This window comes from Salmo salar, chromosome 25 (genome assembly GCF_965601325.2).
Source record: "Salmo salar chromosome 25, fSalSal1, whole genome shotgun sequence".
Taxonomy (NCBI): domain Eukaryota; kingdom Metazoa; phylum Chordata; class Actinopteri; order Salmoniformes; family Salmonidae; genus Salmo; species Salmo salar.
Genome location: NC_138315.1, coordinates 14,619,664 through 14,675,000, shown reverse-complemented (window position 1 = coordinate 14,675,000; position 55,337 = coordinate 14,619,664). Strand labels below are relative to the sequence as shown.

Sequence of the window (55,337 nt, the reverse complement as noted above, 5' to 3'; positions counted from 1 at the left end):
TAAGTACTGTAGTTTACGTTGGATCTCCTCCAGGTGCAAGCAGACCCATGTCACAGTACAACCACAGACACTTGGGAACAATGGTCCTTTGGCAGCGGCGTGATTCCTCTCCAGGTTCCACCACACTGGATGCGTCCCAAATGGCACCTTATTCCCTATATCGTGCAAAAGTAGTGCACAATATAGGGAACATAGTGCCATTTGGGATGTATGTGAAGGTAGTGCACTACATAGGGGTGCGTACACTGTCCTTGAGGCAGCAGCAGTATTTGCATGTGTAATGAGTTGATAGCAGAGAGCGGCTCCAGATGAATGGGCACCTCTCTCTGAATGGAACTCCACCACAAGCTGCTCAGGCTGATACTGGGACTGAGACTAAAGCTGAACACTGTTTCTTTATTTCCGTGTCAAAAACAAAGAGGAGTCGGAGAGTGATGAATAAAAAAGTATACCAATTACATTCAAGGACCAAAACATTGACAGCTGTGCCATACAGATTAGTTGGGAAGAGATTTCAGATGTATTTCAGATGTAAAATGTATTTCATGGCACATGGTTTTATGAACTGATACACAAAACGAAGGCGGATTCAAAACGTAGAGTTTTTCCATTTCATTTATCATGCAAAATTCTTGCAACCAATAGAATGTTATATATATGTTGGGGATACAACCATCCCAGCTCTGCAGATGTTGCTGTGAAGAGACATAATCATTAGATCATTTGTTTGGGTAATGTCCATATGTAGCTTGTTTTTGGTCGCAGGTTCAGGAATGGCTGAAGAATTGCAACATTTACCTGGAGTTAACTCTGCAAACTGCTGGGTGATCTGAAAAGTCATAGTCAATATATCAATAATATAATAATACTCTTAGCCAAAATTGTTATCTTTAATTTACAATATGTAGAAACTATGAGAATAGAAAGGTTCAGAACTTTTGTGAAACATCACAGCACAGTTGAAAAATATATGACAAATAGAAATCAAAACTGGATGGTGTTCAAAGATGGATCGGAGGGGTTGATGGTAGCTGAAGGATGGGACTAAAAACAAACAAAAGAGAACTATTGTAAAATATACTGTGTCCATAAAACGAATATAGTATGTATAAGCTGGAAGTAGAAGCCTAAGTGGAGGAAAGGCAGCAAGTTCCAACAACATATTGTTTGACAGTTACAATTCAACACTTATTACAGTCAGTAGCCTAATTTGGCACTTACAGTAGTATTTGTGCAGTTGACTGATGAACCAGGTCTTGTTTTGATTTGTTTAATTACACCATCAGTCAGAGTTTAATGGCTGTCACTGGTGGCTGTTCTCCACTGGCCTCTGTAGTGGCATTGGGGAGGATGAGTGACTCGGCAAGGGGTGCATCCCAAATGGCACCCTATTCCTAATGGCAACCTATTCCCTATATACAGTGCCTTCAGAAAGTATTCACATTTTTTCCACATTTTGTTGTGTTACTGGCTGAACTTAAAATGGATTTAATATAAATGCTGTGTCACTGGCCTACAAACAATACCCCATAATGTCAAAGTGGAATTCTGTTTTTAGATTATTTTTTTAACAAATTAATAAAAAATGAAAAGCTGAAATGTCTTGAGTCAATAAGTATTCAACTCCTTTGTTATGTCAGGCCTAAATAAGTTCAGGAGAAAACTTAGTAGTGAATTTCAAAAAAAGTGAAGTTATTAATTACAGTTTGCATGGTGTAGTCAATACACTCAGTCACTGCAAAGATACAGGTGTCTTTCCTAACTCAGTTGCCGGAGAGGAAGGAAACCGCTCAGGGATTTCACCATGAGGCCAATGGTGACTTTAAAACAGTTACAGAGTTTAATGGTGTGATAGGAGAAAACTGAGGATGTATCAACAACATTGTAGTTACATGACAATACTAATCTAAGTGAAAAGAAGGAAGCCTTTACAGAAAAAATATTCCAAAACATGCATCCTGTTTACTAAAGTAAAACTGCAAAAATTGTTGCAAAGAAATATCCTGAATACAAAGCGTTATGTTTGGTGCAAATCCAACACAACACATCACTGAGTATCACTCTTCATATTTTCAAGCATGGTGGTGGCTCCATCATGTTATGGGTATGCTTGTCATCAGCAAGGACTAGGACATTTTTTGGGATGAAAATAAATGGAATAGAGCTAAGCACATGCAAAATCCTAGAGGAAAACCTGGTTCAGTCTGCTTTCCAACAGACACAGGGAGACAAATTCACCTTTCAGAAGGACAATAACCCAAAACACAAGGACAAATATAATACTGGAGTTGCTTACCAAGATGGCATTGAATGTTCCTGAGTGGCCTAGTTACAGTGTTGATTTAAATTGGCTTGAAAATCTATGGCAATACTTGAAAATGGTTGTCTAGCAATGATCAACAACCAACTTGACAGAGATTGCAGAGTTTTTAAAATAATCATGTGCATATATTGTACAATCCAGTTGTGCAAAGCTCTTACAGACTTACCCAGAAAGACTCACTGCTGTAATTGCTGTCAAAGGTGATTCTAACATGTTACAGAGTTTAATGGTGTGATAGGAGAAAACTGAGGATGTATCAATACTCAATATAATTTTTTTTTGATATTTCTGTCTTTCATTTTCAATATATTTCCAAACATTTCTCAAAAAATATTTTCACTTTGTCATTATGGGGTATTGTGTGTAGATGGATGAGGGGAAAAAACTATATTATTTAATCCATTTTGAATTCAGACTGTAACATAACCAAATGTGGAATAAGTCAAGGGGTATGAATACTTTCTGAAGGGACTGTAGTGCATTTCTTTTGACCAGAGCCCTGGTCAAAAGTAGTGTGCTGTATAGGGAATAGGGTGCAATTTGGGATGCAGCCAGGGCCTGCCCTCAGTTTCTATGAACCTGGGAGCTATTAAACACTCTGACTCCAACAGCACTTCACATCCCTCTGGGTGCTCCCCCCGGTCCATTTGAACATTTTCACTTTATTTCTTCTATAGAGGGTATAACCATGTCAGTCATAATATCCTCCTAACCACTATAAACTATCTTCAGTCATGCCCCAGATTGGAACCCCTCTAGGGAGCACTGAATGTGCAACATTACACATTTTACAAATCAGTATTTTACTTATGCACACACACGTGCACGCACGGCCACACGCACACACATTCACGTGTGCATGCACACACATTCACGTGTGCATGCACACACATTCAGGCACATTTAAATTCACTGCATATCCCAGGATAAGTAAAGCTGTAGTCAGGCTTTTTAAATTTCCCATAAGATGGAAATTAATTAATTTTGAAGCCAAGGGATATTTTCAATCAGTAGCCGGCTGGATGCGTGCATTGTGTTTTTGAGGTGCAACAGCAATTAAGTACAGTCACATTATGTTTTTAGTTTGCATATGCTGCTGTGGGCAGATATTACAATCCTGCTTTGGGCGGTAACGTCTCATTTAATTTTTGCCCCATGCTGTTCTTTTGTGATAAAAATATTCAGGCAGTGTTTTTAGAAATACCATCATGAATACAGGGCAAAGTAAGCAAAATCTCACCCCAGTGTCCCTTTTCTGTCGTCGCTCAATCAAAAGACAGCAGAGTGAACAAGGTCGACGCATCATGCAATTAGCATCTTTCGCCTCGCATCCGAGCTCCTTTGTGTCAAGGTGATCAATTGCCTGGGGACCGTCGGGTAGGTAGTGACGGCAGTGGTGGGTGGGTGGGGGGGGGGGGGGGGTTCCGGGTAGCAGGAGGGGTTGTTGTGTTCTGTGGCTCACTGCTAATTGACTGTGTTGAGGAGGACTGTGGAGGCCGGCGGGGCCTGAGCTGGGCATTAAACAATGTGTACCCTTCCTTGTGCTGGCTGTTGCAGGTGCGGCGGCGGAGACGGAGAGGAGGGCCATGAGCGGAATACTTAAGAGGAAGTTTGACGAGGTGGAGGCGTCCTCCTCGCCGTGCTCCTCCTTGCAGGAGTCTGATGACGAGGTCTCCTGCAGCGAGAGCGGAGACAGCAGTGACAGTGTCAACCCTTCAGCCTCGGGCCCCTTCACCCGTGAGCGCACACACACACACACACACACATATTCTCAACACTGATACAGTCTGACACGAACAAACAAAAAGCTACATGCGTTATTCATATTGTAGTTTAGTGAAAGAGACATCTTTTTGAATGAAGCATGTGTCATTCAGATTATACTTCTGTTTCGTAATTGTTGCTTCTAAAATGGACGTTGAGTGTATTAGCAAACAGCATCACAATAACATTTTGTCATTGTGATGACTTGCTGAAGCACAATACAACCCTCGGTTAGAAATGTCATTCACAGAACTCAGTTGAAGAGGAAATTGAAAACGCTGCATCAGTCGGTGTGCTTGAAAAGAGAAGAGACGCAATCCATGGCATTGTGTGATCTGAGCTGGTGTCTGTGTGGACAGCTGAGTAGCCATAAGGACGGCTGGATGGACTGTGCTGGGCTGGTGTAGCTGGGCTGTAATAAAGGGGAATGAATGCGGCGCCGCAGCAGCACAACAGTCTCTCATTAGGCGTTGCGTCAGCAGGCACAGCACAGTACAGCACAGTACAGCACAGTACAGCCTGATGAATGAGCTGATGCTCTCTAGTCTCTAGCATTGTGCAAAGCCAGTGGTGTGTCTGGCAGGCTCTGAGAAGCTATCAGTTGAGTAAACCTGTCATCAGAAAGGCTTCAGTCAGTTTGATAAAAAAAGACCTGTGTTTTAGATGGCCTGTTTTTTTCTATGAGCAGATATGATGTTATTGGTAGGCAGCCTGGGGAAAAATGTGTGGATTGTCAGTGGTTGGTTCCTCAGGTGACTGATCTATGTTGTGTTTGGGGAACGACGGATACAGTACCCCCTACCCTGGTTTATTGTGGGTGTGAGTGACAGGGCTCCTCCCTGTGTTGTGTTTACGTGTGTGTGTGTGCCAGAGGACGCTGGTAGGAGGAGCTATAGGAGGAGGGGCTCATTGTAATGGCTGAAAAGGGAATAAATATAACGATATCAAACAAATGGAAACCATTTATTCCATTCCAGCCATTACAAAGAGCCCCTCCTCCTATAGCTCCTCCCACCAGCCTCCTCTGGTGTGTGCGTATGCGCTTGTGTACGTGTTTGTGTGGGTCCATCCGCGCAGGCATGTTTGGGGGGGTGGGGATCAGGGACAAGGGTGCTGTTTCCCCAGGCTCCTGAGCCTTCTGGGTCAGCTGCAGATAAAGGCAACCAGGAGGACGTTGCTCTAAGCCGAGGGAATCAGAAAGCAGTTCATGCAGCAGAGCACACGGCTCCCAGAGCTTCTCCTCACTAAAGAGGTGTCACACTGTGTCAGGCGTGGTGCTGAGATGTACAGTAGCATTGTTGCCTGGAGAATACAGTACAACTCCGTCTTGGGTCGCGTTAGTGTTGGAGAAATAATCTAGCCCCTCTCCTTGTGTGATTGCTTTTAGTGGAGCAAAACAAAGCCTTGGAATTTCCGAATCTGAATCGGGAGGTCTTTGACGAAGGGCTTCTATGTATTCTCACAGATTTATTTTTAGAACTACATGGTCATAGCAACCCTAATATCACAAGTCACTAGAAGATGGCCGAACAAGAAATAGGAAGAAATACAGAGATATCGAACTCTGTTACGTATTGGAAGCTTGAAAATGACCTCTGCATGTAATTGCTTTCTCATGCAGTAAAACCACATGGATACCCTGATCAAAGTCTGATAAACCTTTCTGGGGGGGAAAATAAAGCGAAATTCCGATCAACAAGGCCTGACTGGCGCTGCCATGCCTGTAATGAATGCATTGTCCTTATGGCCCAGGGTGGAGTGCTGCTGGAACCAGATGGTTCCCATTTGTCCTGTTTTTCTGACATCAAGTGAGCGCTGGGAAAGCTGTGCTCAACCACTCCAGATCTGAGCCAGGAGGGGGATTATTTATGCTCTCTGTCTTTGCTTTCTTTTTCCTCCCTCCTTCCCTCCCTCTCATAGAACGGTCCTTAAAACGCCACACGTAGTACTGACATGCCAAATGGCAGAGTCGGGATGATGAAACACTGCTCTACTAAGCTGGGTTGAGTTAGAGGAAGTCCCTGTTGTCTGAGTGTTAGCAAGAGGACTCCCGAGGTTCATTAAAAGTCAAATAAAAACAGGCATTCAAATCATGCAAATCGTAAGCAAGCAGACTAGCGTTTTATCTTGTTATAGTATGGCTACACGCATACTGTGCACCACTGAGAGCACATCATGGTGAGCAACAACATACAACTCTTTCCTATGTAAATGATTCCGATTTTAAATAAGTGCTTTCTCTTGAAACAGTGTGCTTGTATGCTGTCAAGGGGGTTAATCAAGCTTTTTCTCATACTGGTGATTTCACATTCCCTTTGTTGATTTAAAATGGGCTATTCTTTCCACCACATTGAACTGGTTAATCTTTCATCCATGTATGAACCAATAACCCTGCTTTCCCTATTATTTATATGTATGAAGAAGCGGGGGCTATCACCAGCTTCCTTTCACCATCTTCTCCCCTCGTCTTTTGACTCTGTAGCTGATTCTATACTGAAGAGGGAGAAGCGTGTGAGAACAAGGAGGGTACATTTTGACAATGTGACGGTATACTACTTCAGCCGGCGTCAGGGCTTCACCAGTGTGCCCAGTCAGGGGGGCAGTACTCTGGGCATGTCCAACAGACACAGCGGTGTCAGGCAGTACTCCCTGGGAGAGTTTGCCCTGGAGCAAGAGAGAATCCACAGAGACATGCTCCGAGACCATCTGAAGGAGGAGAAACTCAACTCCATGAAACTCAAGGTATTGGTTCGAATCCAGGCTGTATCACAACCGGCCGTGATTGGGAGTCTCATGAGGCGGCGCACAATTGGCCTAGCGTCGTCCGGGTTTGGCCAATGTAGGCCGTCATTGCAAATAAGAATTTGTTCTTAACTGACTTGCCTAGTTAAATGAAATAAAAATAAAATAAAGAAATACTTAAGCAATAAGGCCTGAGGGGGTTTGATATATGGCCAATATACCACGGCTAAGTGCTGTTCTTAAGCATGACGCAAGTGGCTGGATACAGCCCTTAGCCGTGGTATATTGGCCGTATACCACAACCCCCCCGTGGTGCCTTATTTCTATTATAAACTGGTTACCAACATAATTACAAGAGTAAAAAAAAAAATGTTTTGGCATACAGTCTGATAACCCACGGCTGTCAGCCAATCAGCGTTCAGTGCTCGTAACATCCCGTTTATAAATACAGTTATGACATATTGTATTCTTTTATAAATATATAATGTTATATGTTTCCAAATTCTCACTTTGTATACTCTTCCGAGAAGCAGCATGTCATTGCTTTCAGCTGGTTCAAACTGGACTAAATTTGATCCCTTCTCGTTTGTTTTCAGCTGACTAAGAACGGTACAGTGGAGTCAGAGGAGGCTAACACGCTCATGGCGGAGGACATCTCTGACGATGACATTGATCTGGAAAACACCGAGGTGGACGAGTACTTCTTCCTACAGCCCCTCACCACTAAGAAGCGCCGGGCTCTGCTGCGGACCTCGGGGGTGAAGAAGATTGACGTGGAGGAGAAGCACGAGCTGCGGGCCATCCGGGTGTCCAGGGAGGACTGTGGCTGCGACTGCAGAGTGTTCTGTGACCCAGAGACCTGTGCATGCAGCGTAGCAGGAATCAAGTGCCAGGTAAATCCCTGGGTAGTCTGACCATACTGTACACGCTCTCATATTGATACAGATGTGCCACTCTATCCGCTCTGGAATTAAGCCTTCTATGCGGCCTCTAGTCTTCAGGCAAATGCATTTCAATAGAAGGGTGATTAAGCGATCAAATATTTTAGACGTTGTAGATGAAAGTACTGTATCATTGAAAAAGTACTGTATCATCTACAGTAGCTTATCTGATATTGCCAAAGTATTACATTCATTCATCTATTACATGCAAACTGCAGAATTTATGGTCATATAACCCAAGGTGGTCCAATCTACAGGTGGACCGCATGTCTTTTCCCTGTGGCTGTACCAAGGAGGGCTGTAGCAACGCGGCCGGCCGGGTGGAGTTTAACCCCATCCGCGTGCGGACCCACTTCTTGCACACCATCATGAAGCTAGAGCTGGAGAAGAGCCGCGAGCAGCAGCAGGCATCCCCTGCGAACGGTTACCATGGCGAAAGCAACGGCTATGGCAACCCGCTGGTCCAGACGCAATACTCTCTGTCAGACCCAACAGTCCAACAGTCTGCCATCATGCACCTCCAGACAGCTGACGACATGGACGAACCTCTGGATGATGAAGACGAAGATGAGGATGATGAGGAGAATGAGGAAGATGACGAGGATGAAGAGGACAGCAGCAGTTTATGCAGTGGACTGTCTGACTCCAGCACTCAGAGCTTGGCAAACAGTGACTCTGAGGAAGAGGATGGCGATGAGGAGGACAAGTCGGAGGACTTTGAGAATGGAGTCAGCAAGCCGCCTGTCGCCAACACTGAGGTTGCTCCCCTGTCCTCCGTGTTGTGTTACTCTGACGCCACTCTGCCGCACGACAACCACATTGACGACCACATGAATGGAAACTCTTATTTATTCAGCTCCCCAGCAGATTATTATCAGTTGGAGAACCCCAGTGCTGTTGCCTCAGCCAACGGGACGGCCAGCCAACCCAGTGAACCCTATGGAGAGGTCTTATCATTCCCACACACAGCAAGCACTACTAACGGTGCCATGCCACAAGGACCATTTAACATGGCCGTCGACATTGGAGAGCAGTACACAGATTACCCCCGCCAGGCTGAGGAACAGTACGCCAATCAGCACTTCACCCTGACCAATGGCACAGCAGCAACCACTGCCATGGGCTGCTGCACACCTGACCTGGAGAACAACATGGTCCCGTCTAAAGGAACGTTCCCTGAGCAGCCTGAGCGCCTCAGCCAGATGGAGTTCCACAACAACTACCTGAACAATAAGAATTGTTTTGTGGCAGAGCAGCCAAAGGAAGCGTCTAGCGTTAATGGTCTGTCTGAAGGGCCTTCTTTAGCAGACAGTACAAAGATCCCTGCATTAGCAGATAATCTCCCCCAGGTCGCACCAGTTTAGTGGGCCTAACTCACCTGTCTGTGTAGGCTTCATGTTGTCTTTTCTTAATGAACAAAGCTGACCAAGTGTTATTTACAGAGAATATATGAATGGCCTTTAATGGGAACTCAACTTTCCAAGTCATTTACAAGACCATACATTAGATGGACATTATTTAGCTACAGGTTCCACGATGAGAAACATTTCTAATGAACCGCCTTGATTTCTAGTATTCTAAACTGCGAGATGGAGTCAGTCAACAAAAACTGAAAGCTGTAAGCCTGCGCAATGTATCTTGTAATTTTAAAGGTAAAGTTTTAAGGATATATTGTGAATGGAACTTTTCTATGTCTATGTGTCAAATGTGCAAAAAATGAATTGTCCCAGTTTATTTATTGGTTCTGAAGTATGTGTACTTATAAATGGTTTGATATTTATAAATGCATGTTATTTTGGGTCTTTCAATGGCATTTATGAGGAATTGACCATGTTCAATTTGGGTTTATAAAATCTGTATTAATGTACTGTACAAACCTTAATGTGTTGTATCGCTTGTAATCCATGCTTTTATATTGTTTGGAAAAGCTTGAAACAGACTACAACTTTTAGTTATTTATTATTTTGAATTATAATGCTAAGAGCATTATTTCATCGGTGACATTGAAGTCAAAATGATTCACAGCTGTTTGCACTTTTGTGAAGGTGATATACTAATGCAGCACTTTGACATTCATTTCTCAAAGATCATATACAACTATCCAATCTATGGAAACAGGATAATAATATGATCAATAAATAATATTTTATGGGGCTTCATTTCAAATAAATGTCAATAAAAAATATGTAACTCTTAACTGAGGACACTATATTGCTGTGTTGGACAGGGAACTTATTTCAAGGATATATTTAGCTCCACATTCCATTCTCGTATGACAACTGACACTAAATACACTAAGAGATTGTTTGTACAGATGCAAACATTATTGTGTGATGCAATTATTGAACTGTGCAATATAAACAGGAAATGCAAAATGAAATTTACACATGGAAGTGTTTTAATGACAGTTCAAACTATCACTACATGTCATACTCTTGAGAGCCACATCAGTATCGCGCATGAAATGCAGATATCAGTTATTGTAAAAAACAATTATAAAAAAAAAAACATTTGAGGTTGGACAATCAAAGGTTAAATCACACCAATGATTCATATCAGCACCAAGTAAAAAAATGACTGATCAGCACGGGTGATTGGTAGGAAAGTATAATTAGCCAAAAATCTGTAAATAACTTTGACCACCTTGAAATAACTTACAAGCAAGGCCATTGAACTAAATGCTCCAGATATGTATCGCTTTAACTGTTTTGAAATGTTAGGGACAGCAGTGATTCCAAACCGCCTTTACAATGAAATACCAATATTCCCTCACCATAAAAAGAGTGGGAACCCCTGCATGTATCCCTGTCCTATTCAAAGCCTAAAGTGTGAATAGTCATCCAACATGCTCATACAATCCTGTAAATGATTACTACTTGATTTGAGTTTCTGCTCCTGACTCCTCACTGAGGTGAGTAATAATGTTACCTCACCTCAATGGCAAAGTAAAGTGTATCCAGCTGTCAGGGAATCAGTGCCACTGTATTAGTATGACTTAGTATCTGTGCCAAAGCATTTAAGAGAAGGCAACATACAGTGACATTGTATCCAGTTGAGTCATTCTGCTGTGTGTATGATTTTCAGTCCTTATTATGAATGATATTTAAATGTATATTTGTGGTTTACTGAACAGTCTGTATTGAATAAAAACATGTTTTGGTCTTAAATTTCACTTGTTTTATGATGGTTGTGAATTGTACAGTCCATGTGCCTGATTTCATTATGTTGGTTACTATCATGTTTGCTTCTGTGAAACAGAATCTTTTTTGCCCAAAATGGTATAAGTGTTTCAATATGTGTTTTGGTTTCTTAACGTTAGATAAAGACAAAATGTTTTGTTTTTGTTGTGTTTCTGCTTTTTAACAATACATCACTTAGAAATAAAATGAAACCATGTGTTACTTTTCTTCATATGTTTAATGATTTTAGCTTGAACAACTCTTTCTGTAAAAAAAAATATATATATATCTGCTGTACGTGTGTTTAGAGAAAGGGTACACCGGCAATAACTGAAGGCCCAGTAAAAATGATGGACAGGGATGCGTCAAGGAGGAATTATTTTGTGCACAGCGCCCTCTCTTGTTGAACATAAGAAATGAAAAACCTCAAGTATCCAAATAGAAGACTCACTCACGAGGGCATTCGGTTCCAGAACCAGGCATATCCCTAAATTCAACAAAATTCTAACATTCCATTGTCAGTTAACACTCTGACACAAACATAGATTTGTATAAACTAGCCCACATCCTTGGATCAAAACACTGATGTCTGTGCAATACTGGGAACTCTGAGACTTGAATCAAAACTACAATCATATATTCCATGTTGTAAACAAAGCTTAAAATGTTTCCCTTCCTACAGATCCCATTTTAGCCTACATATTAAAAAACATTTGCAATCCCCATGAACATTATACAAAAACATGTAAATGCATTTTATTCTAAAGAAAAATATTTGTCTAAATGTGTTGTCAAGCATAGAAAAAAGACATTACAAAGAACTAAACTATCCATTGTTCATCTCATAGTACCTTTTGTTAAGATGTGTCAACCTTACATTATTCCCTAAAACCCTGACATCTTAAACATTGCTAAAAGTACCTGGGGGCTGGGGCCCAAGAAAAATCCAGCTATTCTTGTAGAGAGATAAAGAAAAATTACCTCCCAAAAATGTATGCAGTCAAACTGTACACAACAGATTGTTTCAAATACCAACTCTGTGACTGTGGAATTGTGTTTGAAAATGTTACGTTACTTAAGCCTGTCCCAGAAAGGTAAACATTATACCTATGATTAAAACACCTCTGAACGCACCGTCCAGGCAATACGGAAAAGCAAAAGAAAAGATTACTTATCTTGCATTTGGGATGCAAGATACCAGATTACCAGATTATTATGCATTTGGGATGCAAGATACCAGATTACCAGATTATTATGCATTTGGGATGCAAGATACCAGATTACCAGATTATTATGCATTTGGGATGCAAGATACCAGATTACCAGATTATTATGCATTTGGGATGCAAGATACCAGATTACCAGATTATTATGCATTTGGGATGCAAGATACCAGATTACCAGATTATTATGCATTTGGGATGCAAGATACCAGATTACCAGATTATTATGCATTTGGGATGCAAGATACCAGATTACCAGATTATTATGCATTTGCGATGCAAGATACCAGATTACCAGATTATTATGCATTTGGGATGCAAGATACCAGATTACCAGATTATTATGCATTTGGGATGCCAAATATAACAGTACCACACAACTCAAGGCCTTGGTTGAAATGCAGCTTCGGAGAATTTACATTTAATCAAAATGAGCTGTTCATAAAGTATATACATAAGATAACCAGAGGCACTGTATGGGCAGCGCGTTGATATCGTTCTCAATCGGCTTGTGAGGAAAACCAGCTGGGTGAGAGGGGAATCAGACCCTCTAGCGGTGGTAAGGGAGAATGCATGTCTAGTACCTTCCTGATATAATTACTTTGCATAACAAAAAGAGGCAGTAGTGGTAGATATTGAAAAACCTATAATGCAAACATTTATTTTAATAGAAAAGTAACCCTTGACGAGTCTTTGGTGCATACAATCTTAGTTATTCTGTTTATGCAAGAGGCACGTGCACTATTGCATTGTTTGAGATTCCATTTTGTTGTTGGTTTTCACATATCTACTGTATTAATAAATTATTCAGTGTAGGCAATAAAGAACAAGCCTTTGTAATTAAATAAAATAAAATGGAACTTTGATTTCCCTCTGGAGTAAGACAGAAACAAAAGAGAAAAAGAAAAGATAATAGTGGAAATCTCTCTTCATTAAGTACCCATCCAAAGTCACTCATTTCAGTCCCAGGTAGTGCCATCAATCCACAAACAGTGTTTTGCTTGAATAGCATTAGAAAAATAATCCCTTAACCCAAATCATGATAAAAAAAAGTGTGTTCCTTTTACAGTCTTCAGTATCAGTTTGAATGCTTCCTTCCCGAGGTTGCATATTCTCCTCAAAATCCCCAACTTTCCAGCAGCAGTTCTTCTACGTATAAAAATAAATACACATTCAATTTGATAATACATTTAAAAATGCACGCCAATTGCTACTTGTTCTAATGGTCCTAGAATGCCCAGGCACACGTCATCACTAGTGCCGAGGTCCATGTGTGGTCATGAGGTCATGTCCTCAGACAAAGAGCCACAGTTGGTATCTGTCTGAGGGGTTACATGCAACCAAGGAGGGGTGCTCATGTCGGGCACTCAGACACTGATTCCATCCTGGGATGAAGAATAACTGGTTCTACGCAAAGAGAAGACACACAGATTAGTCACCAACATCCTCAGTAGGAAATAACTAACATCCACTTTTATGGTGAAGATAATGAAAGAGAACCAGGCATCAACATCCCCAACAATTTGGTATTATTTCACAGTCAAAAGGATGAACCCCAGGATTTCAAGTAGAAATCTTGACTGAGCCCATTAGAATAGAGATGTGGGTCTTTGGTCTCACCTCCCTTAACTCCCACTTCTGTTCTGCTCCTACAAATGTGATGCGGCCTTTATACTGGCAGTCTTCCAGCTTCACGGCTGCCTCCGTCCCATGCAAACACAGCTCCTTCTGAATATTGTGCCGGATCTCGTGATGGGTCGAGTACTCAAAATACTGGGGGATCACAAAGAGCACGATAAGTCATCCTCTTGATTTCGAAAGTGACAGACAAAGTACTTATTTCCTTCATGACTGAACCCAGTCACTTTATTCCCTTCCCTCTGACCTGGTTTCCTCCGAGTCCGTGGCATGGATACAAGATCAGCCGCTTCCCTCCCTCGTTGTTCTCCCCTGCATCCAGACACGAGTCTTTTCCTACATTCTTCACCTGGAGGCACAAGGAAAGGGATTTCAGTGAAACACACAAGCTGTTCAAACAAGCCCAGCTGCGTCTACCTTAAGTGGTGCGAAGCTGCTCACTCCCCTGGCCTGGGCTGGAGCCCTCCTCTGAGCCCTCTGGAGCTGCTAAATGGAAACCCACTGTGGCCAGACATACTGTAGCTCTCTGTGGTCAGGAAAGAGCCAAGGAGAGGGGATAATGACGTGGGGGCTTACCGAGCCAAAGTGGAGTGGGTTGAGATCGGGCATGAAGACCTCTGGATACACGTTCTTCAAATACCAGGAGAAGCTCTTGCACTGCAGCCGCTCCCGGAGGTCCATGCGCTGCGCGACGTCTCCGAAGGCCCTCTGTGGAAATAATTCCAGGCAGCAGCCATTAAAGAGGGGGGAACTTTCTTAATTACTCACACTGCCCAGGCTTTGAACTGGGAGGGAAGCCTCCATTACCACTTCCCCACAGCCCGTCTAGCGGTGGAGCTCTGTGGTTGAAGATGGCGTCGAAGAGGATGGCAGACGTCTTACATGCTCCTAACCAGTTGTGCTAATTTGTTCGTATTTTTGTGTTGTTAGGAACTTATTTTTTTACTTATTCTGTATAAATTTGTTGCTGCTACCGTCTCTTATGACCGAAAATAACTTCTGGACATCAGAACTGCGATTACTCACCACAAACTGGAAGAAACGTTTTCCTTTAACGAGTCCGACGAGAAGGATATACTGCTCTCCCGGGAACAGGCCCAGATCCCCACCATTTGCATGAAGAAAAGACGGGGGAAAAGAGGATGCAGATCGGGCTGCCTTCTGAGAATCCGTAGGTGAGAGAGTAAACTCCCACTGCCATCCATCCTACTTCGCTAACATGCAATCATTGGAAAATAAAATTGATGACCTATGATTACGATTATCCTACCAACAGGACATTAGGAACTGTAATATCTTATGTTTCACCAGGGCGTGGCTGAACAACGACACAGATAATATATAGCTGGCAGGATTTTCAATGCACTGGCAGAACAGAGAAGCTACGTCTGGTAAGACGAGTGGTGGGGGTATGTGTCTTTTTGTCAATAACAGTTGGTGCGCGATGTCTAATATTAATTAAAGAAGTCTCTGGGTATTGCTCGCCTGAGTTAGAGTACCTTATGATAAGCTGTAGACCACACTATGTATACTATTTGTAGCCCTCTACTTTCCACCACAGACAGATGCTGGCACTAGGACCGAACTCAACCAACTCTATAAGGCCATAAGCAAACAAGAAATGCTCATCCAGAAGCGGCGCTCCTTGTGGCCGGGAACTGTAATGCAGGCAAACTTAAATCAGTTTTACTACATTTTTATCAGCATGTCACATGTGCAACCAGAGGAAAATAAAAAAACTCTAGACCACCTTCACTCCACACAAAGAGATGCAAACAAAGCTCTCCCCCGCCCTCCATTTGGAAAATCTGACCATAATGCTATCCTCCTGATTCCTGCTTACAAGCAAAAACTAAAGCAGGAAGAACCAGTGACTCGCCAATTACGAAATTGGTCAGATGACACGGATCCTACACTACAGGACTGTTTTGCTAGCACAGACTGGAATATGTTCCGGGATTCGTCCAATGGCATTGAGGATTATACAACCTCAGTCATCGGCTTCATCAATAAGTGCATCAACGACGCTAAAGGCTAGAGCTGCCGCTTTCAAGGAGCGGGACACTAATCCGGACGCTTATAAGAAATCCCGCTATGCCCTCAGACGAACAATCAAACAAGCAAGTGTCAATACAGGATTAAGATTGAATCCAACTACACCGGCTCTGACGCTCATCGGGTGTGGCAGGGCTTGAAAACTATTACGGACTACAAAGGAAAACCCAGCCACGAGCTCCCCAGTGACATGAGCCTACCAGACGAGCTAAATGCCTTTTATGCTCACTTCGAGGCAAGCAACACTGAAGCATGCACGAAAGCACCAGCTGTTCTGGATGACTGTGTGATAACGCTCTCAGTAGCCAATGTGAGCAAGACCTTTAAACAGGCGAACATTCACAAAGCCGCAGGGCCAGATGGATTACCAGGACGTGTACTCAAAGCATGCGCAGACCAACTGGCAAGTGTCTTCACTAACAGTTTCAACCTCTCCCTGACTGAGTCTGCAATACCAACATGTTTCAAGCAGACCACCATAGTCCCTGTGCCCAAGGTAGGGAAGGTAACCTGCCTAAATGATTACCTCCCTGTAGCACTCACGTCGGTAGCCATGAAGTGCTTTGAAAGGCTGGTCATGGCTCACAACAGCATCCTCCCGGACACCATTCGCATACCAATTCGCATACCACCCCAACAGATCCACAGATGACGCAATCTCAATCACACTACACACTGCCCTTTCCCACCTGGACAAAAGGAACACCCATGTGAGAATGCTGTTCATTGACTACAGCTCAGCTTTCAACACCATAGTGCCCACGAAGTTCTTCACTAAGCTAAGGACCCTGGGAATAAACACCTCCCTCTGCAACTGGATCCTGGACTTCCTGATGGACCACCCCAAGGTGGTAAGGGTAGGTAACAACACGTCTGCCACATTGATCCTCAACAATGGGGTCCCTCAGGGGTGTGTACTTAGTCCCCTCATGTACTCCCTGTTCACCCACGACTGTGTGGCCAAACACGACTCCAACACCATCATTAAGTTTGCTGACGACACAACAGTGGTAGGCCTGATCACCGACAACGATGGGACAGCCTATAGGGAGGAGGTCAGAGACCTGGCAGATTGGTGCCAGGACAACAACCTCTCCCTCAATGTGAGCAAGACAAAGGAGCTGATCGTGGACTACAGGAAAAGGCGGTCTGAACAGGCCCCCATTAACATCAATGGGGCTGTAGGGGAGCAGGTCAAGAGTTTCAAGTTCCTTAGTGTCCACATCACCAAAGAACTATCATGGTCCAAACACACCAAGACAGTCGTGAAGAAGGCACGACAAAACCTTTCCCCCTCAGGAGACTGAAAATATTTGTCATGGGTCCCCAGATCCTCAAAAGGTTCTACAGCTGCACAATCAAGAGCATCCTGACCGGTTGCATCACCGCCTGGTATGGCAACTGCTCGGCATTAGACCGCAAGGCACTACAGAGGGTAGTGCGTATGGCCCAATACATCACTGGGGCCAAGCTTCCTGCCATCCAGGACCTATATAATAGGCGGTGTCAGAGGAAAGCCACAAAATTGTCAGACTCCACTCACCGGTACCGGAGCGCCAAGTCAAGGACCAAAAGGCTCCTTAACAGCTTCTACCCCCAAGCCATAAGACTGCTGAATAATTAATCAAATGTCCACCCTGACTATTACATTGACCCCCCCCCATCCATTTGTTTGTACACTGCTGCTCGCTTTTTATTATCTATGCATAGTCACTTCACCCCTACCTACAGTTGAAGTCAGAGGTTTACATACACCTTAGCCAAATACATTTAAACTCAGTTTTTCACAATTCCTGACATTTAATCCTAGTAAGAATTCCCTGTCTTAGGTCAGTTAGGATCAGCACTTTATTTTAAGAATATGGAATGTCAGAATAATAGTTGAGAGAATGATTTATTTGAGATTTTATTTCTTTCATCACATTCCCAGTGGGTCAGAAGTTTACAAACACTCAATTAGTATTTCATAGCGTTGCCTATTTAAATTGTTTAACTTGAGTCAAACGTTTCAGGTAGCTTTCCACAAGCTTCCCACTATACGTTGGGTGAATTTTGGCCCATTCCTCCTGACAGAGCTGGTGTAACTGAGTCAGCTTTGTAGGCCTCCTTGCTCGCACACGCCTATTCAGTTCTGCCAACAGATTTTCAATAGGATTGAGGTCAGGGCTTCGTGATGGCCACTCCAATAACTTGACATTGCTGTCCTTAAGCCACAACTTTGGAAGTGGGTCATTGTCAATTTGGAAGACCCATTTGCGACCAAGCTTTAACTTCCTGACTGATGTCTTGAGATGTTGCTTCAAAATATCAACATCATTTTCCTCTCCTCATGATGCCATCTATTTTGTGAAGTGCACCAGTCCCTCCTGCAGCAAAGCACCCCCACAACATGATGCTGCCACTCCCGTACTTCACGGTTGGGATGGTGTTCTTCGGCATGCAAGCCTCCCCCTCTTTCCTCCAAACATAACAATGGTCATTATGGCCAAACAGTTCTATTTTTGTTTCATCGGACCAGAGGACATTTCTCCAAAAAGTACAATCTTTGTCCCCATGTGCAGTTGCAAACCGTAGTCTGGCTTTTTTATGGCGGTTTTGGAGCAGTGGCTTCTTCCTCGCTGAGCGGCCTTTCAGGTTATGACGATATACTGTGGATATAGATACTTTTGTACCTGTTTACTCCAGCATCTTCACAAGGTCCTTTGCTGTTGTTTTGGGATTGATTTGCACTTTTTGCACCAAAGTACGTTCATCTCTAGGAGACAGAACACGTCTCCTTCCTGAGCGGTATGATGGCTGCGTGGTCCCATGGAGTTTAAACTTGCATACTATTGTTTGTACAGATGAACGTGGCACCTTCAGGCATTTAGAAATGACTCCCAAGGATGAACCAGACTTGTGGAGGTCTACAATTTTATTTCTGTGGTCTTGGCTGATTTATTTTGATTTTCCCATGATGTCAAGCAAAGAGGCACTGAATTTGAAGGTAGGCCTTGAAATACATCCACAGGTGCACCTCCAATTGACTCAAATGATGTCAATTAGCCTATCAGAAGCTTCTAAAGCCATGACATCATTTTCTGGAATTTTCCAAGCTGTTTAAAGGCACAGTCAACTTAGTGTATATAAACTTACTGACCCACTGTAATTGTGATACAATGAATTATAAGTCAAATAATCTGTCTGTAAACAACTGCTGGAAAAATTACTTGTGTCATGCACACAGTAGATGTCCTAACTGACTTGCCAAAACTATAGTTTGTTAACAAGAAATTTGTAGAGTGGTTGAAAAACGAGTTTTAATGACTCCAACCTAAATGTATGTAAACTTCCGACTTCAACTGTACATGTAAAAATTACCTCAAATAACCTGTACCCCTGCACACTGACTCGGTACCGGTACCTCCTGTAAATAGCATCATTATTGTAATTGTGTTACTTTTTTAATGTATTTTTTCTATATTTAATTTTTATGTTTTTATTTATTATTATTATTATTATTATTTAAAAAATCTTTACTTTAGTTTATTTGGTAAATATTTTCTTAACTCTTCTTGAACTGCACTGTTGGTTAAGTGCTTGTATGTAAGCATTTCACGTTAAGGTCTACACTTGTATTCGGCGCATGTGACAAATAAAGTTTGATTGATAGATTGATTGATTTGATGGGTGACGGCTCGAAAGACAGCACCATGTATGGCAGAGTTTCAGTCTACCCAATCCCGTTTCAAGTAATTGGCACGCACCAAAAATATTTTGTACACATACAGATGTAGAATCTTAATTTGATCATCCCGTTGTATTTGAAGATTAAAAAGGCTTCTGAACTTCGTAATTTCCACTTTGAAATTTCAGACTTGATTTTCCCTCCCGAAAAATGTATCAACCCCTTCAAAAATGTCTATGAAGTATAATCCACATCATTCACATTTCCTGTTGCTGTAGAATTATTTTCCTGATGTAGCAAACTGGTTCAAATTAAGATCCTAAATCTGTACATAAGACAACTTAGCTGAAATACCACTGCAAATGATGAACCCTCTAGTCCAGAAATGTCTGCCTTTTTCCTTCTCTTTGCTTCATTTAAATTCATTAATGGAATCAACCCAGCGTTCAACGTTTCAAAAGAGTGCAGAGCAGACATTACTCAGTTATTGATTCACCCACAGTACAAACGCAGAGTATTTCAAGGAACTGAGAAAGCTTCTCCAGACAGGCCTTCAGTAACGAGAGCACTTGAGAGAGACAATGACGCAGATGATGTAAACAGCAGTGTGTGCTGATAACTGCTGTAGCTGTGCTCCATGAAGCTATTAGAGACTTCCTGCCTGTTAACAACTTGCTTGTTCTAGGTCCCAAGAAACAAAGAGATCTTCTGTTGAATCTGACAATTCATTTTGATGGTTGTTGTCATGACGTTGGCCTGTGGGTAAGGTTTATGACCCCCCCATATATACCTTTCTCCCTTCCCTCTCTCTCTGACTCTACTGAAGGACTCCTGAATAGCCTTTGTTAAACATAGAGAGTCTGGGAACATCAAACAAGTGGGGGGAAAGGAACCATATTTCGGTAATAGAACCAGTTGAAAATATGCATTGGTCCTTAATGTATATGATGTCTGTTCGGTGGTCATCTGAGACATTATGACTGATGACAGGACGACACAAACTGTATCTGGGAAAGTCTACACATTCTAGTTATCAGATTCACATGGAATTGTTGTGCAAATTAAATGTTTGAATATGAAACTATTTGTGATAAGATTAAATGTAATTTTAGCTTCCAAATGAGAGAATTGGGTTTTCATAAGTTTAGAGCCCTGCTCAATCAGTGGCCCGCCCCTGTGAAGAGACATGGGTTATAAACTATGAAACACACCCTTCTCTCCCTCCACTATATAAGCCCTTGACAAAAATGTAACCTCCTGTTCCGAGGACGATAGGACGACGGTCCATACGTTAAAGGACTAACACGTCAACTACAGAACTAAGCCAACCTCAGCGTGAGCTTTGGTTGTGAATGGTATGAACTTTGAACTCTTATTCACTAAAGAAGTGAGACCTCCTAGCCGTTGAGTTAGCAACAGCAGCTGTAAACGTGGGCTAGGAAAGGACGGACGACATATCCAGTCTAACACACAACGAAGATACTACAACGTATCCAATTTTCCACCAGAGACATTCTTCCGAGGACAGGAAGATCTCTGTTGGCCAACACGGCCAGCATCTATGACCAACGTACCGAAGCGCAGCTCAGAGTAAATATTTATTGCATTTTCCTTTTCCAAATGGGCGGTAATTTAGAATGCATAAGATACTGTATTTATGAAAGCTTAGCTTCTCCCTTTGTTCCTCAGTCTCCCGCTCTTTCATTCAAGCCCAACCCCCTCTCTTTGTGTAACAAGCCATCATACAGGTTCCGTCCACAAGGGATGTTTTCTGTATGACATAATTTGCATTCTGTGTATATGTAATTCTGTGTGATTAGTTAGGTATTTAGTAAATAAATAATGAAACCCAATTTTGTATTGATGATTCAACTTGTTAGCCAGGGTTCGTGAAGATAACCAAGAATTTACAACTTTCAGATGAGACTGAAATAAGGTAACGATAAATATTGACTGCTATTGATGTAAAATATTACTAGGTCTTTCAGAGTTTATTCGGATGATAACAGCTCTATAAACACTCTTTCGTGGTCCCCCGACTTTCTAGTTAATTACATTTACATGATTAGCTCAATCAGGTAATATTAATTACAGAGAAAGGATTTTATAGAATAGCATGTCATATCACTTAATCCGGCATAGCCAAAGACTGCTCCATTGTACAGTCGTCTCAAATAAAACTGTGAAGGACCTCGGCGTTACTCTGGACCCTGATCTCTCTTTTGAAGAACATATCAAGACTGTTTCAAGGACAGCTTTTTTTCATTTACATAACATTGCAAAAATCAGAAACTTTCTGTCCAAAAATGATGCAGAAAAATTAATCCATGCTTTTGTTACTTCTAGTTTGGACTACTGCAAAGCTCTACTTTCCGGCTACCCGGATAAAGCACTAAATAAACTTCAGTTAGTGCTAAATGCGGCTGCTAGAATCCTGACTAGAACCCAAAAATTTGATCATAATACTCCAGTGCTAGCCTCCCTACACTGGCTTCCTGTTAAGGCAAGGGCTGATTTCAAGGTTTTACTGCTAAACTACAGAGCATTACATGGGCTACATACCTACACGTACGCTACGGTCACAAGACGCAGGCCTCCTAATTGTCCCTAGAATTTCTAAGCAAACAGCTGGAGGCAGGGCTTTCTCCTATAAAGCTAAATTTTTATGGAATGGTCTGCCTACCCATGTGAGAGATGCCTTTAAGTCTTTACTGAAGACTCATCTCTTCAGTAGGTCCTATGATTGAGTGTAGTCTGGCCCAGGAGTGTGAAGGTGAACGGAAAGGCTCTGGAGCAACAAACCGCCCTTGCTGTCTCTGCTTGGCCAGTTCCCCTCTCTCCACTGGGATTCTCTGCCTCTAACCCTATTACAGGGGCTGAGTCACTGGCTTATTGGTGTTCTTCCATGCCGTCCCTAGGAGGGGTGTGTCGCTTGTGTGGGTTGAGTCATTGACGTGGTCTTCCTGTCTTGGTTGGCGCCCCCCCTTGGGTTGTGCTGTGGCGGAGATCTTTGTGGGCTATACTCGGCCTTGTATCAGGATGGTAAGTTGGTGTTTGAAGATATCCCTCTAGTGGTGTGTGGGCTGTGCTTTGGCAAAGTGGGTGGGGTTATATCCACAGTGTCTCCTGACCCCTCCTGTCTCAGCCTCCAGTATTTATGCTGCAGTAGTTTATGTGTCAGGGGGCTAGGGTCAGTCGGTTATATCTGGAGTATTTCTCCTGTCTTATCCGGTGTCCTGTGTGAATTTAAGTATGCTCTCTCTAATTCTCTCTTTCTCTCCTTCTTTCTTTCTCTCTCTCGGAGGACCTGAGCCCTAGGACCATGCCTCAGGACTACCTGGCATGATGACTCCTTGCTGTCCCCAGTCCACCTGGCCATGCTGCTGCTCCAGTTTCAACTGTTCTGCCTGCGGGCTATGGAACCCTGACCTGTTCACCGGACGTGCTACCTGTCCCAGACCTGCTGTTTTCAACTCTCTAGAGACAGCAGGAGCGGTAGAGATACTCTCAATGATCGGCTATGAAAAGCCAACTGACATTTACTCTTGAGGTGCTGGCTTGTTGCACCCTCGACAACTACTGTGATTATTATTATTTGACCATGCTGGTCATTTATGAACATTTGAACATCTTGGCCATGTTCTGTTATAATCTCCACCCGGCACAGCCAGAAGAGGACTGGCCACCCCTCATAGCCTGGTTCCTCTCTAGGTTTCTTCCTAGGTTTTGGCCTTTCTAGGGAGTTTTTCCTAGCCACCGTGCTTCTACACCTGCATTGCTTGCTGTTTGGGGTTTTAGGCTGGGTTTCTGTACAGCACTTTGAGATATCAGCTGATGTAAGAAGGGCTATATAAATACATTTGATTTGATTTGAACAACTATAAACTACTAATAGCCTTGAGCACAGAAGGTTTTCCTCAAATGGATTTCTCTTAGTCACAAAGGATACTAGTCAATTCTTCTTATTTCACATCTCATACTGGGCTAATTTTAGTATTGTACATACTGTACCATGGACATCAAAACTGATGTTCCCCTCTGGAGAATGTGTTTGCATATGTGACCTTGTTCAGACTTTGTCCAGACTATACATAACCAACAGACGGCCTAGGCCCAGAGTGTGGCACAGGAGGCTGCCGAGGGGAGGAAGGCTTATAATAATGTTAATAACTAGTCTGCAGTCAGAATGAGAACATTAGTATGTGCAGAACAAACGGCTACTGTTAAAACATTACTGTTGGGTGTTGGGCAGGTGTGGGCAACTTTGATGGCGGTGGGGCCCACAACAAAAATCTAAACTGAGATAAAAATGTAAATGATTTCGTGCAATTCTACGTATTTTGCCATGGAGTGTAGAGAAAATGTTGCCGTTTTAAAGCAAGTTTGCTGCAATTCTATACATTTTCCCATAGGGTGGAGAGAAATGTTAGCAGTGTTTAACATGATATCTGAGTGAGACTGACTAACAAAATCAATGGGGGCCACCTGGCCGGTAATTCGACCATGAAAACAAGTAACAAGTTTAGATAGCTGTCCGCTAAACTAACCTTCCAATCTACAAAATGTTTGCTGACATGGACTAATTGACAGACTATCAGAGACTGATATAACAAGATAAAAACTGCTGTTGCACAACCAAATTTCAAAATTGCATCTTGTGTATTCTACTATTCTAACTATTCTAACTCTCGTAAGTTGTTCAGTCATTTATATATTTATACATACACATACATACATACATACATACATACATACATACATACATACATACATACATACATACATACATACATACATACATACATACATATATATATATCACACACTATATGTATAAAAGTATGTGGACACCCCTTCAAATGAGTGGATTTGACTATTTCAGCCACACCCGTTGCTGACAGGTGTATAAAATCAAGCACCAAGCCATGCAATCTCCATAGACAAACACTGGCAGTGACTTTCAACGTGTCACAATCATAGGATGCCACCATATCAAGATATCAGTTTGTCAAATTCTGCCCTGCTAGAGTTGCCCCGTTCAACTGTAAGTGCTGTTATTGTGAAGTGGAAACGTCTAGGAGCAACAACGGCTCAGCGGCGAAGTGGTAAGCCACACAAGTTCACAGAATGGGACCGCCAAGTGCGAAGCGCATATAAATCTTTTGTCCTCAGTTGCAACACTCACTACCGAGTTCCAAACTGCCTCTGGAAGCAACATCAGCAACTGTTCATCGGTAGCTTCATGAAATGGGTTTCCATGGCCGAGCAGCCGAAGCCTAAGATCACCATGCGTAATGTCAAACATCGGCTTGAGTGGTGTAAAGCTCTCGTTCTCTGGAGTGATGAATCACGCTTCACCATCTGGCAGTCAGACGGACTAATCTGGATTTGGCGGATGCCAGGAGAAAGCTATCTGCCCGAATGCTTAGCGCCAACTGTAAAGTTTGGTGGCGGAGGAATAATAGTCTGGGGCTGTTTTTCATGGTTCGGGCTAGGCCCCTTAACAGTACAGCCTACAATGACATTCTAGACAATTCTGTGCTTCCAACTTTGTGGCAACAGTTTGGGGAAGGCCCTTTCCTGTTTCAGCATGACAATGCCCCTGTGCACCAAGCGAGGTCCATACAGAAATGGTTTGTCGAGATCAGTGTGGAAGAAGTTGACTGGCCTGCACAGAGCCCTGACCTCAACCCCTACAGCAGGGGTGGTGCAACTCAATATTAATTCTTAATGTTTGATATACTGTAAATAAATATATTTACACACACACACACACACACACACACACACACACACACACACACACACACACACACACACACACACACACACACACACACACACACACACACACACACACACACACACACACACACACACACCCGAGGGCCTTCAAAAGGGGGACCGGACGCGAGTTACCCATCCCTGCTGTAGGGGATGGATTCACGGTTTTAGAACACCTGTCCTATTTCTGGGGTTATCAGCCTGCCTATCTGGGTTTAAATGTACAAAAATATAACAATGTCACTCAGAAATACCACATACGTCTTTGGCCAGCTGTGCAGCTTGTTGGTTGCGTCGGTAGAAGATTTCCTTGTAGTCGTCCATCCAGACCTCGGCCAGCCGCACCTGGTTGCGTGCGATCACCTGGGTGCCCTTGGGGAAGGTGTGCGGACTCTTGGTGCGGAACACATGACCCACGATGGAGCAAGGGATTATTTCTAGCTGACCCCCACACTGCCACACCTACAGACAGGCAGGCAGACAGACAGAGGTAACACACCCAGCACTGTTAGAAATACTTGGCATGATGACTATACTGTAACCGGTACTGCTGCATAATATAAAGACAGGATGAATCACTTACAATAGCACTGATGACACCCTAATACATGCTGTTGTCTATCTATCTATGTAGAAAGGCAAGTGATCCTTCTCTTACTCTGAAAGACATTTCGATATTCTCCCCTCCCCAGATTTCCATTTGTTCATCATAGCTTCCGATAAGATAGAAGTAGTCCTTGGAGATAGAGAAGAGTCCCCCAGCAAAAGTTGGTGTCCTGTGAAGTAAAAGAAATCCACTGAATAGAGGGTCCAGATCTTTTTTTTTACACTCAGCTGAGGAATAGACAATTCACAACCACCTATCAAGGAATACACGTGTTTGGCATGCCTGAAAGTAGGCATTCACATAGTTCTTCTCACTTGATAGGATAAGTCTCATCCTTTCTCCGTTGTTTTTCGTGGTCCGGTAGACTCTCCCAGCCAAAGGACAGGCCCCAGTCAAAGTTACCACGGTTGTGGTTCTGTCCGTATGGCGAGGGCTTCATAAACTCAAAGGTGTTGAGGTCAATGGTTGTAATGTCAGGACTCACTACCGCAGTGTAATTCTCTGCTATCCTGGCCAGTAGAGGCTCCAGCCAGCCATTGAAGCATTCACCTGTTGGATACGCATTCACCATCAGCCGAACAATACAACCACTAAATAGCATTGCATTTTAAATGTGAAACACTTTATCGACAAAGAACATAGAAGCCTGTGCTATAAAAGCAATCACTTTGAGAATATACCTAAAATACCACAAATTAAATCACCTGTGAGCTGAACAAATAAATGTAACACTCATTTGATATTTTACCAGGCCACCTGGAAGCAGCCACCACAAAAATAGAAGATATGTTACATTCCAATAACCATAATATGTTGTGGCATTACTGCCATGCCCTAAACAGCATGTGAATTTTGCTAGTATTCTGAGTCTTAGTGTGTAGGTGGATTAACAAATGTCTAAAAGGCTGAGCTGTTCTGGTTGTTCCAGCCTGATGACTCAGCTGTTTGACGTCAGTGCTGTGTCCGTGCTGTGGTGTGTCCGTGCGTGTGTGGACTAACAGTGAGCGTCAAGGAAGGTGAGGATGTCTCCAGTGGCCACAGAGGCTCCCAGCAGCCGAGCAGTGATCAGGCCCTTTCTCTCCCGCTGACGTACCACGCGCACAATGTGCAGCCGCTTCAAATACTCATCCAGCTCCTCCTTCAATGCATCTGTGAAAGGAAATGAACCAACTGCATTAGCTGTGGAACTGCCAATCTATAAATGGACAGTGCCAATCAGGTTCAATACGAGAGGACTTACTAGAGCAACCTACAGAAAAAAAGCTTTAAAATGTAAGAATAAACCCAATAAGCAAAATACAATGAAATGATCAGGTCATTTCATCTTCTGCTAAAATTCCTACCTCAGTGCAGTGACTGTTTCCGGGGGAGTAGGCCTCTACCTCAACTTGGCCCCCCAGTGAGGAAGCTTACACTTCAACGGAGTGAATGAAAGAGTGAGTGAGATGCCTGGCTTTCATCTAATAGCAGGCTATTCCCAACAAATGACAGAGGGTTTTGAGTGTCACTCAGTGAGGTTGCATTGCCTGCGGGGAATCACAGGTATAATATTGCAGATAGATTTGGGGTTATATCAAAATAATGGTTTGCAGAATTTCTAATCCCTCCATTTTTATTTTATTTCAAACCTACCACCCATAACTGCCAAGAATACACCTTCTACTGCTATTCACAGCTATCGTCACTCACATGTACAGTACTCTCTAATCTTATTTACAACCCTCAGTTGTCCCCATACTAACCCATCTCTCCCGGTTCACTAACATTTTACTACTTCCTTTAGCAAAACATCCTGGGTCGTTCCATGTCATATCAGCAAGCCATGACACCCACCATCTCAGATTGTTCGGAAATCGTTTCTGTAGTCAGAAACAGACAAGATAAGCATTTTGGAAACATCATTTTATTAAACTAGAATTTGATATCTGAGAATTTAGCTAATTGATTGCACACAAATTTGCCATTTTAAATGTACAGGATTCACTTAAAGTTCAATAATTATAGAGCATTTCTTTGGATTTCTCATGTCATGTCTTTCTCATTTTTAGAAAATGGTTTGGTCCAAATCTGATGTTAGGTACTATAATTCTTTAAAAAGAATGACCTAATAGCAGGAACAGCACCATCTACTGGTCAGAACCTGGCAATATCAGGATATAGGATGGGACATAAACCAAACAACTTCAATGACTAATTTCACTAAACAGGGGAAAGAAACTTTCACCAAATTCACTGAGAATACATTACATAGGATGAAAAAGCAATACTCTGAGCTGCAGCTCCATAGTACTTGTCAGACACAGAGAAGTGATACTATACACTTGTTGTTGGGATTGGGATTGGCATGGGGTGTGGCGGTGGGGGTGGGGGTGTGGGTGGCTTTTGAAAATGTCTTTAGTTTCTTCATAAAAATTGTAATAAAGCATACTTTTACCCATTTTTCTCCCCAATTTCATGGTATCCAACTCGTAGTTACAGTTTTGTCCCATCGCTGCAACTCCCCTACGGACTCGGTAGAGGCGAAGGTCAAGAGCCATGTGTCCTCCGAAACACAACCCTGCCAAGCTGCACTGCTTCTTGACACACTGCTCGCTTAACCCAGAAGCCAGCCGCACCAATGTGTAGGAGGAAACACCGTCCAGCTGGCAACTACAGTCAGCTTGCAGGTGCCGGGCCCGCCACAAGGAGTCGCTAGAGCGCGATAGGACAAGGAAATCCCGGCCAGCCAAACCCTCCCCTAACCCGGACGATTCTGGGCCAAATGTGTGCCGCCACATGGGTCTCCCGGGCACGGCTGGCTGTGACACGGCCTGGGATCGAACCCGGGGCTGTAGTGATGCCTCAAGCACTGCAAGCAGTGCCTTAAACGCTGTGTCATTCGGGAGGCCTGCTTCATTTCTAACTCATTGTAAGAAAAAAGTTTGGTCCAAATCGGATGTTAGGTACTATATATGGATCCTATAAATTAAATTAAAATGGCAAATTTGGGTGTTATCAATTAGCTTCATTTCTCAGAGATCAAATTATATTTCAACAAAATAATGTTGCATATATGCTAATCCTATCGGTTTATAATTACAGAAACGATTTCAGAACAATCTAAGATGGTGGTGTCAAAATCATCTTTCTTATGCTTTTTGGAGGTGGAATGACCATCCTATTTTCCCTCGGCCTTGTTTCCCTCAGCCTGACGCCTGTTTACAAGAGCAAACTCTGACTCAATTCTCCACAGACTAGCTAGCCCCTCTTAGGAAGGCCTTCACTAGCAGTGCTGCTTCCTGCTATAACCCCCTTCACAAGAAGCCAGGGTGCCAGCCTGCACATTTCATGGCACACCAGCGGGCCGCCTAACAGGCTGCCTGACTAAAATTAAAGTGAGAACACGGTGGTCCTGCCATCTGCCTGGCCGGCTGGTTAGTTCCTTACCGTCCACGCTGGCATCGTCCACCAGGATGATCTCCTTGAGGAAGATGGCAGGGGAGGTGTGAAGGACGCTGTACACCGTCCTCAGCAGAGTGCTCCAGCCTTCGTTGTGAAACACAATGATCACGCTGGTGGTCAGCAAGGGGGGACAACGCTTGAATGTTTGCTCGATACATCTGCAAAAGAAAACCATTAAAAAAATTAGGTGGTGTCTTTTATGGTCCCTGAGAGGGCTTTCAGTGCAGGACTGTGGCTGAAACATCTGAAGTCCTTCCTTAAGGGATGTATGTTTCAGTTGTGTCATTGGGATATGGTACTCCCTTGAAAATGCCAACAAAATCAGACACAGTCTGAATCTGTCTAAATTACCCCATTAAAAATAGAAACATGGACAGACTTGTTAACTTAGCCAAACAAAACTCCCAGTCACATTTACTGGGCACACATGCTGAAACAATGTTTCAGACAGAAAAACTCAGCCTGTGGTTGGAGTGAAATTTTCCTCAATAACTAAAAGAAAATATCAAAGACTTGTTTGGGTTAAAACCATCATGTCCGTTGGAGACACATTATATAATGTTATTTTCTCCTTCCTTCTGTGGTCATTCAGTATGTGACTTCGGTTTCATACTGAGCCACTGAGACAAGACATAAAAATATATGGAAACTGAATCCCTCTACAGAGGAATGGTTCTATTGAACACCACACGGTGGAGCTGCTATGTGATGAGGAGAAACTTCCTTTGAGATGTTCGCTTCATATTAGAATGGTTTACAACAGAACCTATAATGATAGAATTTCCATCATAAACAGGGCCACTGACCCCAAGATTTACTAGACATTTTTACATGGCCATGTTGGTTTGAACTGAAGCATACGGCACTGCGGCAATACATTTTAGAGCATGTATATGGAAACAACTGTGAAAGCTACCATAACAGCACAAATATGGCTAGCTAATTATTGAGAAATAACATACTCTGGTGGTCTGGTGTCTGGGCCCAAGTCACGGCTGAGAGAGATGCGGTCGCTGGCGTAGAGGTTAAAGCAGTGTTTCTCCTCTCCCCGATCCTTCTCCTTCTGTTCAGCAGGGCTCAGTTTGTCTGTGTGAAAGGGCTTCCCAGAGGCTCCGGGGTCATTGGGGTCCTGAGGTGGACGCTCTAGGACTGGCCTCAGCTCAGCAGCCGTGTAGGTCCCTGACAAACAGGAGAAGTCCCCTGCAGTCTCCTGCTGACGCACTGGGGCTTTGATCTGCATCTTTGGCATGGCGTCCCGGAAGTTATTGACGGCCCCCATCACCATGCCCAGCACGGCATCCCGCTTGACAGCTATCTCCTTCAGCCAGGGCTCTTCTTGTGTGGGACTTTGGCTTACTACCTCACGTTGTATAAGGAACAAAAATGTGACAAAAATAAAGGCCACTATCACCAGCTTCAAGGGGTGTAATCGCCTTCTGAGAACTCTGCGGAGACCACTCATTCTTCTGGAGATGGGTGGAGTAGATTTCTTTGAGACAGCACTTCACCGAACACACAGTCAGTTGCAAGGAGGTAACCTTAAAAAGTAAGTTAGAAAGAATCTGACAAACGTGTCAAATAAACAGAGGCAATAAGCAAGATCATATAACTCAGTTTCACATGCATGGAAAAAAAAATACGTTTTTCTTCCAAGCTGAGAACAGAATGAACTGTTACATGCTATTTGAATTATGAACTTCCACACATGAAAGCAGGAAAGTAACAAGATATGTGATTGTTTGGCTCCAATACTTTGTCCATTAAAAGAGTCGGAGAAACGTTTTACTGTACAGTAGTCTCCTAAATGACAGGATAGATCAGGCTACTATAAAATGTACTTGTCATAGCGCTGCAGTTTAACATTCTTTTCGGGAAAATAATGTGAGACTTACCTGGACATTACATAATAAGGATGGGATCTGCAATCCAAACCCTTGATGAAAAAAAGTCAATTCATTTATGTCAAGCTTATCGCTAAAAGAAAATCCTCTTCAAAATATGCGGATTTCCAGATAAATTGTTGCCCAAAAAAATACAGTCAATACAGTTGTGGAGCGTTTCTCAATCTCTACAAAGTACTTCCGTCTCGTTGGATCCAGGTGCGCTCCTTTCAGGTAGAGGGTGGAACCCTTTTCAGTTGGCACGCGTAAGTAGAGCGGATCTTTCTGTTAAACCCCAAAGCCATGCAATTATTAAATGAGTGAAACATTGCAAAGCAGCAGGCATTCTGAGAACAAATTATGAATTTGTCATTTGGCACATAAAGTATGCGTCTATTTGTGTCAGTTGCAAAAACCACTTTGATTTACTCCAGCTACAAAGCTAGACCTCTCCGTGTGCCCCAAATTAAAAAGTGTTATCTTGCAGTCACTTTGTCTCAGGCAATATTGGAAATAGTCGACTCTGCGGGATAGGTCTGATCTAATAATGGTGTCAATTCTTAAAATAATAGGATTTGTTCAGCCAGCCATTCATTGAGACTGTTGCTGGGTTACAAATAGCGGAGGAACGTATCCTATACCTCTCTCATAGGCACCGCATCCAATCAGGCTACTTAGAAGAATAACAGGTCGCCTACATAAGACGCGGTATAGGTCTACCCTACAGAAATAAGTGAGCATAAATGTATACTAATGTGAGCTATGCTAGATTATGTAGCGTGTGAATGTTATGTATAATACAATAAGAGAGCGAACTGTTGATCAGAATTGTCAAATATTCAAACAAAGCCGGTATAGCGCATCTGTTACAAAGTATCATACTGTAAGCTACAGAATAAGTTATCAGATGGCTCAGTAAAGAGCATTACACGACAGGCTCATACGTTTAACGTTACCGTTTACACTAGAATCAAAGTCCAAGCTTGAGTTTTTATCCTCTAGCCTGAAGAAAAGTAATGACTGAAAATGTGCCACTCACCGAACATTTTGGACCCTCTGAGACATATCCCAACATATTCCTGCTTGCCAAGTCACCCTGGCAGATGGTATTCATAAAGTGTTCGATGCTTGAGGGGGTAAAGAAAAGACGTGGACGCGGTAGCCATTCGAAGAAGGAATACTCCGGTGCCCAGTTAGGAGTCTTGTCAAGCAGGATCAACAAGTGACACAATTCACCATGTCTGTTCTCCTCTCCTTCTTGGTACTTAGCCTACAGCACAAGCTCAGTGTTGTGGAAGTGACTTTTTCCATTACAGGAATGGCCTCTATTACATCTTCTAGTTGAAATAGGCATATATGAAAAAGTAATAACCAAACCGTTACCGTTGGAATACTCATTCTATATTCTTAATATCAACTCTTTACAAAACATAAAGTCACTGCATATAATTTCCATTAGTGTGTGTGTGTGTATGCAGTGTTGGGGAAGCTACTCTGAAGATATAGTTTACCAAGCTACCAATTATTTCACACTGGAAGAAGCTAAGCTACACTAAAGCTACCCTTAAGAAATATATAGTTTACTGAACTAAAGTTACTTTGAAAAAGTAGTTCACTCCATCCAAACTACTTCATGAAAAATGATCAAATGTGAAATGTCATAGACTACAAATTGCAAGAACACGTCACTCTGGAGTCAAATGTTTACATAATGCGTAATTTAGCCGGTTAACACAAACATTGTGAAAATTAGGCAGGTCTGATTGCGAAAAATAAAGGAAATCTTGCCTACCCATATTTTTTCAACTATTTTTGCCAAAAATAGTAGTGTGTAGTTCCACTAGTTACATGGCAAAAAGGAATTAACTACTGAAAACACTACCACGATTTGAATTTAGTTCAACTACCACCAAGCTAATTCAATTACTAATTGAACTACATGTAGTTCACTACTCCCCATTACGGTGTGTATGTGCGTGTGAACTTTTCAATATTATTTCTCAATACACTGGTAATTGGCATAATGTACGTGCTGTTCTTATAACTTAAACTTCATAGATGACTTTTCAAATACTGTTGTAAAGAAAAACATTTGAAAGACATGTTATGGGTCATTAAGCTCAATGGTCATTAGGCTACTGGTACAATACTTAGAGTTTGGGTGTGTGTCTTGGCAGTGGGAGTCAACATTCAATATAGTACCCTTAACCTCCCTATGGGAGGGTTCTGTCCACTCCCAGAGTGGTATTTCCCTTAATTAAAAATAACAACCTTATATGTATAACAAACAAGAAAACACATTATCAACAGAGTGGATGACACCATCAAATCTAGATCAAGTCTAATGTAACTGACTGGCACTGAGTTGGATGCACATATTCATTCCTAACTTGGAAGTAACTGCATGTCTCCATCCCAAATGGCACCCTCTCAATGAAGTGCACTACTTTTGACCAGGGCCATTTGGGACGTAACCCATGTCTGATTTGCTGTGTAATGACTATGCCTTAATAAGGAGTTCAAGGATTTAAAAACAATTTAAGATGCATTTAAAGTTAATACATTTAAGACCAGGTACCACACCCTAATAGAGGACCACCCCCCTTAATCAAATCACAATACACTTTTACCAGTTGAATATAGATAACAATATAATCCTTTTTTTATTAAAAAAAAATCGGAAATATTGTATTAAATATACACGTATTTGCATATCCAATTCTTTTACAATTTTTCTGTCTGTAAAATACTAAAGACATGTATGTAAAAAGCATTTTTGGCAAATGTTTCTGAAGAAAACGTTATCTAGAATAAATAATTGACAATATATCAACAATTCCCTCTGGGCAAGTCTCGAGAATATGGGTGCGTTCATATATTCACTCTGGCTATTTACTCCGATTTCAGAGCACTCACGTCTGCATGTGCCAGAGCACAAAATAATTGATGAATATTACAAACGCTCAACACCAGTTATGTTCAGGGTCCAACACTGGACCTTTAGCCATCTAGCTTGAGTGCTTGACTGCAATTGTGTCTGATCAACCCTACTCCTCGGCCAGAGGCATCCAGTGTGCGGAATGCCCAGAGCACACACTGAGTGCACTCTGGCACTCCAGTGTGAATTTACGAACGCAACCTATATCTAACCACACAATATTTGGTGAATGTAGATGCTTCTGAAGCTGAGGAAAGTGAGTTGGTGTGTGGGAAAAGTCTTACTTTCGGGAAATGTCAGTAAAGACAAATACACTGAATATAGACTATCAAATGCCAAACACCTACTTAGACCCAATCACCATCTCTTCAAAGTAAGTTACTACATATAGTCCAGTTTGTTAAATTCTCAATAATATTTACTTTTAAATTAGGTGCAATTCAATGTAGTGAGCTTTGAAATTATGGCCGTACTGTATGTCCATTTTAAAGTGGTTAAAATTCCTGACATTTTTATGATGGCAGTATGATAAACTAAAGAAAATATACATTTCCATCAATACTGACATTTTTATGTTAACTTTTTTGAAAATACTCATATTAATGGACCAAAATACCAACAAATCTCAAATTGATCGGTAGATGCTAAAATGTCCTTTCAGCCAGTGGTGCCTGGCCTCAGTGACATTTATTGCACAACAATATATCTTTCTTTATTGAGTGTTGCAACAGAGTCACTGTTTTCATTGTATTGCAAGAAAAACACATGGTAAAAATAAGTCTATAACAATATGTGTTTTGTATTGTAGTCACATGATTATAAAAAGCACTGTTTCTCATCTCTCCAAAATTCCCTTGATACATGAGAATAATATCCTTCATAATTACATCCAAATACTTAAGAATAATAATACATGTCAACAAAAAACATCAAATGAGATCAAACAATCAAACACTGTCTCTCTCTCGCTCTCTCTCTGTGTGTGTGTGTGCCAAGACCGCAAAGCTGCCTGAGCTTTGTCCAAGATGTCCTTCCTCATCCTTGGATAATTGGGATGAGCCTCCAAAACCTAAAGAAAACATGAGCATATAAAACATTTCCTTAAACATACCTATAGTGGGGTTCAGAGTTCAGCGCTGCATCCTGGAATACCTGCTCCTTCTCCATAATGTAGCCCATGTATTCATAAGCTTTACAGCATGAAAATGAACAATGACTGTTACTGTGATTGACAAAAATTCATTCTAATTCGTTTTGATCAAGGGTTTTACAGTATGGCTCTTTGCTATGCAGCCAGATAATGTAATAAATACCATTTTACCCCCCCCCCCCCCCCCCCCCCCCCCCCCCCAACATTGACCTTATTAGGGCGAAGACATCTTTTCAAGATGTCATATTTCCCTGACTGGATGTAAATGTTGGCCAGAAGCAGCCAGCTCTTCTCAAGCTCGTCAGTGTCAACAATGCTCCAGTTCATCTTAGCTATGCGTTTGAGCTGGTTCCTGGCTCGAGGGGTTTGTTTGAGAATCATGTAGGCCGTCGCCATGGCTAGCAGTGCAGGCACATGATCCTTCTAAGTTAAAACAGGGAGCTCTGGTTAGTTGAGTGTTGTTTTACAGTGAATCACATCTAACATGCCTTTTGATTTCTATTAAGTAGACAAGGGTATGCAAAAATGTCAATTGGAATGTTTCCTTGTCAGCAATAAGGAGAATAACATTTGTGCAACATCAATTTCTCCTGCATTCTTACACAACTTCTCTTACTATGGTAAAAACTACTTACCATAAAAAAGGAAAGTTGCTCAATAGATAAGCTGTTAAGAAAACCTCCAAAGTCAACCTCAATAAAGTGTTAAGCAAAGAGAAAGCCTGAGATAATGCATCCAGTGAGGTTAGAGTTGCTCTAAGGGTGTGTATGCCCACTCATGTACACCATCTGGAGTTGACTTACCTCATTGTTTGCAATCTCTGTGAAACCATTCAGGCCTTTCTCAACATTGGTTTTCTGCTTGGTGGCCAGAAAGCAGTAGTTCTCTAGGATCCGTAGTTGGACATGTCCACTGGCTGTGTGGGGCTTTAACTCCTTCAGGAGATTCTCTGCTGTCCTCACAGCAAGCTGCTCCGACTCCTGCTTTTCAGTGGAGTTCCTGAGTATAGATGAAAATGGAAAATGAAGAGCAATTACATCAATGACAACTTGACAGCCAGATAAATGAGCAAGGATAACATTAATTTACAGATGTGTTTTAGCTAATGTTTTTTTTTACATTTTTACATTGAGCTCCAAAAGTATTGGGACAGTGACACATTTTTTGTTGTTTTGGCTCTGTACTCCAGCACTTTGGGTGTGAGATGATACAATGACTATGAGGCAAAATTTTAGGGTATTTTCATCCATATCGGGTGAACTGTTTAGAAATACAGCACTTTTTGTACATACGACATTGTGTCATTTTGGAGTCACTTTTATTGTAAATAAGAATCAAATATGTTTCTAAACACTTCTATATTAATGTGGATGCTACCATGATTACGGGTAATCCTGAATGAATCATGAATAATGATGAGTGAGAAAGTTACAGACACACAAATATCATACGCCCAAGACATGCTAACCTCTCACCATTACAGTAACAGGTGAGGTTAGCATTTTATATCATACCCCTAAGACATGCTAACCTCTCACATTACAATAACAGGGGAGGTTAGCATTTTATATCATAACCCCAAGACATGCTAACCTCTCACCATTACAATAACAGGGGAGATTAGCATTTTATATCATAACCCCAAGACATGCTAACCTCTCACCATTACAATAACAGGTGAGGTTAGCATTTTATATCATAACCCCAAGACATGCTAACCTCTCACCATTACAGTAACAGGTGAGGTTAGCATTTTTTGGGGTGTATGATATTTATTCCTCTGTAACTTTCTCACTCATCATTATTACCAATTCATTCAGGATTATCCATAATCATGATAACATTCACATTAATGTAGAAGTGTTTAGAAACATATTCTATTCTTATTTACAACAAAAGTGACTCCAAAATGACACTCACCATGTCAGATATCAAAGACTTCTCCCATAGTATCATTGTCTGGGTTAAGACAGACTCCAATCGTTGTCTTTCCGGACCTTGCTGAAGTGTCACAACCCATCATTGGGTTCACCTGTGTACCTGGGCACCAAATACAACCTCATTATTAAAAACATACCATTCTAAATAAATATACATGGATTCAATAAATGTTATTCATATACTTACCACAGATAAAGTCCTTTGCTATAGTTAAACCCAGGGTCAAACTTGGCCCTGGAGGAATGTTTTTCAGCCATCTCCAGAAACCTGGGAACTTCCTCTAACTTCCCAGATCTCCTCAGCAGGTCGATTAGACGTGCCAGTGTTGGGTAGTTGTTTAACAAGAACATATGGGAAAGACATTACTTCCCGTCCAGGGGAGGTCAACTCAGCAGTGTATATTTACATTGAGGTTCTTAAGTTTCCTTTTAAAGATTTGCAAATCTCCATTTAAATTATATTTCAGTGGGGAAGTTGTGTATTCAGATCCAGGAGAAACAGAGCCCTGTCACACCTGGTTTGCGCTCCAGTAGCTGCTGAAAGTGGAAAACAACTTGCTCATAGTGCTGCTTCCTGAACGTCAGGTCAGCCGTCATCTACGAGGAAAGAGAAGTTCTATGGCGCCGGAGGGGATTCTATGGCGCCAGAGGGGATGGCTGCCGTTTTACAGGCTCCTAACCAACTCTGCAATTTTGTTTGTTTTTTCGCATTGTTTGTAACTCGTTGTACATAATGTTGCTGCTACCGCCTCTTATGACCAAAAAGAGCTTATGGACATCAGAACAGCGATGACTCACCTCGAACTGGACAAAGATTTTTTCTTTAATGAGTCCGATGCGAAGGATATACTGCTCTGTCAAGACAAGGCCCAAATCCCGTCATCAGCGAGTAGAAAAGACAGAGGAAAAGGGGGAGGAGGGCGGGGTGCCTTGTAAGAATTTGCCGACGAGTAGGTAAACCACCACTTCCCTCCGTATTATTGGCCAGCGTGCAATCATTGGAAAACAAACTTGACGATCTCCGATTAAGACTATCCTACAAACGGGACATTAAAAACGGTAATATCTTATGTTTCACCGAGACGTGGCTGAATGACGACAGGGATAATATAGAGCTTGCTGGCTTCTCTGTGCATCGGCAGGACAGAGCAGCTACGTCTAGTAAGACGAGAGGCGGGGGTGTGTGTCTATTTGTCAATAACTGCTGATGTCTAATATATTAAACAAGTCTCGAGGTATTGCTCCCCTGAGGTAGAATACTTCATGATAAGCTGTAGACCACACTATCTACTATCTACGCTGAGAGTTCTCATCAATATAACTCATTGCCGTGTATTTACCACCACAAACCAATGCTGGGACAAAGACCGCACTCAACGAGCTGTATAAGGCCATAAGCAAACAAGAAAATTCTCATTCGGAAGCAATGCTCCTAGTGGGTGGGGACTATAATGCAGGCAAACTTAAATCCGTTTTACCTAATTTCTACCAGCATGTCACATGTGCAACCAGAGGATAAACAACTCTTGACCACCTTTACGTCACACACAGAGACGCATACAAAGCTCTCCCTCGCCCTCCATATTCTCCTGATTCCTGCTTACAAGCAAAAACTAAAGCAGGAAGTACCAGTGACTCGCTAAATACGGAAGTGGTCAGCTGACGCGGATGCTACACTTCAGGACTGTTTTGCTAGCACAGACTGGAATATGTTCCGGGATTCATCCAATGGCATTGAGGAGTATACCACCTCAGTCACCGGCATTGACGATGTCGTCCCCACAGTGACCGTACAAACATTTACCAACCTGAGGCAATGGATTACCCGCAACATCCGCACTGAGCTAAAGGCTAGAGCTGCTGCTTTCAAGAGGCGGAACACTAATCCGGACGCTTATAAGAAATCCCACCCTCAGACGAAACCCTCAAACAGGCAAAGTGTCAATGCAGGACTAAGATTGAATGCTACTACACCGGCTACTACACCGGCTCTGACGCTTGTCGGATGTGGCAGGCCTTGAAAAATATTACGGACTACAAAGGGAAACCCAGCAGCGAGCTGTCCAGTGACGCGAGCCTACCAGACGATCTAAATGCCTTTTATGCTCACTTCGAGGCAAGCAACACTGAAGCAAGCATTAAAGCACCAGCAGTTCCGGACGACTGTATGATTACGCTCTCCATAGCCGATGTGAGCAAGACCTTTAAACAGGTCAACATTCACAAAGCCACAGGGCCAGATGGATTACCAGGACGTGTACTTAGGGCATGCACAGACCAACTGGCAAGTGTCTTCACTGACATTTTCAACCTCTCCCTGACCGACTCTGTAATACCTACATGTTTCAAACAGACCACCATAGAACCCATGACCAAGAAAGCGAAGGTAACCTGCCTAAATGATTACCGCCCCATAGCACTCACATTGGTAGCCATGAAGTGCTGGTCAAGGCTCACATCAACACCATAATGCCGGAAACACTAGACCCACTCCAATTCGCAAACCACCCCAACAGATCCATAGATGACGCAATCTCAATCGCACTCCACACTGCCCTTTCCCACCTGGACAAGAGGAACACCGACATTATGTGAGAATGCTGTTCATTGACTACAGCTCAGCATTTAACACCACAGTGCCCACAATGCTCATCACTAAGTTAAGGACCCTGGGACTAAACACCTCCCTCTGCAACTGGATCCTGGACCTCCTGACGGGCCGCCCCCAGGTGGTAAGGGTAGGCAACAACACATATGCCACACTGATCATCAACAGTGGGGCCCCTCAGGGGTGCATGCTTAGTCCCCTCCTGTACTCCCTGTTCACCCACAACTGCGTGGCCAAGTATGACTCCAACACCATCATTAAGTTTGCTGATGACACAAAAGTGGTAGGCCTGATCAACGACAACGATGAGACAGCCTGTGGGGAGGAGGTCAAAGATAGAACAACAACCTCTCCCTCAATGTGAGCAAGACAAAGGAACTGCTCATGGAAAAGGAGGGCCGAACAGGCCCCCATTAATATTGACAGGGCTGAAGTGGAGCGGGATGAGATTCCTTGGTGTCCACATCACCAACAAACTATCATGATCCAAACACACCAAGACAGTTGTGAAGAGGGCATGATGACACCTTTTCCCCATCAGGAGACTGAAAAGATTTGGCATGGGTCCCCAGATCCTCAAAAAGTTCTCCAGTTGCACCATCGAGTGTATCCTGACTGGTTGCATCCCCACCTGGTTTGGCAACTGCTCGGCATCTGACAGTAAGGTGCTACAGAGGGCAGTTCGTACAGCCCAGTACATCACTGGGGCCAAGCTTGCTGATATCCAGGACCTATATACTAGGCGTGTCAGAGGGAGGCCCAAAAAACTCCAGTCATCCAAGTCATAGACTGTTCTCTCTGCTACCGCATGGCAAGCGGTACCTGAGCGCCAAGTCTAAGACCAAAAGGCTCCGTAACAGCTTCTACCACCAAGCCATAAGACTGCTGAACAATTAATCAAATGTTTTTTTTACACTGCTACTACTCGCTGTTTATTATTTATGCATTGTCACTTTACAAATTACCTCGACTAACCTGTACCTCCGCACATTGAAACGGTACCGGTAGCCCCTACAGATACTGTAGCTTTGTTATTGTTATGTAATTTTCTTGTGTTCTTATTTATTTTTTTACTTTAGTTCATTTAGAAAATATTTTCTCAACTCTATTTCTTGAACTGCATTGTTGGTTAAGGACTTGTAAGTAAGCATTTCACGGTAAGGTCTACATCTGTTGTATTTGGCGCATGTGACAAATACAATTTGATTTGATTAATCAAGTTTTACAACACGATTTTCAAATGGGACTCGACCGAGATGGCATATAAATAGAACTAACCAGTGTTGCATCTTCATTGACCTGGTCACTCTTCAGAATGACACTGCATTGCTGTTGGCAGCCATTCACATAATCTAGAGTAAGGTACAACCGAGCCAGCTCCAACATCACCTACTAGCAATAAAAGCATTCAAAATTAAGCTTTCTTAACCGATTATCTTCTAACATCGTAATAATAATATCCTTTCCTATGAGCACATGTAGTAATTTAACTGGCTGGGTGTGAAACATACATTCACCCCCAAAAATGTCACTTATTTATATTATAATTTAGCGGATAAGATAAACTATCGTAATAAGCAAATTAGAAAACTATACAAAAACAGCACAGAAAGGCGACAGAAAGAGATGCTAGGGATTCACAATTACAGCTGCAGAGAGCACACACTTGAAGGCTTGATTCAGCTGCACCGAACTTGCTATACCTCTCACAATAGACAAGAGCTTCCTTGTAGAATTTCACTGCGCTCTCATAGCCTCTAAGACTCGTGTAGTGTTTAGCGATCTCGGTACAGATCTGTGCAGCGAGCTGCTTCTGCATGGGGACAGCGTCTGGCTGCTCCAACACCTTGGCCTCCACTTCCCAGGCCTAAAGGTCAGCACAAGGCTGGGTTCACGTATAGCTAAGCAATAGCAATGTTGTGAATTATGCGCGTATCTTGGGGGAGACCTAGACGGATAATCATAATAATATATTTCAGTTATTTCAGTTTCTCTCATTGCGTAACAGAAGGGCTTTTACAATATCAGACTGATCTGAATACTTACTTGTTGCAAGGAAAGTAAGCATTCTCGTTTTTGTTAACCTTGCCTTGGAGCTTTGCCAACAGGACCAGATAACGACAATCATCGGTTAGCGATGGCAGCTCATTCACTAGACAAAACAACACAAGGCGACAAGAGTGAGAAGTCGGAAAAGTGCTATATTAGTACTATGTGTTATCATTGTCATTTATGACCCACAAAGAATTATATAATTGAACATATAAAATGTTCAAAATTGTAGCAATGACGTCCAGTTTACCTAGGATTTGGGCAAGAGCCTCTTGTAAAATGTTCTCGCACCTCTCGTACTGTTTCATCTTCATTATCAGTTTAGCAAGGTCAAAGCACATGAAGTTGTGATGCTCAGTCTTGGTTGTAGTTGATTGCCTGTAAATAACAGTGATGAATCATGCAACTATTGACTACTATAGATTCCTTTAGTTGATCTTTGAATGTTTTTTACTTACAGGCCTGCTACACTGGACACGAGCCTAAGACACTCCAATTTATTGAAATGAAACCTGGGCATAATGAGCACTGCTTTGAGAGGCTCGCACTGTTTAGTGCAACATTACCCTCTGGTTTCATTTTTTATAATTTGGGGCAAAAAATTGTATGGCAAAACATTACGCAGTGTAGCAGCTACTGTTTTCCTGACGCTGCTGTGTAGCTCCCCAGTTAGTATACTAACCTTGACGCAATTGTTAGTTTTGACAATAGCTTTTTTATTTGTATTTTTATTTAACCTTTATTAAACTAGGCAAGTCAGTTAAGAACAAATTATTTTTTCCAATGATGGCCTACCCCGGCCAAACCCTAACCTGGATGATGCTGGGCCAATTGTGTACCGCCCTATGGGATTCCCAATCACAGCTGGTTGTGATACAGCCCTGGAATTGAACCAGGGTCTGTAGTGATGCCTCTAGCACTGAGGTGCAGTGCCTTAGACTGCTGCACCACTCGGGAGCCCGCCAATCTTGCAGGCCAGAGCTTAATCTTTGGGTTTTTTCTTCCGAGGCTGTTCGTAGATGTCGATGGCCTTCTCTGGCTGCGAATAAACACACTTGACTTTGTGACGTTCAGCTGTACAGAACCTTAACTGTGATGATTCAACATTTCTGAGTGAGGGATTCACGAAGGGAGATACCACGCAAAGATAAGTTATCTTTATAAATAGTTGCGTGATTGAAGAAAGCATTGCATAATACTACTTCCTGTGAACACATTACTATAAAATACCCAAACCACCCTGCAATCATTGCCTTATTTTGGGTAACAACAAAACAAATGCATATTACATTTCATGCCTACCTCTTGGATATTCACAAAAGCATCCCCCAAGTATAAGACATGTAGAAGGACTGGGCAGCTTCTCCACTAATTCTCTGAGGAAAGAGGGGAAAAAGATCACGTTGAATCTTATTCTAGACATTACAGAATCACATTATACAGACATGTGTCTGCTCTGAGGTTCACTCATGCTTAATGACTTCCCAGCGGTGTCTCTGTGTGGAAAACCCATCCTGTCAACACAAGTACAGTATCAGAGATGAGGGGAAGGATCTTCGGCACACTGCAGGAAGCTTTACACATTACAGCCTTGCTGTGGATAAAGTTGAACATTTCTACTTGATTTGCTGGGAACTTGTGGCCTGGATACTGTTAGGACTGACTGATGCTATGGCATAGAAGGGTGGGCTGACAATGGTTGATGTGGTTAATGCACTGGATAAGAGACATGGTTTGAAGTAGTAACAAACTATATGTGAAACACCATTCGTAAACAGGTTGTGTACCTAAGGTCAGACTATGGCCTTTTCTATAATGCTGAGTTATTCTTCTTCCTCACCTGTAACAACTGGCATAGAGGCACTTCTATTTCCTGTGATTCAGATATATGTCGGCCATCTTCTCCTTGGCCTGGATGTAGTAGTGTTGCAAAGGAGTGTTTCTGAGCATGCTCAGTGCCAGCTTGGTGTCGCCGTGCAGCAGAGCCAGGTCAGCATTGGCGATAGTGACACGCAGCTCCTCAGGAGTGCCCGAGAACTCGTTGATGGTGTCCTACATCACTTCGTGCTGAAACGTCAAACCCACATTCATTTTATATTTAGCCTTTATTTAAGCATTGAGTCATGATGAGACCATGGTCTCTTTCACAGATGAACCCTGTATGAACACATCAATAAACAACAATTACACTATACATATCTGTATACACATCAATTACACGATATATGAAAAGCGAACACGAAACACAAAAAGCTAAACACAATCATATGAAACAAACAAACAAATTCTTCAGTAAAAAGGCCCTCTAACCTCCACCTGAATTGCCCTAGAGGCACCAATTTTAAAGCTGCAATATGCAGAAATCGCTGTCATTTCCTGGTTGTTAAAATTCTATTAATATCCCTAAATTCAGTTTATGTTGCAAAACAAGCATGCATAGTGTAGAGAATCAATGTACCATCTAAACCGCTGCAAAAATTAAACTTAAGAATGGGAGGCATAGAAACAGCACACATAGAATAGATCTACCGTTTCTTAGACTTGCGTTCAATGAGAATGACATATCTATAACTCAAATTTCTATGTGATTTTGGTCGGATCGCTAAAAAAGTTACATATTGCAGCTTTAAGGACTTTTGGATATCATTCCACATGAGGCGCAAAAAAAAACGAAAAACAGATTTACCTAAGTCAGTGGAGATTGAAGGGATTTCCAGGGTTAGCCATCCCTGAGTTCGGGTCTGGTAACTTATACGTCTGAAGGTTAACATTGAGGTAAGATATGGGGGAAGATTATGCAAGAGGGTAGACAAAAAGAGTGCAATGCATCGATCTACGAGACTTCAAGGAGGGCCAGCCTACTTTCTGATACAAAATGCAATGATATGGCATGAATTAGACTTCACTGTTCAACACTAGGCAATGATATGACAGACAAAAGAGAATGAAAACTTGAACAAACAATACCAGGAATGTAAGTACAATAAAATATGGAGTATGTATGTTCTCAGTGCAAAGGCCCCTATCTGCATTTTATGAGTGCCCGAGAAGTCTGTTTCTGCGCTAGTTCTCTCCATGTTCCCTTACCTGTTCTCTGTTGAGCCAGAGGGCCTCGGGCGAGTTCCAGGAACACAGACACACAGTCAGTAGAGCTAAGCTCCACCTTCTTGTTCTTGGACTTGGCTGAGGCCCCAGCCCTGCGGACCCCTGGCAGGATCATGACCATCTGGATGACCTCCTGGAGTCCCCCCATCTTCTTCTGTGCCTGGGCCTTTATTAGGTGATACACAGGATGATCACGGACCTGGTAGGGAGCGGCACACAGAGTTATTCGAGGATGGGTGTTCCCATAACAGTTCTGTTTGATCTAATATCACATTCATCTGGAATACTGTTCTTACCTCAAAGTTGTGGCTGAGGCAGAACTCTAGACTAGGAGGAGAGCTTGTAATTGCCTTGTTAGAGGTGGATCTGTTCCATGAGCAGGTAGGCCTCAGCATGGGAGGGACACTGGTCCAGGCAATGTGGAAGCTGCTCAGTGCAGTGTCAATGTCACCTAAAGGACATCAGCATTGCCATCAAACCTATTGTTATGATCCATGTTGAGAACCACTTGGCATGAAAACAGAGCAGAATTCTGTCACATGCAATACAGTTGGAACTCACCTGACTGAAACCTGACTTTGGCCAATAGCAAGCCACCCTGAAGGAGTCCAGGTACTATCTTGACCACAGTGTCCAAAACGGAGGTTTAATGCTGGAGCTGAGGGGCAGGAGGCTGGCTCGAGAATGTAGATGATGCCAATGTTAATCTCTATGGGCTTAGACCAAGACTATGATGAATGCCATGACAGGGGCTAAACGTCCATTTAAGACCTGTGACGACTTCTTTGATTTGTTTATGAATCCCAGTAAATGTGGTGTCAATAATTACGGACAGTAATCTCTATAAATGGATCCATAGATGTGCAGAGCCCCTTCTCCAACTTTCTCCCCTCATCTACTGTATATCCCCTTACAATTTCTACTCTGTCTGAATAAAGCGTGAAATGATGTATTGAACAAATGTTTCCATACACATCCCCCTCCAGACTGACCTTAGCAGGACAGAGTTCTGTGTACTCCTTGACAATCTCCAGCAGGAAGTCAGGGTTGAGCTTCTCAAAATAGTCCACCACCAGCTGCAGGCCCTGCAGCGTGGGTGTCCACTGCATCGTTCAGCGGGTTGGTGACATCATCCTGTAGCCTGTGTTTCTTCACAGCCAGCACAGCGCGCAGGTACAGCAGCTCCTGAAAGAGAGGAGAGAGCAAGCCAAGGGTGTCACAGGGTCTCCACAGTATTCAGCTCAGTAGGACTAGGTTAGCTCTAAGACAGCATTGTTTATACCACAATTGTACAGCAGAATGTGCATCCCAAATGGCACCCTATTCCCTTCATCGTGTACTACAAAAGCAAAGGGAATCGAGTGAAATGTGGGACACAAGCAGAGAGTATCCTCTGGGCCAGTAGAGGCCATAAAACTAAAGACTCACAGAACCAGCTGTTACTCAGAGGTTACTCATCCAGGCTGACGTCACTGTAAAGGGCTTAACAAACACATAAAATACCAAGAATTACTCAACAAGAAGTTGTGCAAAAGGCTACTGGGCTTTACTTTATTTCCAAATAGTGGATATGAATGTCAAATTGTAATAGGGTTACTTTGGCTAGGCCTTTGAACTGGATTAAACAGAGTGATAAACAGAGTTAAACAGAGTGATATCTCCTCGATCAGCCTTAACCCTGATTTCCCGATAGACTGCTGGATCTCTATGAGAAACTCCAGCTGTTGCTCTGCATCCTCTAAGTGTCCCTCGATCAGCTGTCACCTGATAATACCTGGAAATACAGATCATGTGTAAGTCATTTAAAAACGGTTAAATATTAGTTAATAGATTGCTTACAATTCTCAACTAAGCAGTAAATATTACTACATTTTGAATAGGTATATGATGACATATACATTAAAGCTAAAAAGCACATGCTAGAACAATCAGCGTAACCTGTCAAAGCTTGTTTCATCCAGAGTCATGGCAGTCTTCTATCACTTCATAGCCTATTTGATTCTTCCCTGCAGAACCAACTGGTAGCGCAGCTCTGTGGCCAGATATGCATCCCCTTGGGCTTGGGAGAAGGCTTTGTCCACCATGGTGTGGTTCTGCTGAATCACTGTAATTTCTTCCACACTAGTAAATGATAATATTAGAGTATTTCTTTGTGTATACCTCATGTCACACATGGCATGTACTGGTTCAGAGACTGTTGCAATGTTACAAGGGTGAAGTGAAGGGGTTCATCATCTCTTCAGAGGTAAAACCAGTATCTTCTATTTAAAATATGTTTATTGCAAACCATTACACACGTCTTACCACCCGTGTGAAAGCGAAGGACATCCTGTAGAAAAGCTCTGGGCTGTGAGGCTCTTGGGTGTCCAAGCTGCTGATGAGATTTGAGAGCTGGTTTACTGACTGCCAAAAAGGAAAAAGGTTATCCCGTTTGACCATGTACACATCATGAAAACATTCACCCTTCACAATTAGTTGTGTGGCAATGGGTTATAGAGTAATCTGTTTCTCATGTTAGCACGTACTGTTTGAACATGACCTCTGTGATGTCTCCCTCTCTGCATAAGGAGTGAAAAGTGAGCATTCTCAGGGCTTCCAGGTTGTTTTTATCCTTCTGCAAGAGTCTGGAATGGGGTAGGAAACATCACATTAATGACCAACACTGTTTGTTTGATCCTAATGAAAATGTGGTGCTGTCAGGTTTTTATATTTGTTTTTCCCATGATGGCTTATGTGACAGACAAGGCTGGAGGAAAAGCAGAGAATACAATCTAAGGAAGAACACCGACTTAGACAATGAGAAAAAAAGAGCAGGACTGTGCACTGCATGTGTCCATCCCTGTTCACAGAGCTACGGCTCAGCAGGGCTAAACCAGTGGCTCTGGTCTTGGGCTTAATCCCCTTAGAAACAGGCTCCACCTGAGTGATCCTCCTTCCTGCAGTTCATAGAACCTGGAGGAGTGCATCCTGGGAAACGTGTAGCTCTAGCGCTTCAACTCAAAGGCCTTTTTATATTCTCTGGCTCTGGCCAGGGTCCAGCGGGCGGGCAGTCAGGAACAATGGCTCAGTCATTATGCCACTGGTTCCAGGCATCACGCTCCATTTTCATTTGCACTTGAATACAGACCCACTTGCAAAGGCTGACTGGCTCGTTCTTTATATGGCTGCTATTGATTGACCAAATCCAGCAATGAAAGTGTTTATTTGATCCAAACAAATCTTTATAAACTAAAATTTAAGCCAGCTATTATTTCCAGTATCATTAATTTAAGTTAACAAGAAAACACAATTTCTAGAGCAAAAACACCTGTAAGATGGGATACTTTACCTCAGTGCTGCGTCTACAGTTTGCTGCCAGTTCTGCAGGGTCAATAGAAGCTTCATATTCTTAATAAAGGCAGGGAGAAACCCAGGGAAACTAACAATCACTTGGTTGACTGTCTCCAAAGCTCCGGAATAATTCTGTTGATACTCATAGTAATGTGCCTGAAACAGACAAAATATCACATAATTTATGGACATGTCGAGGGGAAGTCAAACGCATTGTTGTACATCTGTTTCAACAGAAAATGACTCTACAAAAAGAGCAAAAGGTAGCAAGCTAGCATTAGGTCTCACTGTATTACCACAGATAAGGCAAAATGATTGATTCAATTTATGGTTAGATATGATACAAATTGAGATACAGATTGTGTTAGTGAATAATAAACTCAGTCATCCTAGTAAAGATGTGGGACACAGAAAATCTAGCACGTTGAGGTACAGTAACTAAGTGCCACATGAAATTATGAGAAGAGACAGAGAACTCAACAATGTCTCCAATGAGTCGTTCCATGTCATTTCAGCAAGCCATGACACCCACCATCTCAGATTGTTCTGAAATAGTTTCTGTAGTTAGAAACAGGTAAGATTGGCATTCCTGAAACATGATTTAGTTGAAATGTCAATTTATCTCTGAGAAATTCATTGATTACACCCAAATTGGCAATTTAAATTCATAGGATTCAGATAACATTGAATAAATATAGTACCCAACATCAGATTTGGACCAAACTTTTTCCTACCAATGAGTAACACATAAGGAATCCCCAAAAATGGTCAAACCCCACCCACAGATCCCCCACACCCATTCCACCCCAACAACCAGTATACAGTATAATTTCTATGTTTGACAAGTAGTATGAAGCTGTGACTTGGAGTATTGCATCTCCCTACTATGTAATGTATTCCCTGTGAATTTGGTGATAGTTTTCCCCCTGTTCAGAGAAATTAGTAAATCAATTTGCTTGCATTATTTATCATAAAGTAGTGAGACAGTACCATAATTTGACCACTAAATGTCACTGTTTCTGCCATACCGCCACACTATCCATTTTGCTGGTCTCTTGTGTTTACTCTTAGGGATAGGCGTCCCGTCAACGGGATTTTAGAGAAACAACAAATGTTGGTATATAAGTGTCTTATATCGGCTGAAAGCTTAAATTCTTTTTAATATAACTCCACTTTCCAATTTACAGTAGCTATTACTGCGAAAAAATGCCATGCTATTGTTTGAGGAGAGCTCCTAACAACAAAACATGATGACGCGGGCGGTCTTCACTTGATCGACAGTAACTTTGTTAAATAAGCACCAATCGGGGTCAAACAAAGCTAGCTAGATAGCCAATGAGCTGGGCTTTGCGGGAGTATCGGGAAAAGCCGTATCGGTCACAAAATGTAGCTGCTAACCTTGTGCGACAGCAAGCCTTTTCCTTTTGGACAAAAATTCTAAGAATATGGAGAGTTATGAAGTTATGAAAACTGTGTGTTTTGCAAATGTTGAACTTATAATATGGCTACTAATACTTGGAAAGCTAAATCAATGTCCAAGTATACAGATTTGATGATATTCCTGCAGAAAAATGGAATATGAATGCGAATGTCTCCTTCACAATTTGCCCAAATGTACCTGGGGACTTCACACTAAAAGTCATGTAGTTTGCTCATACTTCAAGTTATCCATCTGAAACTTTGAACATACACCGCTGTCATCTTGTGGACACCTTCGGAGAGAGTGAAGTAGTGTGAAACAACCAGAGTAATGGCTAGATGTGGGACCTTTTTGTTGCATTTCAAAGATGGTGGTAGAAAAAAACAAAACGGTTGGTTTACTCTTTGTATTTTCTTCTACCAGATCTATTGCGTTATATTCTCCTACATTCCACAAACTTCAAAGTGTTTCCTTTCAAATGGTATCAAGAACATGCATATCCTTGCTTCAGGGCCTGAGCTACAGGCAGTTAGATTTGGGTATGTCATTTTAGGCAAACATTTTAAAAAAGGGGGCTATCCCTAATTATTAAACAGATCACAACATTTCCTTTGCAACTTTGGGTAAACAAACCAATAGATTTGCTCATGATGACAATCATTTGTGTGGTCATCCTCACAAGTCAAGCCAGTCCTCCATAAAAGCAAATGAGTTTGTCCTTCTTATATGCTTAATCTGTCTCCAGGAAATGGCCCCTTTGCGTGTGGTTTATTTGCTTCAAAAAAGGGATTAGTTACTGTTAGACCATTCCTGGTGAACAAGCAAACCATTAGGCTACAGCAGTTCTAATGGTTTAAATGTTAAGGTCTCTAGTGGTCTTCAATGGTAAAAGTCCCAAACACACACTGTGCAATATTTTGCAATTGTAATGGTATTGGTTTGTGTTGGGTTTAATGGTGAATGTCACTAATCACAATACATAAAGCGCTGTTTTCAAAAATATCTGACTGCCATGCAATTAATTATTTTAGTAACTAGCCTATTTCTCCATCAAAGTTTAGGACATGGGAAAAGTTTCAAATGACAATTGCATAGGGAAAGCCCTCTCAGAGAGCGGCCACTTGTTGGACTATTCAAGGAGAGTTGAGTTGAAGCATTAGATAGCTAAGAGAAGGACAAACTGAATTGCTTTCATGGAGGACAACCACACAATTACATTTCATAATATTGGTTTTCTACCCAAAGTTGCAAAGGATATGTTGTGATATTTACAGTTGAAGTCGGAAGTTAACATACACCTTAGCCAAATACATTTAAACTCAGTTTTTCACAATTCCTGACATTTAATCCTAGTAAAGATTCCTTGTTTTAGGTCAGTTAGGATCACCACTTAATTTTAAGAATGTGAAATGTCAAAATAATAGCAGAGAGAATTATTTATTTCAGCTTTTATTTCTTTCATCACATTCCCAGTGGGTCAGAAGTTTACATACACTCAATTAGTACTTGGTAGCATTGCCTTTAAATTGTAAAACCTGGGTCAAACGTTTCAGGTAGCCTTCCACAAGCTTCCCACAATAAGTTGGGTGAATTTTGGCCCATTCCTCCTGACAGAGCTGGTGTAACTGAGTCAGGTTTGTAGGCCTCCTTGCTCGCACACGCATTTTCAGTTCTGCTCACAAATTTTCTATGGGATTGAGGTCAGGGCTTTGTGATGGCCACTCCAATAACTTGACTTCGTTATCATTAAGCCATTTTGCAACAAATTTGAAAGTATGCTTGGGGTCATTGTCCATTTGGAAGAACCATTTGCGACCAAGCTTTAACTTCCTGACAGATGTCTTGAGATGTTGCTTCAATAAATCCACATCATTTTCCTCCCCTCATGATGCCATCTATTTTGTAAAGTGCACCAGTCCCTCCTGCAGCAAAGCACCCCCACAAAATGATGCTGCCACCCCGTGCTTCACGATTGGGATGGTGTTCTTCAGCTTGCAAGCCTCCCTCATTTTCCTCCAAACACAACGATGGTCATTATGGCCAAACAGTTCTATTTTTGTTTCATCAGACCACAGGACATCAGAATCTTCTAAAGCCATGACATCATTTTCTGGAATTTTCCAAGCTGTTTAAAGGCACAGTCAAGTTAGTGTATGTAAACTTCTGATCCACTGGAATTGTGACACAGTGAATTATAAGTGAAATAATCTGTCTGTAAACAATTGTTGGAAAAATTACTTGTGTCATGCACAAAGTAGATTAGCTAACTGACTTGTCAAAACTATAGTTTGTTAACCAGAAATTTGTGGAGTGGTTGAAAAACAAGTTTTAATGACTCCCACCTAAGTGTATGTAAACTTCCAACTTCAACTGTATAATAAACACAAGAGACCAGAAAAATTGATAGAAGAGTGTGTTGTTATAGCAGCAACAACTGTATCTAGTGGTCAGAACCTGGTACTTTCACACTACTTTACGGTAAATAATGCAAGCAACTTCAATGACTAATTTCTCTGAACAGGGGGGGAAAAAACACCAGATACACAGGGAATACATTACATAGTACGGAGAAACAATACTCTAAGCCGCATGATGTGTGGGGGGTTCCGTGGGTGGCTTTTAACAAACAAAAAAGTATTACCCATTGGCAAGAAGAAGTTTGCTTCAAAATGGATGTTGGATACTATATTTATTGAATATTATCTGAATCCTGAACATTTAAATGGCCAATTTGGGCCCGATCAATTAGCTTCATTACTCAGAAATCAAATTGTATTGCAACAAAATAATGTTTCAGGAAAGCTAATCGTATCTGTAACTAACTACAGAAACGATTTCAGAACAATCTGAGATTGTGGGTTTCAAAATCCTCTTTATTATGCATTTTGCGGTGAAACATTTCTTCTCAACACAGGTGCCCTTCGTACCTTTCCCATCAGAGCGAAAATGTCTGCTTTCTCTTTCAAGCCTTTGTCAAAGTATTTCCCAGCTTTCTTGGCATATTCATCCTTACCAGTGGTCAGATCTGTCCAGCCTTTTAGGATAAGCCCCTGAACAACAGACATCAATTCAAAACATTATAAAAGGGTAGACAAAAAGGAAACCAGGTAGAAAGAAGTGTATTGTGATTTCTAGTCATTCCATTCAAAAAGTTATTGGCAAGCCTGTACTGCCATAGCGTGAGCATAATTTGATCCATTTAACTGTTTGAGTTCTGTGTACGGTGACACCTGAATACTTTGTACATTTTTACATGCTGTAAATAAATGCATCTTCAAAATACAAAATTAATTGTTACAACAATTTGAGAGAAACACATATGACAAAACTAACTTCTCTGTAACCATTAGAGATTTTTATCATCCTCTCGATGTATTCCCTTCCTTTGTCATTGCGTCCCAGAAGCCAGAGGAACATCCCAGCATAGTAGAGCACATTAGGAGTTGCACTTTTACGATCCTCTTTCACCGTGAAATCCAGTTCCTGAATGACATCTCGATCTGTAGTCAACACAAACAGATAAGTGTATAGATTCAGCTACAGAAAAATACATAAACAAGGATAATACAATGACGAGGAGGTTAAGGTACAGACTGTCAGCTTTAATTTGAGAGTATTTTCATCCATATCGGGTGAACTGTTTAGAAATACAGCACTTTTCGTACATAGTCTTCCCATTTTAGGGAACCAAAAGTATTTGGTATACTTTAATATATTTGGTCCCATATTCCTAGCACGCAATGACTAAATCAATCTTCTGAATCTATAAACTTGTTGGATGCACTTTAATGATGATTGTATCATTTAAAATCAAAAGTGCTGGAGTACAAAGCCAAAACAACAACAAAAATGTGTCACTGTGCCAATACTTTTGACCTCACTGTAGCTGTTTTATTTGTTTGTTTCAAGCAAAGCAATGGAGTCCTACTTTATCTTGTATCAGGTTACTGTAGGCATGGAAAAAGCGGAAGATTTAATAATTGCTAAATTTCCTCTGGGCCACAGCTGCAGCATTTAATACATGATTGAAATACAGTGGTGTAAAGTACTTAAGTAAAAATACTTTAAAGTACTACTTAAGTAGTTTTTTGGGGTATCTGTACTTTACTATTTATATTTTTGACAACTTTTACTTTTACTCCACTACATTCCGAAAGAAAACAATGTACTTTTTACTACTTACATTTTCCCTGACACACAAAAGTACTCGTTACATTTTGAATGCTTAGCAGGACAGGAGAAATGTCTAATTCACGCACGTATCAAGAGAACATCCCTGGTCATCCCTACTGCCTCTGATCTGGCTGACTCACTAAACACAAATATTTTGTTTGTAAATTATTTCTGAGTGATGAACTGTGCCTCTGGCTATGCGTAAATTAAAAAAAACAAGAAAATCGTGTCGTCTGTTTTGCTTAATATCAGAAATGTTAAATGATTTATACTTTTAATTTCAAACCAAATACTTTTACTCAAGTAATATTTTACTGGGTGACTTTCACTTTTACTTGAGTCATTATCTTTTAATGTATCTTTACATTTACTCAAATATGAAAACGGGGTACTTTTTCCACCACTGTTGAAATACTTCTCATGGCAATAGTAGTTGATCAAGGCCTGGAAACAAAAACAAAAAACATGAAATGTAGAGCTGTGATAGGAAATAGCTTAACTTATGGCAGAGAAAAAAATCTAAGAAAACACTTAAGAAAATATCTGAATAAATCAAAGTAGGCTGTGTAACACAACATTGTGCTGATAAATAAATAACTCTTATGGAATGTAAGTGGTCAGCATGAAGGTACTTGTGTCTAATATCCTCAATGCTTCCTGGAAAGTTCCATTGCAATTTGGCCTGTGTTACGGATGTTTACAAATTCAACAATGTAACCAATATGCTAACCAATATGCTAACCATTCAGAACATGTATACATTATAGGAGTTTCATCCTGAATGTTTTGCCCCTTATTCTAAGATGATCAATTGCCTACATACACACCGTATCCTACATGGTTTTACGAGAATTTGAACATGCATGTTATCGAAAACGTTCTGGCAGATATCCTGTGCGTTCTTTCTTTCAGAACCTTTGAAATAAATAACTTAACCAAGTAGGCTACACTGCAGCTGCTACATTCCAAATAAGCTAAACAGGCTACACGGTACAGTGATGTTGCTTAATTGGATAACAATACTTTGTGACCGAGGTAAAGACAGTTTCAGGTTGAATATTCCACTGATTTTCGCCTGTAGTTTTCCTTAGTACACCAACAGCAGTTAGGGACCGTCAACATAGTGACAAATCTAATTTTTCAAATTTCAATAGCTCTTTAACCATTACTCATAAAACATTCAAGACTGGTTGTAGCTAACCCGATGGCATAGACACACATTGCACACACTTGTTTTTGTAGATTTACATCTCACACTATTTTAAATGATTAATTTACCTTTTTGAATTTCAATAGCTCTTTGGTCATATGACCTACTGACTTCAAACAAGGTTCAGAATGTACACTCAGTGGGCATACACATTGCACACTCTTTAG

The 55,337-nt window shown here is 41.9% G+C and overlaps 2 protein-coding genes across 5 annotated transcripts in view; one reads left to right on the top strand and one right to left on the bottom strand.

Annotated features, from left to right (window-relative positions):
* Positions 1-11,171, top strand: part of LOC106586199 (cysteine/serine-rich nuclear protein 3) — a 31,747-nt gene extending 20,576 nt beyond the window's left edge. For all 3 annotated transcript variants that reach the window (XM_014173204.3, XM_014173200.3, XM_014173202.3), the window contains 4 exons: positions 3,881-4,060; positions 6,570-6,829; positions 7,426-7,722; positions 8,028-11,171. In XM_014173204.3, coding sequence (XP_014028679.3) covers positions 3,910-4,060; positions 6,570-6,829; positions 7,426-7,722; positions 8,028-9,134 — 1,815 coding nt within the window. In that variant the 5' untranslated portion in view covers positions 3,881-3,909 and the 3' untranslated portion in view covers positions 9,135-11,171. The remainder of the gene's footprint in view (positions 1-3,880; positions 4,061-6,569; positions 6,830-7,425; positions 7,723-8,027) is intronic.
* Positions 11,172-12,805: 1,634 nt separating this feature from the next.
* LOC106586200 (polypeptide N-acetylgalactosaminyltransferase 3) lies at positions 12,806-32,678 on the bottom strand. Of its 2 annotated transcripts, XM_014173206.3 has the most exons (12): positions 32,284-32,678; positions 31,257-31,529; positions 30,327-30,902; positions 29,350-29,522; positions 26,923-27,072; positions 26,238-26,472; positions 25,975-26,092; positions 25,578-25,778; positions 14,387-14,518; positions 14,058-14,159; positions 13,793-13,945; positions 12,806-13,579 (listed from the first exon to the last, which is right to left on the bottom strand). In XM_014173206.3, the coding sequence occupies exons 3-12, from the start codon at positions 30,824-30,826 to the stop codon at positions 13,466-13,468; spliced, it is 1,878 nt and encodes a 625-aa protein (XP_014028681.1). In that variant the 5' UTR covers positions 30,827-30,902; positions 31,257-31,529; positions 32,284-32,678; the 3' UTR covers positions 12,806-13,465. The 2 variants fall into 2 exon arrangements, with proteins under 2 accessions (XP_014028681.1, XP_014028680.1); XM_014173205.3 differs by lacking the exon at positions 32,284-32,678 and having other exon boundaries at positions 31,257-32,241.
* Between the last annotated feature and the right edge of the window lie 22,659 nt (positions 32,679-55,337).

Coding starts and splice junctions, on each gene's coding strand:
- LOC106586200 (XM_014173206.3), bottom strand. CDS start 30,826: ATGAGTGGTCTCCGCAGAGTTCTCAGAAGGCGATTACACCCCTTGAAG. Junction 26,093..26,237: donor GATGAGACTTATCCTATCAA/GTGAGAAGAACT, acceptor TTTACTTCACAG/GACACCAACTTTTGCTGGGG. Junction 14,160..14,386: donor ACCCACTCCACTTTGGCTCG/GTAAGCCCCCAC, acceptor TTGTGCCTCCAG/GTGAAGAATGTAGGAAAAGA.